Source organism: Corvus cornix, chromosome 15, assembly GCF_000738735.6.
Source record: "Corvus cornix cornix isolate S_Up_H32 chromosome 15, ASM73873v5, whole genome shotgun sequence".
Classification (NCBI taxonomy): domain Eukaryota; kingdom Metazoa; phylum Chordata; class Aves; order Passeriformes; family Corvidae; genus Corvus; species Corvus cornix.
This window is the reverse complement of record NC_046345.1, coordinates 8,517,352-8,588,862: the sequence shown is the minus strand read 5'-3', so window position 1 is coordinate 8,588,862 and position 71,511 is coordinate 8,517,352. Positions and strand designations below refer to the sequence as shown.

At 43.8% G+C, this 71,511-nt stretch overlaps 1 protein-coding gene and 1 long non-coding RNA gene across 7 annotated transcripts; one reads left to right on the top strand and one right to left on the bottom strand.

Moving 5' to 3' along the window:
- The first annotated feature begins 18,593 nt into the window (after positions 1-18,593).
- Positions 18,594-27,113, top strand: LOC109144443. Of its 2 annotated transcripts, none has more exons than XR_002045219.3 (3): positions 18,594-18,760; positions 20,628-20,793; positions 24,297-27,113. It is a non-coding gene; the product is annotated as an uncharacterized LOC109144443 (long non-coding RNA). The 2 variants fall into 2 exon arrangements; XR_002045220.1 differs by lacking the exon at positions 24,297-27,113 and adding an exon at positions 21,814-22,146.
- Positions 27,114-33,379: 6,266 nt separating this feature from the next.
- HIC2 (HIC ZBTB transcriptional repressor 2) lies at positions 33,380-65,839 on the bottom strand. 5 transcript variants are annotated; one of them, XM_019285249.2, is made up of 5 exons: positions 65,671-65,838; positions 42,283-42,426; positions 41,959-41,979; positions 40,720-40,852; positions 33,380-36,063 (listed from the first exon to the last, which is right to left on the bottom strand). In XM_019285249.2, the coding sequence occupies exon 5, from the start codon at positions 36,025-36,027 to the stop codon at positions 34,315-34,317; it is 1,713 nt and encodes a 570-aa protein (XP_019140794.1). In that variant the 5' UTR covers positions 36,028-36,063; positions 40,720-40,852; positions 41,959-41,979; positions 42,283-42,426; positions 65,671-65,838; the 3' UTR covers positions 33,380-34,314. The 5 variants fall into 5 exon arrangements, with proteins under 5 accessions (XP_019140794.1, XP_010396471.1, XP_019140795.1 ...); XM_010398169.3 differs by lacking the exon at positions 40,720-40,852 and having other exon boundaries at positions 65,671-65,839; XM_019285250.2 differs by lacking the exon at positions 41,959-41,979.
- Positions 65,840-71,511: the final 5,672 nt, after the last annotated feature.

Below are 71,511 nucleotides of genomic sequence, written 5' to 3'. Positions count from 1 at the left end.
ATGCTGGTGAGCAACTAGCAGGTACTGTGTGTACATCACAAGGTGACAATGACACGTGAATGAGATGGCTCTTCTTGAGAGCTAGAAAGATGATCCTGGAGCTAGAAATATTTCACCATTTTGATTTCTCTTGGCTTATGATCATTAACCCTTTTGCACACAGCAGTCCAAGTGATCACAGATTATTTCCTTAAACATGTTCCAATAAAGGCTGCTGCATTGTATCTAAGCATTCTCCATGGTTGTTGCACTGTTTACCTCTGTCCTGTCTCTCTGACAGTGAAGGGTTAAATCCCACTTTTTTCCATGTGCCTGCTGATGAACTCGAAATATGCAGCTAGGACCTGTTTTCATGCATATGTCCCTTTCCGTAATCCAATCTTCTCCACTGCGGTACAGACCTGGAGGCTCTTCTGCAGGCAGGTCTGCAGCCATGGGATAAGAAGCAGTAGGTTGATTTACATAATCACATATTCAAATAAGCTAAATCAGGGTCCCTTAATTCAGCTTTGGTTTTAAGGGGACTCCTCTCATGGGTTGAGAGCAAAGAGGTTTGAAATGATGGTTTTCTTCTCTGGAGCTCTTGTGAAACAGAGCACCCCCTCAGAACAGTTCTGCTGTTACCAGCCCCATAGAGCCCAATGGGTGTAAGTGATTAATTGTGCAAACCCACCTGATAGCCCATCCCATGCAAATGCACCCCTACCCTCCAGGCCTACATCATCTGTTCCCTCTACTGGAAGTGTGGACTGCATCCTTACGCAGGAAATGAAAGAAACTCCATCTCCGAGGAACAAAGGGAATTCATCTCTTCATCTGGTGGAACACTTAAAAGATGTTAAGAGCAGCAACAGCCTCACACCTGTGACATACCAGATGAGACACGTGGGGAGGTCATTTCAATGTGTGCCCTTAGAAAGGCTACAGAGAATAAATCAGAGTGCAGCATTGTCTGTCGACACTTGGAACGAGGACTCCAAACATTTGTGCTTCTAATTGGTTCAGTTTCCCTTAGCCCTGTGTAGGGATGTTGGCTGGCCTGGTGAGGGCTTCAGGAAAGCTTCAGGAAAGCTTCAGGAAAGCTCCAGGAAGTGGTGTGAGCCATCCATGACAAATTCATTGATCAGTTCAGTGATCTTGTTTCCAGCAGTGTCCCTTGTGGGGGCCCAAAGAGAATGAGGCTAACGAGGTACCTGGTAGGGCAGTACCTGTTCTGGACTTGTGAGACTAGGACAGGTTCCAGCAGCATCACAGATTTGAGCCTGGCTGATGGAGTGCTTTAAAGATCTAACAGTCGAAAGATGAAATGTTTAATCATATTTCTTTAATCCTTAAAAAACCACCTAAAATTAGTAAGCTATTCATCTCTCTTGCAACAGGGGGAGTAGAGGTAAATTGAATGTGTTAATTAAACATTGAATAAAAAATGATGACGTTTTGTCAATTTTAAGTGCTTTGCCTTTGGAATTCCACTGACTTTAAGAGAACATGTATCTTGCTGTGCTGTTCTGCCTGAGTGATCAACTCCTACTTGAACATATATGGAACTTTCCAATTTGTTTTAAAGCTTTAGATGAGAGAAAATATGATCAGGTGCTCTAGCGAAATGCCACAGATTAAGGGAAAAGATCAAACCCAAGAGATACAATAGCTAGGTGCTGTTAGCTCTTGTCCATTACAAATTCTGATGGCAGGAAGCATAATAGTGGACATTCAGAGGTAGGTAAAGTTGTGCCTTTAGCTTTAGACAGTCTCCTCAGTGAGGGAAAGTTATTTTTGATCTAAGTCTGTGAAGCAGCTTCATCATCCTGGAGTTCAGAGCTGCAGACTCCAGGCTGTTCTAGGGGTGCACTGCAGTGAGCCTTGTCATACCCTGCTACCCAGAAGTTGGCAGAGCTCTGTAAACAGCTACTGGCACATCCACTATGCCAAGGGCAGGCAGAGGGAATGAAAAAATGCTGACTGGATTGCTATGGTGGTGTTAGGAGATTCCCTCTGACATCTAGTTAAGTCACCTCTGCAGTCTCTTTACCCCTGGAGCAGCACAAAGCTGCCATAGATAGGATCAGAGCTGGCTCATTAGGGGTGTGTAAGCTGTCCCTGCCCAGCTCTACCTGCCATGCGTACTCTCTCTCAGTTCTCATAAACCAGCCTCTACTGCCGAGTACCAACAGCATCACCTACACTAGAAGGACATCTCAGAAAAGCAAAGCTATTACGGTTCCTCTAAGAATTAGTTAGTACTGAAGAGAAATACAGCTTTTCTGCATACCTGAGAACTGTTGACACAGCTAGTGTCCATCTTTTGCAACTATAATGCTCAGAGTAGTTGTGCAGAAGCTGAGCACGGTGTTCCTGCTAGGAAACAGTGCTACTGTTAGAACCTGATCTGAGTTCATCCTCTGATGACCAAGAGGTTGGTCCTTACTGCTGGGATGTGTTGAATTTGTAGAGCATTTTGCAGCAGCAGTGCACACTGGGTAGAACTAATTAAGTCAGGTAGTGCTCTGCTTGAATTGGTGCATCGTAGACAAACTATTACGGTTTCGTCTTGACTATGTGTGGATAAACTCAGGCAGTAGCTGGCACCTGAGGCAGGAAGAGTAGGGGATTAAGGGAGGACCCAGTGGCTTTTTTTCTTGAAAGGTGAGCTTTTGAAAGTTGAGTTTGCATGTCAGGCAGAAACTGGGTGTGCCTGACATTGTGGTCTCATGGAGAGTCTGGGTCTGGAAGGCAGGGGCTGCAGCAGCTTTTGAAAGTGCTCATCCATGTAATTTGATTCTGTGTTTTGCTTCTACAGTCAGTAAGGATGTCTTTGCCATCTCTTGATCCTTATCCCAACAATAAGCCTGACCTGGACTGCAGGTGTCACCCAGCACCCAGTTTCTTAGTTCCGACGGAATCTCTTTTGGGTGGATGGCAGGAACGCTGACCAGCTCTGCTTTTACGTGCACAAGTATTTGCCATAGCAGAGAATCTTGCAAGTGTGTGTGTATTTATAGGGAGGCAGATGTAAACCACATTTGTCCTGTGTTTCTGGCAAAGAGAGAGCGTGAAATATTTGTGACCCGAGTCATTGGCTTTCCTGCCATTTATATAAAAATTTCCAGATGTGATTGTTGATGCCTCACCTGGGACCAATTAAAGAAAGAAGGGATATCCAGAACCAACTGTGTTCATGTGGATACTTGACTTGTTTGTGTGTGCGTGTGCGCATCTCTGTTGCAATGTGTGTGTTTTAAAGTAAAGCAGAATTTCAGTTCAAAGAACTTGTGTTCTCTCCTAGGACCTTCCTTTTGTTTGTTATCCTTTCCTCTTCAGGTTTTCCCTGTCCCACAAACCAGCATCAGTTTGGATTTCTTAGATACTTTCCCTCCTCATACTCATCCTCACACCTTTTCTGTTACACCTCCCACTAACTGCTTGTTAGTGACACCTTGGTCACTGTGCTCTTCCATTCACGCACAGCAAGTTTCCTGGAGGAGATTCCTGAATACTATAAAATTCCAAGAAGCCAATGTGGAATCTCTAGTTACACAACAGCAACTAACCAAAACAGGGTCCAGCACAGCATTTGGACCGCTCACCTCCAAGTGAGCTTTGTTCTCTGGTCTGTCTCCTGCCCTTGCTTTTCTCACCTATCACTTGTCTGTCAGTCTGCTGGGTCTGTATTAGGCTGTGCCTGGAGATGCCTGGAGATTAAAGTCCTGGCTCTTCTCCCTTCCAGGCTGTGTCTGCAAAAACTGCCTCCTGATCACCTGTTTGGTCTCCATTTTCTTCACTCTACTAATGACTGGAAACTTCTATCTCTCTTGTTTATTTTCTGTTGAGTTTCTCCGTATGTTTTTGTCCCACCCCAGAGTCCTGACTGAGTGTATTTACCAGGCTGCCTCCCTGACTTAGTCATACTATGCTGGAAAGCAAATCTGAAGTCATCCAATGTTCTTCCCTGCTTTTATTGTTGTTTTTGCAAGGAGAGTTCAAACAAACAAATACACCCTACCTCCCCCCAACATCTGGTACCTTTCAGGAGCCTTAAACTCATGGCCTGAATGAGTACATGGAAAGAAAGGCAGGATGGTAATCCAGCTAACTTGCAAAAACTAGGCATGGACCCAAAGGAACAGATTCTAATTTGAAGTATCCAAGAACAAAGTTTGTACTTCTGTGCTTATCCTCATCCCTTTTAGCCTTGATCAAAAATCCATTTCTGTGGTTTCCTCCATACCTGCTGGTGTCACTTTGCTGTGTGGGCACAAGGCCTTCCCTGTGCAAGCATTTATTCAAAAAGGGAAAGAATGCAGGGTCCTGTCTGCAGCAGGATATTTGGACAAAAAGTCTGGAACCAGTTCTGTGTAACTTCAAACCCAGTGTGGCAAGTATCAGGTCCAAAGTGAACTTTCCTTTCTTCTGTCTCATTTTTTAGCACTGATCAAGTGGATTTGGATACATTATTTATACACAGAGAATAATTAAAATACAATTGTCAATGCTAGTGTATGTTTCACACAGTCATTTGTTCATTAACAAATGTTTCCAAGACAGTTGGGTTTTAGCTCTAGACTTTCAGCTAGGATTTTACTCCTCCAGCAACAGATTTTCAGAGCTACACTGGAATTGACAATCTTAGCAGATGACAGGTTAAAACAGGACTACAACTCAAGTGTGGATTTGTTTTCTCTCTTTGTTGGGGAGATATGCACATTCTAACCAATTGATTATAGTCTTTCTAAAAGAGTTCTTTTTGTTTCCATGGAATATGGCAAAGGGAAATTATTTGGTGTATGGTTGTGCCCTGAAAGAGTCTCTAACAGTTAAAACTGTCCTACTTCATTTTTTTAAATTAGAAAAGGGACAAGCACGTTCAGAAAACAAGGACATGACTGTCACTTGCTCAGTGAAGCTTTTAGATGTCTGTATGTATTTGAAGTGGCACTGTTCTGTTTCAAAGTTCTGGCTGGCATGGGTGTAAACCTCTCAGACTTTACCCATCAGTGTACGCTGGCACCACCAACCCTTGACCCAGACAACTTTCTGCAGTATGGAAAGGTGCATTTTAATTCCCTTGTGGTACTGTGTCAGGTGCTGCTGCTGCCTAGTATTGAGTCTCTCACTCTCCTTTTGTGGTACAAGCAAGTAAGAAAATAAATGCAGTGATAGAATATTCCCCTATCTGCAGACATTCCGGCTACCCAGGGCTTTATGCTGCACTGCACCATGGAGTGAGTTACATGCAGCTAGTTCAGAAAGGAAGGGTAAAGATGAACTGAAACAGTGGGTTTAGCAATGCATCAGCCAGGTTATCTCAGATCCTGCAGGTGCCAAAATTTCCCTGAGCTGGCTCTTTGATACTTGGCCTCTTTGTCTTTAACCTTAGGAAGGCCAGAGTGGTTTTCACCCTTCCATGTGCTATGAGCCTCTCAAAGGAGGGGGTGGGACAACAGTGCCCAGAGGGCAAGGGTGGAAAGAATGAGGCTGGGCAGCTGGGAGCCAGGGGGATGGGACACCGGTGGCTCTTGGAGAGGCTGTGATGGCCCCAGGGCAGTGCAGAAAGACTGGGGTTAGAGAGAAGCTGTGTAAAACTGATCAAATGGAAGACAGAAGTGCATGAAGATTCATGGCTATATTAGAGCAGGGGAGCGGAGTGCTAATATACTGGTGGCACAATCAGGTATCTGGCAGCATTTCTTTGCAGTGAGGCCAAGCTGAATATTCTGCTGCATAAATGATTCCTCGCTTTGCAGGGGAATTTCTGCCAAGTCCCTTCCTCTTCTGGCTCCCAGGTCTGGGTGTCTTGCTCAAGTCATGGGGCTTCCAACCAGTTTCCTGGCCACTGCAGACTAAGGTGGTGCCAGTACTTCTAAAAACAGCCTGTACTCTCTCCTCCTCCTCCTCTTCATTTTGGTGAATTCCTGCCTCCTCCCTTTCAAGCAATGCTTATTCAGCTTTCCTTGCTAGACTCTCACCTACTCTGGAGCATACTGAGTCCTGACCTGAGGAGTGGAGTAGATAATGCAGGAGGGGCAATTTTAGGAAATATTCAGCCTTCCCTGCTATTATGAGACAGGTCTGGCTGCTTTGAGCTGCTTTCTACCTTCAGCTGTTCCTTGATTGTCCAGCAATGCTTAAATGGACTATTATAAAGCTTTGTGGTTTTTTCTCCTATCTGAAGGAACAGTTGTATTGTTGAGGATCTGGCCCAGTTCCTGTGTACTTTAATCAACACTCAGCTGTGCTTTAAACTATAAGGGCTGGGGGGAGCAAAGACTCCTCCAGGTACATGGGTGCAGGTATGGAGGGTGTTAGGGAAAAGGGAACCGCAGTTGTGGCTGCAAACAGGGATTCCTCGTGCCCCACTACAGCAGGGCCGGGGGCAGCCTTTCCCCACGCATGAGCAGAGCTCCTCCATCAGTGCAGCGAAGGTCCGGGCTGCTGGTGCCAGGGTGCTCACCTCACCCTCTCGGGGGCTGTGGGGTGGTGCCTGCCCGACCGGAGGGGGTGATGGCCGGCAGAGTCAGGGATGGGGCCGTGGGCTGGCCTGAGCTCTTCAAGCAAGGAAGCGCCCTGTGGGTCGGGGGGAGGTCCGTGGGTGAGGAGCAGAGGCGGGGGATGCCTAAGGCAAGTGTCTGTCTGTGTTGTCTTGAGTGTCAGACTTGATTAGGTTTGGCTGGCGCTGGGGCAAGGCCTCCACGCTGCGAGGGGTGGGGTCTGGCTGGAGGGGCAGAGCCAGACCCTCCTTTTATGTGCTGCTGAAAAGTGTCCTTTGTTGTGGGCTTGGCTGGCTTTGTCCCTTCCTGGAAGCAGTGCCCCTTTCTCCGGGCTTCAGTCCCGAGAGAGGTGAGCAACCCAGGCTTTTTGTGTCAAATCTGAGCTCTGCCTTGTGCCAGTGCTTGGGTGTTGCACTGACCCCCCGGGGGTCGAGAGAAGCATTTTTCCTGCTAGTCTGGAGTTGTTAATTTGAAACTGCATTTGGCAAGGATCCAACAAGGTGTTAAGCTACTTTAAATCAGGACTCCCCCCCCCACCCCCAGGTTCCTCCCCTGTTTCTTCAACCCTTTGTGAAAGGTTTAGAAGAACAACTGGAAACAGAAACTCAGATAAAATCTGCTCTTCCAGGCCTTTCTGCAGACATGTCCCCCACAGACTAAATGATCTGCATTCAGCAATTTCCATAGGGAAATTAAGGCTTTGTTATTACAGTATTAATTTTGAGAAACATAACAGACTGGGAGTAAACAGTCCGTAGTTGACTTTAGGAACCCCTGAGCTCAGGGACTGATAATTGTCCACCCCCTACAAACTGCATATCCAAGTCTTCCTGTGTCGGAGAGCTGCAAGATGTGTATCCCACAAACCAGAGAGCTCAGTGGGTGTGAAGGGAAAAGGTGGGTGTTTCAGAAAACAGTTTTCAGACCATGCATCCCAGGGGTCTTGTCTTCCTACCGTGGGATAGACCTGGACTGAACATGCAGCTATGTCCCAGGACAGTGCACTGGCAGTGCTGCATCACTTCCCATTCCTGAAGGCTTGGTTTGTCCAGCAGTCTCTTTGCCACCTTCTTGCCCATTGCATCTGCAACATATTGGTCCCTATGCTGTGCTCTTCAAAGGGTTTTCAAGCATCATTTTAGCTTGTCCAAGGCCAGGTGACAGAACAATGAAACAATTTTCAGATGACAATTTGGTTTATATTTACTGTGTATATTCATTACTTTGATTAAAATAATTTTAAGAATACAGTAGCTGGAGGGCTGGCTATCTTTCTTTTAATATGACCTGTCCCTCCTGTGTTGCCCTTAGCAATGTGAGAATGCTGACTGATCTACAGATGCCTCCTCTGCAGACTAATGCTGTCATTGCCCTGGGCATGCATCAAGGTTTGGCACTGCAGGGGTTAAATAGCTCGAGAAGGGTGGAGGATTCTTCAGCCAAACCCAAACTGATTGCACCTGGTTTGCTCAACCTGTGTGTAAATGACACCATGGTCTTCCCACCCCCACCCCAGCAAATGCCACAGGGGCTGCCAAGGTCTACGTGCAGGTAGGGCTGTGCGAGCAGGTGTGGGGCCTGCAGCGCTGGGAGGCTCCTGGCCCTGCCGCGGGAGCAGCCCAGCCGTGCCAGTCACACGCACACAGCAGCCTTGGAAACTGCAAGCACCCTCAGCCGCTGAAATGACAGGGAGACGAAGGAAAAAGCCCCCTGTTAAAATTTGTAGCCCTCCTGCTAAACTTTCATGTCAGCTACTGACAGACCGTAGTAGGGTCTGTCCTCTTGAGCAAGAAAATGCAGATTTTAGTAAGCATGGGTCAGGCAGCCTGCTCAGCCCGTGGGTGGCTCTGACTGCTCTGTCTTTGTGCAGTGATGTGGCTCTGAGTTCCCAAGGCTGGGCAAGGCCCGCTCCTGTCTTTGCTCAGCTGTGCCTCTGGGACAGTGCTGGCTGAATGTACAAAAGAATTGAAAGCAAGGAAGTTGCTCGCACATGTGAGCATTGCTTTGCTGTCCTCAGGAAGATAATGAAGGGTTTAGGTCCATAGACTTGGGACTTGGAATTCAGTCTTTGGGAATTTCAAGGAATTTAGAGTCTTAGGGAATTGCTAAGGAGGCAATGAACTTCTTATAGGAAACTAGTCTGGAAGTGTGTTCGGGGAAACTATGTTTCTTCAAGTGTGGGTGCCTTGTGCAGCTGTGAAAATGATCACCACCCTGCTGTAGAGAGGCTGAAATTATTCACATTTATTCTCTCTTCCCCCACCCTGACTCCAGGTGGAGCCAGTCCTTCCTTTTCCAGTCCACGCTTACAAAGACAATTGTCACTGGGTCATCCTGCTCTGCAGAGCCTGTACTTTTTTATGTATCAACCAAGATATCATTCGTTTCTTGCTCTGTGTCCACTAGTTAGACAAAGCATATATCTATGGGGACTCTTCTGCTGAATGTAAAGTTCTACTCAGCTCTAGTGGAGGGAGTTTGGCCCAGAGCTCCCAAAGGCTGACCTGCATATGGGTTTTCTTTGGCATTGTATAAAGACTCTGAGGTGAGTGGTTAGGGCTGGGGAGATTCCATGTTGTGGCCCAGCTGGCGTGTGCAGCCACAAATAATAATTAATTGGCTCTTTAAGAAGTCTTGCAAACTCTTTTTTTGGTCTGTCTGTCTTAAGCTCCTTTTAATTAACTTCAGTCATGTCCCAACACATCATCTTGGCTGAATCACAGACCTCACTGTGCCAGTTTTTTGCATTCCTGAAATACGCAGGCCGCCAGTGTTGCAAATGCTGCGTGGAGGCAGCGGCTCAGAGGAAGTCGAGCAGCTCTCCTGGAACTCTGAAATTTTCAGGAACTGTTGTGACATCGAGAGGCACAGCAGACCAGCCTCTTTGCTTCAAACTCCTGTGCTGCCCAATTCCCAACAGTGTTGCTGGCTTGCACTTTACCCGCTGACTCAAGGAGCAAGCACCTGTGTACAAGCAGCTTTGTTCCTTCAGAAAGCCCCTTATTCGGGTTACAGTGCTTGGGGCATACAGCCTTCTTTTCCCCATTCAAGAGCTTGTTTCTTTGTCACACTTCTTATTGCAAAGGGTCAGCTTTCAAGATTGTAGGGCATGTTAACAAGATACTCAGGCATACTTAGTCACCAAACAAAGTCTGTGTGGCAGCAGGACAAACTTTTGTGTCTCTTCACTAGAAAAATTCAAGCCTGGTACAAGGACCATTTCCTTCTTTCGAGAAATTTGGGGTTCAGGAATGTCTATTGCATTATAACCTGTCTGTGCTCTCACCAATGCTGGTAGAAATAATGCCAATGTTTCCATTGACTCAAAGCTGTACCAATAGCTTTTGTCCCTTGATCTATGTGTTTGGAGCTGGAGGCTTCTGCATTTGATAACTCAAACTCAATCTTAGCACTCCATTTAACAGTGTTTAATTTACTGAAAATAAGGGAGGTCTTTTTGTAGTCTCTTGGTACATGTTTAGTGAGTGCCGTTTTGATTGTGGAGTTGTCCAGCTAGGGAAAAAAAAAAGTGTTACTATTCAGTGGTTAAAAGCAGCTTTTAAGGAAAGGGAGTGCAGCATTACAGTGGAGAGGATCTTTATATATTTGAATAATGTACTACTGTATTCTTCATTCCAAAGCATTTTTTGAACCAAGTTTGGAAGCAGTCTCCAAATAAAATTATCATACTAAAAAAAACAGATGGAATTTATTCAGGATACTTCTGTGATCCGTGCTGAGGAATAAAGAATTGCAATTTACCTTCTGCCCTAATGAGATAGGAGACAAGGTATTATGATAGCAGCTTCAGGTGGTGTGCCCCAGGCTGCAGGTGAGAAGCCATGAGTTGCCAGAAAACTCTTTTTTCAGCAATTCTTGTGTTTCCATAGCAGCTCCAGGAATGACTACATTGCATATTGCACTGTTACGGTGGCAAATTTTGAAAAGGTTTGAGGAAAACACGTATGATAGCTGAGAAAAAGCAAAGAGGAAAAAGTGCCTCAGTCTTTTGGGAAAAGTGTAGGAAAACCAGAAAAGACAATTTCCAGCAAGCATCAGGTTGGAGCATGGGAGCAACATCCAGATTGCTGAGGGCTGTACAGAAGCACTAAAGACACAGGCACATCGCAAATGGATAAGAAGCAGGAGGAGCATTCAATAATGAGTAAGAAGGTAAAACAAAACTGAAAATGCTGAAAAATGCCTCATCAGTCCCATGGAACTCAAGCTAATCCCCTCTGCATCTGGTGCATGATGTGTCACTGTGTGTACAGACTCTGACCCAGCTACACCAGCTCTAAGGTGATGTAGAAGTTGCTTATGTTGAAGAGAAAATTGTTAGAAGTCAAATAGCAAAATACACTGACAGCAGAAAAGAGAGAGAGAACTTAATGAGCTGTTAGCGGGGACACTGAACTTTGTTGCTTGTTCAGGAATTAAGGGTCTGCTGAGACACAGAGGATTTGGGTCTTTTCAGTTGCAGCCTTAAGGAAAGAGCAGGAATGCTACAGTGCCTAAGTTCAGGAATATATTTCCTCTGACATCCTTTAGAACTAATGACTTGTTTTTAAGGAGCCTGTTAGTCACTGCTTCCCAGGGAGAACATTGCTACAGATCTGGATGCTACCAGACCTGAGGGAATGTTCACTCCAGGTACACAGAAAACTGCAACCCTAGAATGGGTTGGACCCCAAAAGAGATGCATTTCAGAAGGGTGCCATGCCAAAAGCGCATGACTTTAACAAGAGGGATATAAAAAGCTCCTGTCATGGATGTTACGATAGTATTTTTCCTGAAATTCTTCCTCTTGTGAATAGTAAACACTGGTTTCTAAAGCACTTACTGGGCACCTGTCCCACAAGAAGTGCTGGAACAGCAAAATTAAAGTGTGCTGTCAGAGAGAGAGGGCTGGACTTGGCCTTGAGCCACCAACAGCCTGTTTAATTCACTCAGTGAGGTTCAGGAGGAAAAAAGGAAAACTGAGTCACTGGTTTTTAGAAATTATGAAAAAACTACCAGGACCTGCTCACAAAGATCCATTGGTAGGTAACGTGCCTTTTCTCTGTGTAGGGGCAAGAGTATAGATCATCACCAAGTGTCTTTAAATAAATAATATAGTGATTTGTTTGGTTTTTTGGTTTTTTTTCTCATATTTTCACATATTTTCAGCTATGATTTTCTTTCAACAGACCATTAAACCTGGGAAAACTATGAATCAAGTGTTGTTTATCCTGAGGACCTGGTGTCATACATGTGTTTATAACCAAAAATATGTGCATTTTTGGAAGTGAAGGAGTTAAAATAGCTCTTTTCCATACTAGGTGAAGAAGTGAAGAACCCATGCCACTCACTGATCCAGGAAGAGAAAAAGATTTTTGTACAAAAGTTTGGGATTGCATAATGCAAAAAGTAACCAGTGGTAGGGAAAAAAGAAAGCAGATAGCTCTCAGATGACAGCTTGTGCTGACCAGCCACCAGCTGCCTCTGGAGAGCTGACCGGGCAGCTACGGGCTTGCCAACTTCTTCCAGCATGCCACTTCCATAAAATGGTTCCTAGCTTTGCTTCCCTGTGTTCCCCATGGCTCCCACAGCGATCCCCTGGCACTGTGTGTATATGATGTGACTCACAGTACAGAAAAGGCTGGGAAGCTCTGCTTCCCAGTGTTTTTCTGTCTGCTTCCACCTCAGAAGGGTGGTTCTCAGATGTTCTGCATGGTTGTGTACCAGGCAGTTTCAGCCTATGTTTCCATTTCCAACGGACTTCAAAAGAGGAAGATACTCCCATTAATGTTTTGCATGATAACAAGTTAGGCAAGCATCATTTTTGAATGCAGTTGATGGAAGACTGGTTACTGCCACTGCCAAGTGGGCGTCTAAGTTGAGACTATCAAGTGATGTCTGTTGTATTAAATGCTTTGTTACATTTCCAGCTTGGAAAATGATGCGTGTGTCAGACAGAGCTTTCTGTTTTGGCATTAAAGCAATCTTGGCACCCGGTGGAAACTGTTTACTTTAAAAGCTTAATTTTAAATATAGTTTTGGAACACACTTGGAAGTGTCTGCAAATCAACAGTAACAGACAGGAGACTAAAGCACTGTTTCCTTAATGCCTGTGTCCTTTGAAATACCTTAATCTGCTTTGCTTTGTGTGAGCTGCTTCTGGTTTGTGCATGATTTATTCACACATTGTTTCCTCCTGAATTGGACAGTAGCTGAAAGACAGGTAGGAGCCGACAGCACAAACGAACATAATGCACAGCACCATTTGAAATCTTTTTAGTGTTATTTAACCCTTTTTTGTGATATAAAACTGGTGGAAGGAGAACATGTTCCATCTTGCTAAGTAGTCAACAGAGACAGCCTGTGTTAGGATCCTGAAGGGCACTCTCCAGTCTGCTGCAAGGCCAGTGGACATGCCAACATGCAGTGCCATTAATTTCCACCTAGCAGAAAGGTTCTTTAGAGTGCCAAGCATGACGCCAGAATACAAAACACTTCATTCATCAAAGCCATAAGTAAGAAACTCTCTGTTTTTGGTTTTAGAAGCAACTTTTGTACATTTATGACTTTTTCCATATTAAACATCATTTATGGTTTGGAAATTGTTCAGGCAAGAGGCATGTGGTTTCTGCTCCTGAATATCAGCAGCAGTTTTGCTAGGTTCAGTCTCTATTTTTTGTTGACATTTTTTTGGCTTTTCGTTTATCTTTTGGGTGGACTTCTTTGGAGCAAGGTGCCTCAAGGAGAACCCATAACCTTCTTTCTAAATGAAGACTAAGTGATCTGCTTAAGGTGAAGAAGATTACTTTGGTATAGGGAATTTGGGTTCACAGCCAGACTTTTGCAAAGTACCTGGTGAAGAAATACCTTTTCTGGGATGTTCCCTCATCAGAGCAATTGCTGGAACAAATTGAGAAGCAGGAATTTCACACCTGCACTTTGAGACATAAGTTGATAGGTTTTTCCATAGGCAATGTGAGAAGTTACAGAGTAGCTGTTGAATTTTCAGTTAATTCTATTTGTGCTGGATGAATAGTAAAGGACTAACTCAAGATCTTGGTTTGCAATCTAGGAAATTTATAAATTACAAATTGTACAGAGATTTCAATACCCTCCTTTTTCAGGCCTTTTTATGCTAAGTGCCACATTTCAAGGGAGAATGAATGAAATTACATAAATACATTCTCCATGTGCATCAAAGCAGAGGTGCATGGATTGGATGTGCTTTTGCTCCTGCAGCAATTTGGATTCTAGTGCTAATTCATTCTTTCTTTAGCTGACCAGGAAGGACAGAATTTAGACATGAACATTGGTTTTTGCATTTCTGTATTCAAAGCTCTGTTCAAAAGAACAACCTGTAAATGCTCTGTGGGGGTCCAGTTCTGCTCCTTGCTGAGTCCAGTTACTCCACTGAGTCATGATAAACAAATGCTGTGGGGTGTCTGGATGCAGTGACAGGTACTACAGTGCACAAACTCTGAGAGCTGCTGCAAGCTCTAAATCAACACCTTTGTGATTCTGGGGTTTATATGAATCTAAAAATTGCCCTGCTTGACCACACCATTGGGCTGCTCCCATCCAGCCACAGGTTTTTTCTCTAGAGAGGGTAGAAGGAGATGCTTTTTAGAGGCAGCTTTCAAGCCTGGCCCCTGTCTGGGCTACACTCACCCTTCTCAAGTCTCATGTCTGTCCAGAGAAGCTCCTGTCGTCCTCTTCCCAGAATCTGTGCTCTGGAGCTCTGTGTTGCAATTGCCCCTGAGGATTAGAGACCCCTTTTCTGCCATCACATGGGATAGCAGTCAGAGGGAGTTCCTGCTCTTTCCTGAGGTGTACTACCAAGAAAAATGGCCCTGAATAGAGGTCTTATTTTATTTCCCTGCTCCTGCCTGAATGAGGAATGAATAAAGACATGCCGTATGATATATTAGGGGAGTTTTCTTCTCTCTTTGGCCCTTTGCATCATGGCCCAGTGACTTCTAGTGCTGGGTGCCTCTGTCTCTCTTCTGGTGCAGTGATCTTTGAGACTGAAGTTTGCAAAAGTTCCCTCCAGCAATAGCCCATGTAAAGTTGCCTGGAGCACACAGCAAATGATGCCTAGAACCTCTGGAATCTGGGATAGAAGCCTGCTTGGAGGGGAAGGATGTTGCAGCTATATTTTTTTTAATTGCTTCCTCTTTAGTGATTGCCTATATTCTTCCATTACCTGACCATGGGTCTCCATCTGTCTCTTTTGGGCAAACAGCAGCACTAAATTTCAAGGAGAGAAAACAAATTTTTTAACAACTTCTTTGTTTTGTTTTCCTCACTTGCCTAAACTTTTTGTGAGTGCCTACTTTGTATCCCAGCTGCTTCTGCAAGCCTAATATGCCTCTGTTTCTAAACCTGGCTTCTCTTTCCTGGTGCCCTGGGCTAGGGGCTTGGAGCATTTCTCTCTGGCCTCCCACAGCCTGTAACAGTGGGGTTTCATTCCCGTCCTCCCAGGTCAGGACCACAAGCCTACACGTGGTGGTGCAAGCTCTCCTAGCTCAGTCTCCAGCTTGATTTGTGATGGTTTCCCAATAATGGGAAGAGATTATGAAATCAAAGAAAGACACACAGATGAGGAAAGATATTTCAGGGCTGCCAGGCCAGCTGTTTGAGATCTCGGAATCAGATGGAGACAGAACACCACCACCCTCAGCTTCCCCACCCTCAACCAGGACATCTCCCATGTGTAAAGCAAAACCAGCCCCACCCCAGCCATGCCATTTTAGCTAATGGCCTAGTTAATAAATGGCAAATTCCAAGGGTAATCCTGTCAAAGCCTTCCTGACATCCTCAGTTGATAATATTAACCACAAACTGCTCCCCTGCTCGTCTGATTAATACCAGAAGAATTCTACTTGATTAGATTATTACTGAGGGGAAATGTAGGAAAGATAAATATTCCAGGGAAAAATGAGGCTTTATACAAGGGGGAAGTCCAGAGTGTCCATGGCTTGTAAAACTTTTCACCTTGTGGGGAGGGAGGTTTGTGATTGTCTTCTGCTCCCCAACAACCCTTGCAAAGGATGCATATCCCAGCCCTGCTTTGCCTGTAGCTCATTAATATCACATTGATGTGAGCTGTGTAAGCCAAGCAAGTGCCTACATCCTTGAAGGCTTGCAGACTTTGAATGTAAAGGCCTAACAGCAGAGACCCATGTAATTGTTCCCTTGAAAAGTCTGGCAAGGCCAAATTAGCACAAGTTTTGGGCTCTTGGCACACAGCTGAAAGTGGAGGGAGGAGCAGAGGTTTTTTTGTCTATCCTCTCCCTACCGTACTTCTTCCCTGGAAAAGCTGGAACAGTAGTTTGGAGGCTGGGTAAGAAATACAGTATTTTGGGAAAGATACTGGGCTGCTGCTCTTACTCTTTCCCACCCTTTCCAGAACTGTGGTTCTTAGTTATCTTATGTTGAGATGTCAGCTAGTCACACTTCTCAAGCTGCCTGCAGATTCCAGCAGGCATCACAAGATTCCTTACACATCGGCTTTTAAGTATTTATTGCCCTGCAGGCTTCTAGACATGGTGGGGGGAGGGGGTGTCTTTCTAAATGGATGTCAAGATTGTGATACAGAAAATGAGATAGAGCAGTTCTTCATCCCTGTTTTCTGATGCTGTCTTTGATACCTCTGCTGTCTGCATCCTTGCTTCTTCGTTACTGGGAAGTACAACAAGGCTTGGTCATGTAGATATGATCAGAACAGGAGCAAATACTTAGGCACACCTGAGTGATTGTTTGCTGTGTGTTTCCCTGGCAGCTCTCTAAAACTGGAATCTGCTTTGCTGACCAGAGCAGGCATTAATGGGAAAAAGACATGTGGAGGAGATAAATGACAAAAAGGTTTTTGGAGTTGGATATGATTAGCTGATGTGTATAAATAGCTGATGGGAGGAATAAAGAGGACAGAGACGGACTCTTAGTGATTTCTACTGTAAGGGTGTTTGAACATAGGAACTGGTTGCCACAGAGGCTGTGGAGTCTCCATCTTCAGAGGTAATCCAAAATCCAACTGGACTGTTCTCAACGCGCTGTAGTTGAGCCTGTCGTGAGCAAGGGGGGTAGACTAGATGATCTCCAGAGCTGCCTCCAATCTCAGCAATTCTGTGATTCTGTAAGTACACTTGCAAAATACCTGTTAGAGGATAGTTGGGATAAGCTGACTTGGGAGGTGAAACTAGCTTTGGAAGTTCTCACAGATCCCTGGAAATATCCTAGCTGAAAACAGCGCTACATATTTTTAAGTCAGTTTTTTTTCCAGGACATGTGGAACATGGCCTGCAGACTAATTGATAATCTCAGCTGGGGAAAGGGTTGAACTGTAGTACTGCAGCAAAGTCACTGGAGAGAAGAAATTTTTAAGCTGCCTCAATTATTTCAGACGATCTTGCATGTAGCTACACTTCAGCCCCTGCCCCCAAAGTATCGGGCTGTGCCATTCTCTCACACATAGCAAGCTTGGCATTTGCCTGAAGGTATGAGAAGAGCATCTAGGAGGTTTAGAAGGGGAGAGCTGAGAGAGCCCGAGGCTCTTCCACAAGAAGAATGAAGGAGAAATGTGATAACATCATGAAGTAGTAAAAGGCTGGAGAGACAATGCAGATAATACAAGGAGAATGGGTATAATTTGCTCTCCATATCCAGGGTATATAGGACAAAATTTCAAGGTTTTTAACTACAGCAAGGCATTGGGGAAAAAAAACCTTTATAGCAGTAAATCTAATGAAGCCCAGGAATACAGTGCAAAGGCGGCTGTGGCGTCTTTGAAGGAAATACTTAAAACACAGTATAAAAATTTCAGTCAAGGATGGCAGACTGAGCTGACCTGCCTTGGGGCAAGCAGATGGATAGACCAGAAAGTCCCTTTCTGTCCTCAGCTTCTGTGAATCCCTAAACAGTGGGAGTTCATATGCAGCAGAGAGCTTGCCTACTGGAAGAGGTTCCTCTTACTGTCCCCCACTCTAGTTTCTAACTCTAAAACAGCAAGAGAAATTCATTTTACCCTGTGGTTTTCTTACTCTTGAACTGTCTCAGAATGTAGGATGCAGCATTTTTTGTGGCTTTTCACATCTGATGATGTCACCAAGTTCAGAGTTAGTCCTGGGTCCAGCCCTGCCCTTTGCAGGGAAGCTTAATACCAGAATTGGCCTTTTTGTTGTTATTCTATTCGTGGTTATTCTTCTTCCTTGTCAATAACCTATCTAGAAGACCTGTGTGCTGCAATCATATAACTTGCTGCCAACGTCAGCATGTGTAAAAATGTCATTGCACTTTATAGTGGCTCCTAACATGAAGCAATTCCTTAGGAGAGGGGGTGCGGTGGAAAGGCAGGCAATCTCCCTGGAGTGAGAGAGGCAACCACTGCTTGTTAACTGATCTTGTGGAAGGAGGGGAAATAAGCTGACAAAAACAATAAAAGGTCATAATGCATAATAATTTGGGCATCAACTTCTGTACAAGAAACCTTTCTAATCCAGTAAAAGACTTTAAATCCTGATCTAATACATCCATAGGGAATTCCCCACCAAATATGTCTTATTCCCTTCTTATTTGCACCCTCCCACACCCTGTCACAGACCACAGATAACATTTTTAGGCATGCTGTGAGTAAGCAAGAGGAAATGGGTCCCACTGGTAAAGCAGGCAGTTGGGGAGATGAAGTTTTTTGCTTTAAAACATCTTCTCCAGAACCTTCCTGGTTTCAGGATCAGCTTTGGCAATTCACTAGCAGATGAGCAGGGATTTTCAGGCTTTCACTGAGTTGTAAGTTGGGAAACCAAAATTGCTGAGGAAAAGAAGTTTCCAAGTCTCCCTCCCTTCCAAGCCTCCAGGTCATAGCACCTGTTCAGACCATCTCTCATTTGGCCCTTCAGAGGAAGGCACTGGCTTCAGCAGTCTCCTGCTTTCTGCAGCCTGTGCTTTAGAGGAGCCTTCTCAAGTGTGGGTGAGCATCACACTGCCCAGGAGAGCCAAACCCTGTAATGTGCTGAGAGAGCAGACTCTCTGGTCCTGGCATTTCTTTATATTCCAGCCCACAGCCATTCCCTTTCTGAGAAACCTAACCACTCTGTGTCCTTTGTTCCCTCCCTCTCAGCTCCCTGGACACATCTACTGCTATGAGATGTCTCAGCCAAGGATTTTGAGCCAAGATATGAGGGAAATGCTTTAACCAGATGTGTGCCCATGCCTGTCACTGAACTTTCAGATGCTGGTATTTAAAAAGATTGTCATCTCCCCTGCCTCCCAGCAAGGTGAGTAATGGGTGGGACAGCAGCATATCCAGAAAAACACCTCTTTTTCAAATGGAAGCAGAGGAGGTTATAATTCAGCTGCAAAAATTTGCTCCAGGCTGAAAACTTGGCAAACAAAAGCCTAGCTTAGGAGTGATTTAAAAGGAAACAACAAAATCAGGGCAGTCATTTTGGGTGGAGATGAGGGTCCAGAGCTTGAAGATCATTCTTTAGTGGGGGGGGGGAAGAAGGAGCAGCTCAAGACAGAGTTGCATTTGGCTCTCAGCCCTACTATAACTAAGCCTTTCAAAGCCAGGAGAATAAACTTAATACAAGTCCAGTCACTAACCTTTTGTCAGAGGAAAGCAAGGCCCCCTGTACTCTTTAAGGCAGAGTGGATGCAGATATGATGGCGGTAGCTGAATTCTTCCTATTGCCACTTTCTAAATATGGATTTCCCTGTACCTTAAATTGTAAAAGCACATGAAGTCATTAATACTCTGTTTGCCCAAGAGGTAAAGAGGGGCAACCCTTGCTCTTCAGCATTATGACTCTCCTCAGGCCCTCTCTTCACTCTGTGCCATACCACACCTGCTGCTCAGCATCTGTGCCCTGCTTCTGCCTTCAGCATTGCACAAAGCCATGCCACAACAAGCTGGAGACCTGAACAAGAGGATGACTGCTCCTAGCAGCTCTTACATGGGGCTTGTTCATGGTTCCAGGGTCACAAAGCTAAAGAAGAGGAAGAGGTGGTTGGCTGCATAGCAGCAGAGACCAGGATACCTCTAGAAGGAAGGCTTTTTCAGACCATTATCTAATGTCCACGGCATACATGGTTGGCTGTGCACTGGGCACAGGCCTTGAGAGACAAAGACAAGGCCCAGCCAGTTCCCCTGCCTTTTGTTGTCTCCAGACCCCTGGGCCCCTCCAGCCTGTGTGCCTATGCATAATTGCATTGCGGATTCCCTTTGAAGAGCTGTGACTGGGAGATTTTCCTGGTGGAGCCTCCACACATCAGGTTAGGGAGGAAAATGTAATGGTGGCATTTTAGACAAACTCCTCAACCTACAGAAAAGGGCTTCACACTGGAGTGGGTTAAGCACTGGAACAGGTAGGCCAGCAAGTGTATGAAAGCCCCATCTTTGCAGATTTTCAGAACTCAATTTGATAAGGACTAGAGCTACCTGACATGGCTTTGCTAACTCTCCTTATTGCTATGCACACTTCTAAAACAGCCATTCCCTTGGCTGCCTGATGGAGTGTTTTGGCTGTACCAGGTACCAAAGAACAATAGGCTAAATGAATGATCAAAGACTCCCTCCTACTGCATGGTTTCACTCCCATGTTTGATTCCATCAGCTTAAAGTGACACAGGCAGTCATGGTATAGATGGGATGCTACTTAATTTTGCTCAGAAGAGGCCTTCTTTAAATGGCAGCACAAATTAAACCTCTCTGGTTTTGTAACAGGCTTCTTGTTTTCTCGCAAATATTTTTGTATGTGTTCACAGATCCTCCCTTCAAGCATCTAGAGGCTGTCTGAAGAACTTACTGCTCTCCAGCAGCTGACAGTGCCTTGTTTTGCTTCATATAAAAGAAATGCACTTTAATTCTGTCCTTTCTCCAGGCTTAATGAGGCAGGTAGAACCAGCCACTACAGAAACTTTTAGAAATAGATCTGTTTGTTCAGAAGCATTGGAGAAGCTTTGTGCTTTGCTTAGTACTTCTTGCAGTACTAAGAGATCTCTTACCTTTACTGCTATACTGTATGATTTGAGATCAGGTTGTTAAAGCATCACCTCTCTGAATATCTCAGCAGAGTCAACTCTACTGGGATGTTGAGGAAGGCTGTTTGAGATGCTGATGCTTTCATGTATTGCCATTTCTAGGGAAGACTGAAGCCATAGAGCATGGAATCCAGCCCTTCTTCTAGCTACCCAAGGGCAGTAAAAACATCTACAGACTGATCTTCTACAGCTGCTCTGGAGCACTGGAACTTCCAGTTGTATATGTTTTCAGGGCACGAGCCACCTCAGGAAAGCTGCTTTTCAAAAGGTATGTCATCTCTTGTTTAGACTAGAAAAACTGAAAAGGGAAAAAAAGAAAAACATTTAGCTTTGGCATCAAAACAAAGCAAGTCTTTATTTTCCCTAAGCTTCTTTAATTGTGCTTCATGCAAAAGAAAATTACACTGTAAAAATGAATGGGGATGAAGGTAAATACAAGGTACTGCATTGGAGATAAGGTTAAATCAGGGCCCAGCAGAAAGAATATGGCAGTGGAAGAAGTTTAACAAGTTCATTTTATGTGCCACTGTGTCATGCTTCCCTTTGTTGCTCAAGAATGTTGCTTCACTGGTTCCTAAGGGTGTGAAAGGGCCATGCTGCTGGAATGATGTGATCCACAGACTGCATGAGCCACTATTGGGCTGCCTTTCTATCTGCAAATTGTTGTTTTACTTGTATTACCGTTTTGCTGTGGACCAGGAACCGGTCTGGACTTTGTAGTCAGAGGTCTTCTGTAGTATGCCAGCTTGTAGAACTGTACTGTGCAGGGCAAAAGTGTAATGAGAGCAGGTGGGCACTCCAGTTGAATCAAGGGAAGTCAATATGCCTCTGTAGAAAGGATTCACGATGGTCAGGTGGTTTAAATGGTACCCATCTTGTGAGGAGCTCAGAAGTTTAAGTTAAATGCTCTTTAAAATAATGGAGATCCCTCTGACCTTTGCTTTCAAAGGGAGGAGGCAGGATAAGACGCTCACAGACTGTGTTGTGTGTACACATATACTGCAAAGGACAGGAGGAACCTCACACCCCTTGTCAGGAGGGGTAGAGTGCACTGTGAGTGTGTGACAAGCCCTGGCAGATACACACCTCACCACTGTGCTGTGCAGCCAGGCTAGGGCAGAGCTTACACCAAGAGCTGACAATTCTCCCTCCTGCCAGCGTTTGTACACATCCTACACTGCTATTGCATGGTCTTGTGTGAGTTCTGAGACTGGAAGAGCCAGCTGGTAGGTCTGCAATGCACTGCTAGAGATCTCTGAGCCTGTTTGCTTTCCTTCCCCTCCTCCAGTTCCCACTGCACCCCCAGTCCTGGGACAGATTCCCACTGAAAAGCAAAGAAGTAGCTACAGCAGAAGATTCCCAAGTTGCTGCCTGTTTCAACTGCTGCTGCTCCTGCAGCCTGTGGCTCGTGTGATGGCAGCAAGGATTCAGTTCAGTGATTTTTGAATCCTTCCTCTTATGGGACTAAGTCCTTTGTGTGGACACTCTTAAACCAGTTACAGTGGCCAGGAACTGATCAATGTAAATTTATAAAAGAAACAGAGGAGGAACTCTGTTTCCCTTCTCTTTTTCCGTGTTTCCTCTACCTAGAGGCACAGACAGGCCGTTCGATGACAGTGCCCAGCTGGTTGTTAGCTCAACCCTTCATGGAAAAAATAAATTAAAAAAAAGAAAAAGTGATCAGCCTCCTCCATCATTTGTTCTGCCCTTGGTGATCACAAAGTCTGTTCTGAAGCACCTCTGTGTGAGCTCCAAGTCAGTCCATTGTAACTTCCCCTTCTACCCCTTTCAGTCTAAAAGACACTTTATAGGCCTTTGCTCTACAGGACCACACTTCACATGTGAAGGACTCAGAAAAGGCAAGGTAGGACTCCTGTAACAGCTGTAACTCAGATGGTTTTGCACACATATTATTTTTAGTTAATATAGATGGTGTTAACATTAATGCCTTAACCCTTGAGGAAGCTAGCTAATTTCCAGGTCGATATGGCCAGGGAGCTGGCTAATTTCCCATGTCTTGGGGAGAGAGCCAAGAAGTGCAATGCCAGGGTGTTTCTGGCTGCTGGTGTTCCTGAGTGGACCACATCCGGGTCTGCACTTCATCCTGGGTTTCCAGCCACTGTCTGCCGCCCCACCACTCTCTGTGTGCACCGTGGGCTAAAGTGTCTTCAACAGCAGGGCTACCATTACCAAGCTGCAGCTGCGTGTTGTGATACTGTCACCCAAAATGCCTAGAAGGGGACAAACTGGCAGCTTATTAACCGAGCTGTACAAGGCTGGCGGCTTACAAACAACAGCCACCTTGGTCTAGGAGTTCAGTGTGAGTAAGATGTAGCAAAACAGTGACACCATCACCCATACACCCGCTGTTGTTACTGAAATATGGGTCTAACCAGGAAAAGGCTGTGGCAAGCAGGCAGGAGAGGAAAAGGGAGGGGGGATTTCAAACACCACAGCCCAGAGAAAGAAAACCCTGCGTTCGTGCTTACGTCAGTAGCCTGTCTGTGTGCTGACCCCAGGCTCACCTGAGCCTTGGCAAAGCTCCCCTTTGTTCTGTGTTGGCGTTCAGAATCCAGAGTTATCCCACCACCACTTTGTGACCCATTCCACCCAGACAGCCTGCCCATGATTGCTTCATAAAGCAAGACCAGGAATCAAAACCAGGGCATGTTTCCTGAGCAGAGATGGAAAACAGCTGTGCTGGAAAAAAGGAGGGGTTTTCTGGCTGAGCAGTGGAAAATACAGATCAAGGCCTGGTTGTGCAATCTTCTCTGGCTGGCCTTTGGCTGCTATTGTGGCAAGGGGACCAGCTGGACTTGGCAGGAGGCTGCTGCCCGGTGATGGGGATAGCGAGAGCCTCTGGTGACAAGGCTAGAAACCCAGAGTTTAGTTCTGCACGTTTTACAGATGCTTGGGAGGCTGATAACTGGCATCTGGTGATGCTGCCCTCACCACTGTCCTGCAGTCAGATCTGTTTGGCCAGTCCCAGCTGGTGTTTGAATGGCTGGGCATGTTACTGCAAAGGCACAGAGCTCTGTAGGGCTACAGAGAAGCATCTACCCAGGTGTGAAGCTCAGTTCTGCCTAGTGCTCATAAAGTGCTCCCTGCACAGCCAGAGCCAGGGGATGTGGTTATGTCGTCTGGCCAGGTTCCTGCATCTGAATCCCCAGTGCCTGCCTGGGGACTGTGAAGGGAGGCTGACCAAAAGATCTTACAGCTAGAATCTGCTCTGCCACTGCTGTCCTCTGAAATCAAGGGAAAGCTATGTCCTGATTTTACTAGCCTAAAATGCTGCTTGCTTCAAGCATGGCTTCTGGAAGAGTTTGTTGATTTTTATCAAATTCAAAATCTCTAACGAAAAGTAAAGGAACCGGCTGAGTCTGGATCCAGAGGCAAGGGGTGTGGGATTCTGTCTGGTTTTTTAAAACTAATTATTGTGTACAAAAAGGAGAGAATTGTGTACAAGAGCAGAGAGGGAAAATTAGGCCTTTGCTTCAGAGCCAAATTATCAAAAAAATTACCCTCGTCTGCTGAGAGAGCCCTGCAACCTCTCCTCTCCTCACTAAAAACTAAGGGGCAAAATGTGAGAAGGCAGAAGCAAAGGAAGTAGGCAGGACCATGAATCACCTCCTGGGCTGATACATGCCAGCTACGTTGGCCTCTCTTCTTAGCACCTGGAACAGCAGAAGACAGTATGATGAATGTTTTTCACTCTGCAGTGTTGGAGCTATGGATGTGCTGTAACTGCAGGGAGATTGTGCTTTCTTACAGCTGGCTCAGCTACTGAGCTGAAACATATGGATCCAAACCTTGCTCTGCAGCAGCTTCCAACCAGTGTTCATCACTAAGACAGCACAACTACAGGGGAAAAAAGCAAACCCAAAACTGATCACTGCTACCAAGCGATGAAGGGAAGGAAAGAAGGAAGATGTGATATGGCGACCTGTAGTGGGGAAGAAACGGCAGAATTAGGCAAGAGCAGTGCCCAGAGGAGATGCAGAGGGAAGCAATTTTGGTCCAAATAGCAAACTTTGGAGTATTTATAGTTCTGAGTTGGGAGCTGAACAAAATAAACACACCCCTTGGAAGGAGTGAGGGACTTAAGGTTCTACTGAGAGCAGCCTATCTCTCCTGTAGGAGATCCAGTTTGATTCTCGAGATGCAGCTTACAGGGGGCTGCAGGACCTGGCTCCCGCGGCACAAGAAAAGAACAAGACAAAGAACAATGCATTTTGCTGTGGCAAGTGCACCTGCTTTAGCTATTACTGATTTAAGCCAGGTCACACTAAACTTGGTACAACAGCAGGCTTTGCACAAGTGCACACAAAATCAATTTGCTGAAACCTGGACAACTTTGTAAGATATCCAGACAAACAAAACCCAGATAGATACCCAAAATTAATAGTTGGTTACTGCTTCAGCATTCATAGGCCTTTTGAAAATGTAGCATTACTTGCAGATGAAGTCTCCAGTGCTTCAGTTTATGCTCAGTACAAAACAGGATGAAGGCATATTTTAGAAGTAATTTGCAAAGTGACATGCTAGTCTTTTGGCTTTCACTGACTTGAAATAATTCTTTATTAAAAAATTGTCCTTCCTTTTTAACTTCTTAATGTGGCATCAGTCATGGTCATTCTTATGAAACAAACATTCTCCATCTGCATCTACTCAGCAGAGTCCAAATGGGACCTCAACAGTGGCTGAAACAAAATTTCATTTAAAAAAAAATTGTTTCCATGGAAAAGTTCCAATTTTGGTGAAATATTTCCTGCAAGAAAACAAAAACCAAACCTATCATTCAAAGGTTTGACCCAATGTCTGCTCTTCAAGAGGGAGAAGGGTAGTGGAGAGGAAGCAAGCGAGTGTGGGTTTGGGAGAAAAGAAGTCCTACCAATAAATGGGGGTAATGAAAGCAGAGGGAAGAAAGTACAAATTCCCAGGCATTCCAGACGTATCTGGTATCCTTTACATCCTGCACTCTGCTCTTCAGTTTTACATATTTCAGTGTTCCACCACAGAGGCAGCTGCATTTCAGTTGGGAGTTGCTATGTGAAGAGTTTTGTATAGTTGTTACAGGATCTTATGAGATGAAAAGGAGCTGACCACGGCAAAGAAAGTAAAATAGAACATGCAATCTTTTAACTATGCTGGAAACCACTTATGCCACAGAGAAATGGGTGCCAGGAAGCAAAAACTTCCAGAAGAAATTAGAAATAAAAGGGGAAAAAATAGGAAAAGTCACTGGTAGCTGGGAAAAGAGTGCAGGCTCATTACCACATCCGAGAAAAACAGCCTCTGGTTTTCTGTAGCTCTTCATCTGTTTTTCTGTTCATTTTTGTCCTTCTCTTTAACCTTGCTGGGTAAAACACATCTCCAAGGACAAAGAAAAATGATTTTCTTGCCAGTGCTGCTGACTTTGCAACCTGTCAGAAAACTGACTAAACTTGAAGCTCCTTCATTCAGTCACTTTAAAATATAGTCAGCATTGTGTTTAAAGAAAAAAATGAACCATATGAATTCAACACCAGGGTTATACTGCTGCATATTACAGCACTCTACCAGGCTCTGGGAGAAACGGCACAACTGAGGTGATGAGTAGTGTTACAAAGAAAGTGCTGCAAAATACTAAGCTTGGCTCTTGCAGTATAGTGAAGATGCTTCATTTGTTTCAATTAAATAGGTATTTTATTAAAGAATTCTTAGATCCAAAAAACTGGCCTGGGAACCAGAAAAAATACCATTTAGAACCAGGCTCAGGAAATGTGAATTAATTTTGCTAGGGTCACACTTAACCTTCCCAAGGAAAAATGTCCGAATTTTAACATTGGAGGGGTTGAAATCTACAGTGGGTGCTTTTGTCATCAATTACATTCATCTTCCCTGGAAGCATTTATCCTTTTTACCTGCACTGTAGGTGGGTGGAGAACTGTAATTTCTTTTAGGAAACTTTTCTGCCTCAGATTCCTCGCTGCTCCTCAGAGTTACACTTAGAGCCCAAACAGACTGGAGGGATTTATGGATTGGCAGGTCCACCTATCATCAACTGTCTCTGACAAACACTGCTTTCAAACTGTGGTTAGGACAAAGCAGGGGTAGCTTTTCAAAATCAGCCTCATCTTGCTCAGGTGACAACAAAAGAAGTGAAATTATGATTGGTCTATTGTCCATTGCCTGCGTGGTTACTGTATCCCTGCCTGGCCCATGCAATTCATCCTTTCTTATATTCTAACAAGTGTCAGATTTTGGTTTATGACCCAAGTGCAGAGATGCATAAAATGTGAGGTTGTGAGTGCCTTTTTTAGGCTGTGTATGTGGGGGAGTCTCTTTGTGAAGTAGCTGGTTCAGATCCCTGGGCAAGAATAAATGAAGAGAAAACATGGAGAGTCAGCTATAGGAACAAGGTGAACTCTAGAGCAAGAGATGTAATTTTTCAATCAAGCTTTTAATGAAAAGATCATAAAATAACAGTTTCTCATCACTGTACATTAAGACTGCAAATTTCTGAATGCTGAGATCATATTATAATTTCTGTATCTTTTTATATGACACTTGAGTTGAAGCCACAACTATGTGTGGCTCTGACCTGAATTCAAGCTCTTGAAGGAAATGAACAGAACATTGCAGCAGGAATGTCGGCCTTTCCCTTGACCTCTCCTCCTTTCCCCCTCCCCAGGAAACATCCAGGGCTTCCAGACTGACTGATAGTTAAGGCTTAAAATGAAAAAAAAACCAAAAAACAAAAAACAAAAGGGGTGATACAACATCCCTTTTTCAGTTGTATTTAACATATTAAAATAAAATGGGGAAAAATATCCAGCCAGCCAGAACAAGATCCTCTCCTCATAGAAAAGTTATCCCCAGCCAGTCAAAAGTCCTGTGGAAGGTTAGAGGAACAGCTGTGCTGGGAGTGCTTCAATTGGTAACTTGTGACAGAGAAAGTTTGAACCAGCCCCACTCCTCAGGGAAAGCAGTGCTATGAAGTGGGTCCCTAACTGCCAACAGATGCCACATCAAGTGTGGTGGTTTAGACCTGCCCCACCACATGCCACAGGGGCTGCTCTGTTCCAGAAACACCGATCCCCTGATCTGTGTGTTTAACACTGGCCTTTAAAATGCTTAGGAAATTAGGGAAGCAAGGAAAGAAGATGGTGGCAATAGGAGACAATGGAACAAAAATGCCTTTCTAGCTCTAAACTTACGTTTCAGGATCTTTAGGTTGTTAGTTAAAACAAGGAAAGCAGAATAAACAGCAGTTTTGATGTGGCAGAAAGATGAACCAGGGCTGAAACAAAGGAGTCTTCCTGACTTGGAGGACCAGCTAGGAACCTTACAGCAGAGCTGGAACTGCCTCACAAGGGTTCCCAAATCTTTTCCTCTTGCAAGGAAAGAAGCAAATTTAGCGATTATAACAGGAAATCATCAAAGGTAAAGTTCCTTACCCTATTCTGAAAAAATGCAAAATACGAGGAGTGGAAGGAGCTGAGAAACAGCTTTTCCTTTTGCCTGCTTGTCTCCTGCACTAAAATTGGGACCATAAACTATCATGGGACTTAAAACATTGCAAAAGGTTACTTTCGGCTACTGAAAGCAACCCCTAAATTTTCTTTTTCAAGAATATGGCCAATTCTGGACTGCAAGAATAAGCTTATAGAAAGAAAGGATTTTACAGTAAATGGAGAGACTTTACTGATGTTGAGCAAATAATTATTTAAACAAAAACTAAAAAAAAATGCCAAAAGTCTCTTTAATTATTCCAGAATTACAGCTCAGAGTTCATTTAGATTTTAAATTCTTACTTAAACAAATGTTTATCCAAACGTGCCATCTCAATGATGAGCATTTCTGCTGTCTGGGGACAGTTCAATGTTTGCTACCTAGAGCCTCTTAAACCCACTTAAAGCGTAGGGAGGTTTTGTCTCTTTGTTTCTTTATTTGCTTTTCCCTTAACTCCAGCACTGCCGATTGGAAAGGTTTCAGAATTTGGCAAATATCCAGAAATCAGCAAACATCCTTTCTTCATGCTGATTTGTAAGGCTGTAGTAGGTGCTGACTCCACCAATACAGGAACAAGAAGCTTTGTAAAGCACAGCTTTTCCCAGGTGCTCGAGCCCCGTGCTGTGGGGAACCTGATGCTTCAGTATCGTTTGCAAGGCCCATCATGATATGGCACAGAGGCTGTTGGGTTTGGCACAGAGCTTCCTCTGCCCATCCTAAGCCTTGACTCCCCACTTTTGAGATCCTTATTGCTACCACAGTAAACAGTAAGTGAGTGATGCGGGGGACTTTAAAAAGGAGCTACATCCTGTCCTTCAGGCAGGACAACAGACTTGTCTCAAGTCACAAGCTGCAATCGGAAGCACACAACTATTCCTCAAGTGACTTCTACCTTCTCTGGATTTTGCCAGCAGTCACCTCAGATTTAATGTTGTTTCACTTAAGTGCACTGGATGTTTCTCTGGTCAAGACCCATACTCCTGCTTTTCAGAACTGAAGCAACATGGTAAAATACTGCTAACCCAGACTTTGAACCTGCACTGCTTAAAAACAATGCTTTCCACACACAAGAGAGAGAGGAAAACAAAAACAAAAACCAAAACAGGAATCTTAAAAGAGTGACACTGTAAATTGAAACATTTAAATACAGCAAAACATAAATTCCTCTTCTATGCAAAGCTACAAAAGTCCAGTCTTTGTATTGTCTTCACAGGTTATGGTTTATGGCTATGCTGAGAGTCTCTGAGATTCCTTTTTTCTTTTTTTTTCTTTTTTTTTAATATATTTTTTCATTTTTTTGAAATCCTGTAGAGAAGACCCTGCGGACACATCTTTGTGTTTGCAACTTTCTGAATTACATTGCAAAACTGTGCATACAGAATCTGAGAAATAAATACATTCATTACTGCACATACATATTGATACAAAAACAACACTGTCAAATAGTGTTTGCACCATCTTTGTTAGATATTAAGACCAGGCAAAATTAATATTTCATTTTCCATCAGCCCCCCCTCAAATGTTTGAGGTGGCTTTGGTGTAGAAAATAAAAGCTACAAAGGGTCAAGACTAATGACGGGGAGCTTTCTTAAACCTTCTTATTTTTGGCTTTAGCGGTATTTTAGCAAACCATCTTCACTGGTCATCTTTAAACTGTTCTACCATGCAGATCGGCTTAGGTTTCCACCTAGGCTGCCTATAGGAGTTTTGTTTGGGCTCTGCACAGGACTGTAAGGTCTGGAGTGAATCAATCCAGCAGTTTCATTATGGGGCTCAGAGGGCCCGGAGAGCACAGCTCCAGCCCCAGCTCAGCACAGGGGGCGGCCGCTCGCTGCCCCCAGCCAGGGCCGGGAGTGGCTGTGCTCTGCCGCGGCAGCGGCCACAAAGCCTCACAGAAGCTGCGTGTCAATAGCTCTTTGGTGTCTTCTGTGATCTTTGTGGCTCCTGCTAACACCCCCAAGTGCACAGAGCTGGGCCTTTGGGGTTTTTTTTCCAGGAATTTGTTTTTTGGAAGTTTTGCAGTAAAGGACTGGAGAACAGCCCAGCTCCCCATGGCTAAAGTTAAGGAGAGGTGCTGGGTACAGCAGCTCCCAGCATCTTCCAACGTCCTTTTCTATCCCTAGAGCTTCTTGCATCTCCCTTTGCCCGCTTGGTTCCCTCAGACTCGTCTGAGGAAGAGGGAGGGTGGAATGCCTCTACAATAGTGCTTGGGTCTCACTCCCAGCAACATCTCTCATGGATTGAAGAAAAAAAACTTCTACATGCCATATTTCTAATTGCCCACCCTCTCCCCACCCTCCCAGAGCAGTGCTGGAATGCAGGCTGGGACACAGATCCCCCTCCCAAGCTGGGGAACACTGCGTAGCCTTCAGAGACAAACCAATGGAAAAAGCAAAGATTAATTTTGACTGGCCCCTAGATCTGTTGAGGTCTGAAACTGTAAAAGTTTATGTAAACAATGAGATAAATATATTAGTACTTTTCTGAGCCAAGTGAGGTTCCATACTCATTCAAATGTGCTTTGGTTTAAAAAATAGTTTTGTGAATTTGGGTATGAGCTTCTTTATTCTTTTATACAACTTTTGCTATTTTATCTTTTTTTTCCTGTTATTCCGAAAACATTCTGGAACTAAGTGACTAAAGCATATACTTAAGCTGCCTGGCCTCTTTTTTTTTTTTCTTTTTTTTTCTTTTTTTTTTTTTGTTTCCTTTTAAATTGTTTTATTCCTCTTGAGGCTCTTTGTGTATTAAAAAAAAAAAAATCAACATAAAATAAAAAAACAAAAATGCAACTCCCTCCCCCCCACCCTAAAACTCTTAAAATCTTAAATATGAAACTAGTGTTTTGCTTTCTCATTAAAATACAGAAAAATGTTTGATACAATACTATGTCGTACAAATGCAGTTGAGTGTTTAGGCCCCAAGCAGGCCTGAAACAGTCCCTGAAGTTTTGAGTATTATTAGTTATTAATTATTACTGTCACAATTTGGAAAATGTTGTTTATACTCAATCTATGGAACACAACTTTACACAGCTATTTGAAAAAAAGAACATAATTTCCTTTTGTACAATACTCTTGCTGTACACAGACTTTATGTCGTACTGTTTAAGTGCTGGGGAGGGGATAAAAAAAAAAAAAAAAAAAAAAAAAAGATGCTCCAAAAAATAATTTTTTAAAAATAGCATTGGGTCCTAAAAGTTCAACGTAATTCTCAAGGCTTAAGAAGCAAATGAAGAGGGGGCCTGGGGTGGGGGGCGAGAAGCTACATCACCCACACTCGTGTAAAAATGGAATTAAAAGAGGGGGAGCAGGGGTTTGCCTGCTGGGGAGCTCCGTGCTGGTGCTGCCTCGTGCATTGGGGCCGCTCCCCGGCTCGGCCCCCTCGGTGCCAGCGAGAGCTGCTGTCCCAAGGTGGCTTCTGGCAGCTCCCGCCCACGTCCCCAGCGCCACTGCAGGGCAGAGGGAATGGGGCAGACCCGCATCCAACCCCCGCAGCATGGACAGGGCTCATCCCTGGCCGGAGCCCTCGCTAAGGGAGCTAAACCCTGCTTTGGAAGTGGGTCCTTGGCCGGGGGGCTCCAAGGGGAGCCGGAGTGGGGTCAGCTCAGCCTCGGGTGGCTGGAGGGGAGGTAAAGGCGGGGTGAAAGTGCCGAGGAACTCATCTTGCACAGCTGTCCCTGGGCTCTGCTCAAATTCGCTCTGAGAACATGGTGGATGGCACAGCCTTCCCTGTCCTCCCCAAAGACTATTTTGGGGACATTCTCAGGGGGAGTTGACAAGGAATCAAGGAGAAAACAAGTCAATATATATTCAAAACTGTGGAAGTGCTAAAGACGCTAAAAGCCCACTTAACCCCCAAAAAGAAAACAGCGCGTCTCAGCACAATGAGACAAAACCTAAAGTCCATGCACCCCTCTCGCGCTCCAAGGCTCGCAGGCGTCCGGGAGCAAGCGGACAATGGCACTGGGAGAAGCACACGGGAGCGGCTGGAGAGGGGCGAGTGTTCCCTGTATAACGTGACACCAGGCCAAGGCTCAGCGCCTTTGGGTTGTCTATTGCTTGGAGCCTGGATTCCAGTTTCCTCAGTTCATTCAATTGACCCAAAAACTTCTCATGGACTAATCTTCCTTAAAAAAACAAAAACAAAAACAAAAAAATAGAAAATGAAGCTTATATTTCTTTGTTTTAGTCAAACATGCTCACTTTTTTCTTTTTTGGTCAAAACTTTAAAAAATTGTTTGTTTTTTTTTAAAAAAAAGACAAAACGTGAGGTTTGGTAAAACTTACGTGTAGAGACTATACTGGTTTGAGTGAAAAAGAAAAAAAAAAAAACGAAACACCAAAAACCAACAAATGAAAAAATGCAAGTGTAAACCTTAGTCATTTCAGAAGGGATGATTCTACTGGCTGTGAATTTTTACCACCACAGTCACGGGAGGCTTGAAGTAAGCCATAGCTTTCCACAAGGTCACGCCAACAAAGTCAAGGGGGCCAAGAATCGGTGGGCAAAGTTCTCTGTCTTCTCTCCTAAACCAATAGCAGCTGTTGGCTGTGATGTCTTATGCAGATGTTGCAAGAACATTTTGTTTCTTTTTCTTTTTTTTTTTTTTTTTTTTGTGTGCGTGTGTTAAATTGTCTAAAAGGGAGGATATGAAACACTTTGGTTTGCTTTCTCCTCCTCTCCCCCACCTTATTGCACTCTGGATTCTAGTAAATTATAGGCTGCTATGCCCTCACCCTCTGTCCTGCCAGGTGTTTACAGACTGACCCAGATGTGCTGGGGAAGTGGAAGATGAGGGGGACATTTTCCCCTCCCCATAGTATCCAGACTCAATAAACAAAGCTGGAAAGGGCCCAAAAAGCTCAGAGAAGTTTTCTGCTTTTATCTAAAAGTGACTACAGACAGCCAAGAGACTGCGAATTGAGCCAGTCCAAGCAGCCAGCACAGCCTCTAGCTCAGTGTATTTTTTGCTTTGTCTTTGGCCAAGCTTTGCTTTAACATTTCTCTAGTTGACTTTTGATGGAAGGACGGGGTGGTAAAAATCCATTAACTTTAATTTAGCTTCTACTTTTATACATTTAATTACTTACAATAAAAGAAAAAAAATGCCTAATCTTTCACTAACCATCTTATTGTTCTCATGAATTCAAGAGGTAGCAAAGGTAACAAGTCTGTCCACACAGACTTGCTCTTTAGTGAGGGAGGAAAGCTAAAAACATACACACACACAAAAAATAAAATAAAAAAATAATAAAAAAGTACCTATGGAACTTGTAGCAAGTCCAGCCTACATCAAACCCCCTCCCCACCCACCCACCCTAGAATTAACCTCAGACCTTCCAGTTCAAACATTCACATAAACGTTACAATGGTTTTTCCTTTAATAAAACAAGTACCTCTAAGCAAAGAATATTCATACGAAACTACTAGAAAAGTAAAGACGACCCCCTGCTCACTGAAAGAAATTCCCAGGGCATCCAGTCCCTGTTCAGTCATGGGTAAGGCAAAAGAGGTTTGCGTGTTTTATGGGAGAAGGTGGCACGTGGTTATGCGTGCCAAGGATAAAGACCAAAACCAAAATGGGGAGGGATGGTAAGGGAGACTTTGCCTTTTCTTTAAGTGAAGTACTGGGGCTGGTGCAGCCCTGGGAGCTGCTCCCCCCACCATCGCCACCCCAAGGGACGGGGATGGGCTCCACTACTGCCGTGGCTTTCCCACAGTCTCTGGAGAGGCTGCCAACCCTGTGAGATGGTCCACAGACACAGCTTCTGCACTTGAGAATGCTATTATTTCACAGCTACTTAGGCCACTGAAAAGGTTTACTCTATTTTCTTTTTAATGGCAAGAAATACCCCTGCTGAGTTTGGTTTTAAGAGAGGAAGTGAGTACAGTGACAGGAACACAGAAAGAGGCAGAGAAGGGGGAGCCAGCAGAAAGTTCCCCAAGGTACCCCTACCTGCTGCAGATAAGAAATATGGCAATGAAGTCGATGTGTGCAAAAAGAAGAGGCATTTCTTGCCAGGTCATCAAAATTTGAAGGGAGACTGGGACTAAATGCATCAGCTTGGCTGTGGACCTTTCTTTTTTTAAAAAAAGGAAAAAAAAGGAACTTTTTTTTTTAAATGTTAAAGCTACATTTGTTTAGGCCTCTCATGACTGAACAGAGTATGGGGAGTTGCCCCCTTTTTTGTTTGTTTTTTTTTTCTTTTTTCCTTTTTTTTTTTTAAGCAGCAAGTCTACAGAAAGGTAAATCACTGCGGATGGGCTTGAAGCTCATTCTGGAGTCTTTGGCTTATGTGGGAGAGGTATGCATTCGCAGGTGGCTGATCAGATTGCGCTGCTGGGTGAATTTCCCACCACACAGTTGACATTCGTAAGGTTTTTCTCCTGAGTGGACACGCATATGCTCTGTTAGTCGGTACTGCCGGGTAAAGCGCATCCCACATTCCTCGCAAGCAAAGGGCTTAAGCCCCAAGTGGCTGCGCATGTGCCGTGTCATGGTGCCCCGCTGTGTGAACATCTTGCCGCAGATGTTGCAAGGGAAGGGCCGCGTCAGCCAGTGAGTCTTCTCGTGCTGCCGCAGCGTGGCTGGATCCTTGTAGCTCTTCTCACACACGGAACACTTGAAGGGCCGGGACTCCGCAGCGTAGGACTGATTGGGGTTGGACAAATCCTCGGCTTCATCCTTGCTGCCGTATGTGCCTTCCTCCTTGATGTAAAGGTCTTCCTCAGTGTGCGTTTCCACATGGGCATTGAGCTGCTCAGAGCTCGGGAAGCCTTTGCCACAGGGGATACAGACATACAGGTTGTCACCATAGGCCACTGGCTCAAATCCCTCCTGCCGGTAGACATAGTTGGCACTGGTATGGCCGCCACTCTCACTCTCGCTCTGGCCGCTGTCATCACTGTTCTCCTTACCGTTTTCCACCTCTTCCTTACATGGGTAGGGCAGGTCTGCCCCATAGGCCCCAGCCAGACTCCTCTCCACGGACTTGGACAAGGGCCCCAGCAGGATACCATTGGGCAGCCCTTCACCCTCGTCCCTGTCTTTGCCCCCTTCCTTTCGGTCAAAGGCGTTGTCTTTCTTGATCCACTCCTTCTTGCGGGACGAGTGCCGGAGGCCCTTGCGCTGGCTGCTCTCTGTCAGTGAGTGGTGGCACTCCTCGCTCAGATCCATCTCCATGGGGTCGCTGCTGTCGGCCATGCTGTGGGGGGCTCCGACACCAGACTCGTCAAACGATGAGGCACTGTTGGCTGCAGGGGCTGAGGCAGATTGGGGAGAGCCGTGCTGGCTTTCGCTGTGCTGCGTGTCATCGTGGGAGGCTGTGACAGGGAGCGAAGGGCTTTTTTTGGACAGGTCGAGGCCTAGCTCCTGGTCACCAGTGCTCCCATTTGCACTGCTGCCCCCACCGCCGTTCTTGCTAGCTCCCCTGCTTAAGGAGTGACAGTTCTCTTGGTTGGAGCTGCTAATGAAGACCTCGTCATCAGAGAGCTTTCCCTTTGACAGCTCCTTTGAGTGTGAGCCCTTCAACCCCTCATTTGACCCTGAATAGCGAGCTTGGATGACTGAAGCAGTGGAAAGTCTCTGACTTCTGGCAGATCTCCCAACACCAAGGCCACCAGCCTTGCTAGCAAAGGACTTGCCGTTCCGCTTCAGCTTCTTTCTGCAGAGAGCTGCCAGGTCGTGCAGTTGGAGGTAGCTTGCTGCGGTGAGGAGAGCATTAAAGTTCTGTTCACCAGGCTGGTCAGTCGTTAAGAGCTTACCAGTATAAATAAAGTCCAAGATCTGCCGGAACACAGTGGGGTTCACCATGTCCGTGTCTAAGTTTATCAGGTTGTCATGCAGGACAAGGGATTTGAAATACATGCTGCTGGCTGCCAGGATGTTCTTATGGGCACGAAACAGGGCATTTTCTACCACAATGATCACATCACAGAGGAAACCTTTGGCTCGTTGCTGGTTCAGCTGCAGTAGCAGTTGTTTGGCATGATTTGGCAGTTCCATCTCCACCTTCTCTTCCTCTCGCTTTCACCTTACCACCTGCAAAACAGGAGAATGAGAGGTGTGAGCTTGCTGTTTCCACTAGAACAGGTTACATTTAATAGACTGGTTTAACACAGTGCAGTCTATGTTAGGCTTGACACTGACTAGGGAGATCTGAGTACATTGAGCCCTGCAAGCTGTGATCCTGCAGGGAATACAGAAAGAAATATTTCTCATGTTAAGACTTGATTCGAGTCTTTCAAAAATCAGATTTGTAATTATCTTTTTACAAAAGCAATCGTCTTTGGCTGGAATCACTATTCAAAAGATACCAGCATGAAAACAATAGTTAGGTACAGGGGAAAGCTGTTCTCTCCTGACATAGATTTCAAGGGAGGATGAGAAGTGAGAAAAAGAGGAAGAAAAGAGAAGCATCTACTTCACTGTCATTTGCATATCTGAGCATGTAAAATAATTAGCATAAGCTGCAGCTTCCCCGCTTTAGCATGTAGTTTGTTTCTCGGCTGTTACATGTTGAAATCGTGTAACTCCCAGCTGCTTTGGGGTTGAGAAAATGACATGTAGCAACTAAATCCACTGAAGATGGAATTAATCACACTGAGGTGTGAATGGGAAACCTCCTTAAGAGTATGAAAAGCTGCTTTAAAAACCACTCCCCTGGCAATGTCCGTATCCCAGTCCATTGACATGAAGGGTTAGAATCAACCCTCAACTGGCTGAAATTCAGGATGCTGAGCTAGCTAAATGTCACCAAATGTCTTCACAAATCTGAAACAGTTTTCTCAAGTTAATTTTGTTCTGTCTTTAACTTTGAAAGAATTTTGTTTAAACTAATGGAGTCAAGTAACATATCTCAAGTCACAGTCTATCCTGAAATACTGTAAAGAAAGGAAAATTGTGGTTACCTCCATATAAAATTCATGCATTTCACAAACAGTGGTCATGATGTATTTTAGTTTAGATGTTTATATTTGCCTTCCCAGTAGTATGGACTGTAGGAAACACCCAGTTTGAGATATGTCAGAACTAACTGCAGTTGCATGTTTGGTAGATATTACAATCCATAAAAACCAAAATTTAAATCTGGGGCTGCATTCAGGAATCCAAGGTTAATTTTAATTTATTTTTCCTTGTTGGTTTTTCTTTTTGTGTGTGTGTTTGTTTGAAAGTGCCAACTACTATTTGCATTTATCTGTTAAAGCTGATTTAAAATAGTTTCTGAGGTACAAGAGTAGGAATTAAGTACTAAATTTACAATAACCCCCACTTAGCCTTCTACTTCCTTTCTTCCTTTCCCAGTTTATCATATTACTGAAACATTTCTCTTATCGAAGGAGAAGCAAGCCATAAATACAGAGAAATGAAGAGCTTAAGTTTTCTCTTAAAATCTTAATTGAGTAATTTTTTTGTTTGTGAGTCCCGCTACCACACTGTGTCCCATCAGAGTTCAAATGATGAAGCATTAGACTGCATTATCTTCCCTCTGTGCCACATACAGGTACACAACAAAAAGAAATAAGGAATGATGCTGCTAGTATTAAAAATTGCTTCCCTCAAACCTGATTCCTACTACTTGGTGATAAAGATGTCATTTGGCAGAAAGGTGGTAATTTACATCATCCATTTCTGCACAACAGGAAAGTTTTGCTTTATGAAAAAAAGCTACCAAAAAGTAAACAAATGCAATATTTCCTCCAGCGCTGTTGCCTGACTACCCTGGTACTTTTCCCAACAGATCTGCCAAGCAGGTGCCTCCCTTTGTCCACAGGACACAGCTCTTCACTTGTTTTGCTGGTCAGCCTGATGCTTGCTTATGCTTTTACTGGAATTTTGTGGTGGCTCTTCAGTGCAGCAGCACCTAATTTAGCATCCACACAGATCCCTCTGGCTCATCACCCTGACCAACAGCTAAAAAGACTGCTCCGCTTTTCTGTTTGATTTTGTTTCAGCAATGGATGGGAACCCAAGAAGACGGTGGATTCACCACAATGCCTTGGTGCACATGGGTGTTGTTCCCAGAGCTCAGTGGCTTTAGGAAGGGCAGCAGCCAAAAGGAGGAAATACAGGCTTTCCATGGTGCTAATTCCACCTATAGCATATCTGTAATAGAAACTCACCCTGCAGAATCAGAAAAATGGGACAGGACAGAGACTACCTCCTCTGAGCAGTGCTGAGCACTTTAAAACCAAGATTTGATGTAATTAGTTACAACAAAGTTGCAGCACGGAGGCAGCGTGTCTGGTTCTAGTGGCTTGCTTCCAGAATTGCTGATTAAGGGGAAGAAGCAGCAGCACAGAGGCACAAAATACCCACTTTTATCTAGCCAGGCCAAATAAGAGCCCTTACTTCTGGGTCACTGAGATACATCGATAGGGGAGGACAAAAACATGGCTTGCAACTTAACAGCATCTCTCTATATAAATGCATCCTGCTCAAGATAGCAAGAAACAGCCTACTGCTACACTTTCACTACAAACATACTGGTGCTTTTCCATGCATGTATCACACAAAATCCCTGGGTATGATTTTTAAGTGTTCCATAAAGGACAAATATAGGAAAGGAAGGGAAACAGTACAGCCAATGTTTTCTTCCTAAACAAAGTAGTAGTAGTGGTAGTAGTAATAGTAGTAGTAGTAATAGTAATAATAATAATAAAATGTTACTGAAGTAAAAGTGGGCTTATTTCCCATTGATGTGGCACTTACAGCAGAGGTCTAGAAATTGCTGTATATGAGTTGTTCTAAGCCTTAAGGCTTGCAACAGCTATTAACGCAGAATATTTTTAGTGTTTTACTTTTTTTGTTTTACTTTCTTTTTTTCTTTCTGCCTTAAATGATATTGAAACCAGGTAATGAGCCTGCAGAGAAAGCCCTGGAAACAGAGTTATAAATATAATTCTGCTACTGACCTTCATGAGGAAGATAATGTTATTATTAAACTTCAGTATGTCTGCAGCATAAAAACTAGCATAGTACAAGTTGTTTAAATTACCTCTATTTATCCCTCATGTCAAATCTTACAGAACTATCCATGTTCAGTAGGACATATGTATAAGGTAGGCTATTACCTTCAGTAGAATTAAAAGCAGTGGTCAGGCGTAAGCACTGTAACATTGCCTATCAAATTTGAATTTGTTAGCTGAAGTCTAACGTGGCTTTAACAACCCCAACAAAATGAATGTAATGAATCAAGGTAGCAAAACCTTCCACCAAGCTTAGAGCACTGCGTTTAAAATTTTGTCAGAATTGCCCACCAAGGGCTTTGACCAGGACAGGAGAATGACTCAGAGAACACTCCTTTGACTGACGTCCCTTTGTTGACAAAAGTCTTACGGCAACCTGCCTTGTGTATCTTGTGCAGTCCTCAACAAAAATAAATCCAGTCCAGATATTTTCCAGAGGTGGCCAGTTACAAACCCCTCTTTGGCAGTGAGGCGTTTCAGAGGTGGAGGAAGAAAGGTGCGTTGGAAAAGTTGTTAGCAAAAGAGAAGCAGGCGTTATTCCTTAACTTATGGCATTCCTAGGATCTCACTTCTAACTGAAAGTAGGGGACTAAGGACAACTATGAGTTCAAATCCTGTATAAAAGTTATCTGCCCAAACAAATAGCAGGTGCAGCCTTAGAAAGGTCTTGGTATCCATGCGTTTGCAGGGAGTGTCTCTTAACAAACCGGAACATTTGAATAACATCACCACGACCCCCACAAAGCCCTAAAAAATCACAGTGGGTTTCTACTTCTTGTATTTCGGTATCATTTTTAACAACCCTTCCTTTTCTGTTTTCTGAAAAAAAAAAAAAAAAAAAAAACCAAACAGAAAAAACATACTCCAGAGGAGCCCTGGCTCAGAAAAGGCTCAGATGCATTTCTAGTAAAAAACCCAAACCCCAAACCTCAAGAATACATAGATGTATCACTGGGGCCACAGTCTTTACTCATTAAATGTGGTGTGCAAAATTTCACCCCTTTGCATTTAAAAGAGAATTACAGAAAGCTCTGGACAAATAGCAGCAGTGATGGTCTTTTCCCAGATTCAGGTTGGTTACCCCATATTCAAGACACACATTTTTCAGAGCAGTGAACCTGCTCAAATACTCCCATGCAAGGAGGGAATGAAACAGGACTAAGGCTCTCCACTACCTCCACCATATCCATGACACTGAGACACAGCACATGCAAAGACATGAGAAGTACAGAGCACAAATCACAGAATACAGTAATGCTGCAAGCAGATGCCACACATCAAACAAAGCTTCACAAGCTAAGAGCCAAAAGCATCTTAATAAGCAATATTGCCCCAGGAGCTGGGTAACTGCGAGCTGCTGTGCCCAGCCCGGGCACACTGTGACCCCATGGGCAGCAAGGTAGTGCACAATACACAGGCTGCTTCTGGAGCTGTGCTGCTCTCACTACACAGCAGGAAAAAATTCATTTTCTCTCAATTTGCACAAAGACTCTGGACATCACAGAAAATGAAATTGCTAAACAGAGGAGAAGAGAAATCCCTTCACCCCTTTCAACAGTATAAAATCTACATATTCACTGCCCGTTTGATTCTCTTTAATATCACTAAATCTCTTCCTAAAAGTAATTGCTGAATGAATGCTAAATGTGTTATCTTAGCAACCTCTGGCAGGAGATGCTATTTGATTTCATCTCTGAGTTATAGATTGCAGCACATGAATATTGTTTACCTTTTAAGAAGCAACACCAGTGAAGCAAAGAATCAATCAAAAACAGATTTAAGGAATCACTCATTTCACGTAGAGGATTTGTGGCTGGATGAGAAGGCTAGACACCGAGCACCTGAACAGTGAGCTAACAGTACTGCAGATAAAAATCAACAAACAGATTAGATGTGATGTATCAAATTAGATGCTGTTAAAACATCAGCCTACTGTATACGTTATGATAGACCCAGGAAAAGGCAGTGGCCTGTTTACTTATTTCTCCACCTTCCCAAGCAGTTGTGCTGCACTGAGCAGACACTGCAGCAGTGAGCATGGGGAAGAACAAGAAAAAATAAAATCCACTGTTTCCTACATTGCTCTCTCCCACCAATTTATGACATTAAAAATGCTGTGTCCAGCTGCTACTGGAACTGAGTGAAACTGAAACAGGTGACTTCGGCACCCTTCAGTTTCAGATGAACCAACTTTTTTTGAGCACTTAAGGACCCCACTGGGAAGAGAGCTTTCCTGTTCCTCACTGGCTCATCTATCTTCCTTTCCCCACATCCCAACAGAACCAGGACCCTAAGAGGTGTCAGTGTAGTGGGTGGTTCACAGCCACTAACCTGCCCCCAGGAGTTGCACTTGGTAGGTCATTAGCCCATGACCTTTAAAGGTATTCACATTCTAGAACAGCAGAAGAGTGAGGAGAAGTGCTGGAACTGTGTTAGTCCAAATGATTCCCTATCCCCAGCCCCTGGGAGCAGTCAGACAGCAGAATTCAGAAGCTGAGGCACAAACATGCACTTTCATCATTGGCAGTGGAGCAGCAAAAGCTCTGTGAAGAAGGCTCAAGCAGAAAACAGGATGCAGCACCCTTGTTTTTCTCACACAGATATTTAGCACTTTAAAATAGCTACAACCAACATGTGAAGTTACTCGGGCAGAGGTCTGCCGAGCTGGGGGAGGGAGAGAAAACATGCAGGACAGAGCAGGATGTGCAGCTGATTTTGCAGGTGTGGGCATGGAACAGAGAAGGAAAATGGAGGATCATTTTGCAGAGGATACCACATCAGCAAACTGAAAGTGGCCCTTGTTTAGTTTGTTACATTCCAATTAGTGCCAGGCAGAACTGCCCTCCCGGCTCCCTGAGGCAGCTCTTGCAGGACTCCCGCAGAAACGGCACAGCTCTGCTCAAGGACACGAGCACCTGTCTGGTACCTCTGTGCGGCAACGTTTGGATATTTGGGACGTGGACAATACCTGCTCAACTGCTACCAGCTCCTGGCCCAAAAAGGAGAGAAAAAAAAAGAATGAGATGATTTCCCAGTCCCTTCTCTCATGTTCTAGAATAACAAGGAGAGCCTGACATGACTAGGCCCTTCTCTACTGCATGGCAAACTTCCCAGGGAAGGAGAATCTCCATGGGTGAAAAGGGTAGGGGTCCTGTGTGCATGAAAGCACTAAAATCAGGAGAGCAAAGTGATTTCCAGTCAGTGCAAGGCTGCAGCAAAGCAGAAACACCTTGCTATTCAAGCTGAAACTACGAGCAGTAGAATGCAGATTAACCACTTGGTTGCCGCTTACCATGCCAGGTACATTGGGCTAAAGGCACCTCCATCCAGTGCTGCCCGACGTGCCAGGTACATCCCATGATGTTCCATTGAAATCACAACAGGCCATCAATAGAACGTGGCTGCACGGATGCAGAATGGAGAACCAGCAGGGACGCTGTTAAATGCAATTAAAATACTGCAATCAAAATTGAAACGTACATTTTAAAACAGCCACCTGCCTTAAATATGTAACTGCTAGAACAACCTCCCCTCCACCCATCTCCCCACAACTGCTGAACTGCGATGGAAGCAGAACAGAAGGACTCTGCAAGTTTCTTACTGATGCTCCCTGGCCACTTACATTCATGACTCTCAATGGCACTGAGCTTCAGGGGAACCAGTCCACCTGTATCCAAAACCAGCAGATCCCAGGATGTCTGCACCAGCGTCCTTCTGCCCAGAAATTCAGGCAATGAAATATCACCACCATTTAGAAATGCCACTACAACAAGAACAGCCTGGTGCCAGAGCTTCATGGTCTCATTCCCAACACGGTACAGGCAGCAGAAGAAACTCTTTGAAGCTGATGCTCTGTGTTGTCCCCTGTCCCACTTCCCAAGCCTTTGAAAATATCTTCTAGAGATGTTATGGCATTGAGCCAGGCTGGATACTTTGGTGCAAGGTGTGAGAAGATACTGTATACCTTCTCCTATTTATAATGATGCTTCACTGATAATTTAATCTCCATTCTTGGAGACTGGAGATCAAGTTGATTCATGGTGAACTGCAGCTTGTATGAGCGTCGCAAAACTTAAGATCTATAATTCCACCCTCCCCTGCCCAAAAGGAAAAAGCACTGCCATCTTTTCCATGTCAAGGAAAGGCACATATCACAGGTACCCTAGGTTTGGCAAGCTGATTGTATCCTCTGCAGTGCATATCCTTCCCACAGAGTTCCTCTAATCAGCTCCAGCAGGATTATCATGGAGGACAGTCTCAGGGTAGATGCTACACAAGATGTACTCTCTACAAGTGGTGATGCTGTCCCAGTGAAAACAAACAAACAAAAAGCCCAAACCCACCAAAAGCCAGTACTGAAATAAGCCTGCAGCCTGGCAGAGATTTAACATAGGTTTTTAGACCCTCGTGGTGAAGTGAAACGTGCATAGCTCTTATCACATTGATGGCTGCATGTCTCCAGCTGTGTTTCTGGAGATAGAAATCTTACATTTAAAAAGTGAGAATAGTATTGATTATCAACCTTAAAAGATAAAACGCCAAATGAAAAAGACCTATAATACTTAATGTCGTTGAATGAGAGAGCGTAAAGGAGGACACAGGCCTGAGAAATGGAACAGGTTGTCGTGAGAAGGACAGAGTATAGCGAGATAGTTCATTCTTCCTGAACATCTGCTGGGCTCAGGCCCAGGACAGTGTTCCCATCATTCCCACCTGCATACTTATCCCCATGACTCTGTAACTAAATCCCTTTCACACTGAACTAATAGGTCTTTTGTATTCAGATCACCCTGTTTTGACTGCTGTAGGCTGAAGATTTTTAAATCTTGTCAATACAATGAAGAAGTGAAATGTAAGCAACTGTTTGCCTACTGACCTGGGCTGTGCTGAGCCAAGAGCATTTGCTGAACTAGTCTGAACAGACCACTGCCAGCATGAACAGGCCAAGCCACATTTAACTATCACACAACTTGAAGCATAATGGGCCAGAGCCCCAGGAATTTGGAGCTCCCCCCTCTCCAGAAGATCACGCTCTGCACTGCACTGGAGCAACCTGAACTCTGGCTGCATCTCCCAGCCTCACAACTCTGCAAAACCCTCAGCAGTACCAACAATATTCAGTTTAACATAGGCTGAATGCTGCATAAAGGTATTTCTTGAACAGCAGCTCAAACACAAGGATTTTACACCCACATTACATCAATTTCCTTCTTGCTGCTGTGAAGCAAGAGCTCTTCTCCATAGTCGTATTTCCCCTCTAGGGCAGTTTAGCAGAGAACTGCTTCAACCAAAGGTGTTTCCTACTGTTAAAATATCCCACTGCAGTCAGAAATGAAGCTTCTTGCCAATTCCTAAGCAGAGTGCTTGTATATTATACATTTATTGTCACTGCTGACATGTAGGAACCTAGGACTACCCAAACCTCTACTGGGAGGAGAAGAGGAGAGGCATGGATGATGCAGATCTTGTCAGCCAGAGTCAGGCACTAAAAATTCCTGCATATCTGCAGAGCACAGTTGATCTCAGGAACAGAGCAGTGGCACAAAACAAAGCTTCAGAAGCTCGTGACCACTTAGTGACCAGCAGTAGACTCTGGGCTCTTGTGCTGTTCCTACAGCTGAGCAAGCTCAGTTTCAGTTGTACCTGCACTGCAATTAGTAAAGGCAGCTCCAATGTCCAACGCTAATCTCATTTAATTCATTTATTTACTCCCTATTGCATGAAAATAACAACATATCGAATGACGTAGCTCAAAGGCCCCTTTGGTATGCAAAATTTCTGTTTCCCAGCTATCTTTGAGCCTGTACAGAAGTCTCCCTTTACAATGCAAGAATTTAGGACATGAGTAAAGGCTTGTTGCTACCTCCCGGCTAATCCTAGAGAGTGTCAGGCTTGGGCCCTGTCCTTCAGTAAGGTAGGCCACTTGGCAGGGGGTGCATGGGTGGCAACCTCATGCTGAGCATCACTGTGAGGGCAGGAGCACACCCAGCACTGTGGAGAAGGAGGAATGTCATGACCCTCTTCCAACCAAGACTGTCCTACAGGACACTCCCAGCTGCAGCACTGCTTTAGGGCTCTGAGTCAGCACAGGTACAAGCTGATCGAAGGTTGTGAAATGCAGTAATACTGGAGCAAATGCATGACCCTTTCAACTATCCCTGCAACTGGGGAGGGATCTCCAGGACAGGGATGAGGCAGGCAGCTGGAACTAGTGACTGTGACTCAGACTCCTTAGTTACATGTTTTGTTAGAGCAAACAAAGCCTCAGAGTACTAGGAAAAATGGGAGCAAGTTTGATAAAGATCCTCCCAATCGGCCTGTTTATTTTTATTTCTGGTGTGGACTCAGCAAACGTTTCTGCAGAGAGAAGCAGTCTCCACAGGAGCATCTGCATACGTAATACTGCTAATATCATGAGCTTGCAATAGTTAACACCAAGTTTCCATGCTGAGGGGTATAATAACTGTCTTGGACCAAAATGTCACCTCTCTCACCATATACCAGATACCAGTGAGCACAAAACAAGCATTGGTGTCTTGTTTTTTTCCAATAAGAAAAAATCTCATTCCCTTTACCCATATCTATAGATGCAGCAACGGTTCTTAATATAAATGATGCCTTAAATACAGCACTTTTAGCACTTTATCCACATATTTTTCTTTGCTTTTCCCCAAAAACTGACCATATACTCAGCCCTGTACTTAGCAAAGAAATCTTTGGTTTTAAGTTTCACTTTGGTGAAGTCTTTCAAACAAACCACTGTAAGAGTTGGTCCTGGCAGTATTAAGACTGTACTGCCTCCAAATCAGATGCTTAACTGATCACCCTGAACCCTTTGTATTTGGTTCTTTGCAGCCACCAAGAAGTCTCAGCACATCTGAGCCTGGCAAATGAGAATAGGCCAGAAAGTCATTATTGCTTGTAAAAGCAGAAGGCCTAACAGACTCAAAGTTTTGCAAACTGTCTGTGTAGCATCCAAATCTCTCCAAGCTGAAGATAACCTAAAGGGAAAGCAGAGTTTACTCACTTTCTGAATTCTTCATTTCTTCGGCTGCTTTTCCTCAACCCTTACTTATTATTTTGACTGTTTTATTCCTCTATCTTCTTCACTTGAGACTTCAAGCATTATTTAAACTCATCTCACAGCCTGCAAGGAGGTCACTCTATGTGTTTTCAAAATCCACCTCTTCCCAGCAAGGCTCCCATCCTGCCAGCTTTATCCTGCAGCCCTGCACAGCAGTGGTCCAGGGCTGCAGATACCTCGGGCATGTTTGGCCAGCCCTCCCTGATAGACAGCTTCTCAGCTTGGGGGATTACAGACCCAGGCACGTTATGAAAGGCAGCCCAACAAGGTCATGGGGTGTTGAAAACTTTGCTACAATCCAAAGCACAGGATCTTCCTCCTTTCCTTCCCCACAAACTATTCTTGTCAAGGTCAAGGATTTCCTGGCAGTCCTCAAAGTACACAAATTATAGGCTTTTGTCATGAATTAAGACTTAAAACTTCTCTTCATTTTAAAAAAGTAGAAGGGGTGGAACAAGGCAAGAGGGGAAGGTACTTTTGCCTAAGATTTGGTTCTGAAAAGGGGATTGACAGCCTATGTATATGCTTTACCCTGTAATCTGAAAGCTTCTCAGGACAGGACCCTTAAAAGCATTTTATACTGAACCATATACACATCCCAGAGCAAGAGAACCGGCAGCTCCCCACATCCGTTCCAGTCTGCTCAGCTTCTCCTAAATCAACACTGCCAGAAGGCAAGACAGCACTATAACAAATTAGCACCACTCACAATTTGTTGAAGTTGCTGTTGCATTGTTTGTTTATTTAAAACACGCGCAAGCACACACACACACACAAACCTCCCAAGCCTGCTCTCTGCTGCCATCCCCCAAACTCCAGATTTGTAGTCTCAGAGAGGCGAGCAAAGGCTGTGGATTAAACCCATGCAGAGCAACAGCCACTGTGCTGGGACTCTGCTTGGGTTTTGCTCTTTCACTACCTGCAAAACCAAAGAATGCCCACATTATTCCAGCCTGGAACATCATGGTGTGGAAATCCTTATTTCAGCACCTGACTAGGGAAGTGTTGTTAAGAAAAAGAAAGAGCCACGGGCTTGAAAGGACCCAGCGCTAATAAAACTCTTAGTGCTAATGCTATTTATGAACATCCAAGGGATAATCTGCACCCCTTATCAGCCCACAAGATTATAAGATCTTTAAAATAGGAAACATGTCTTACTTCATAAAGCACTGTATAAGTTTACAAAGTGCAATATTAGTGGTAATAAATAATTGTCAAAGTTGAGCACAGAGGTGGCTGTAAAACCCGAAGTAACACCACTGTTCCCATTTCATTCTGAGCCCTGGGCAGTAGCACTGTACATTCACTGGTTGTGCTGACTTGGTCTACTCTTATGCACCAATCTGGTTTTATTTTAAGAGATCATTTGGGAAATGTGCTATGCTTATACTCACAGTGGAGAAAGTAATGTTTGATCATGAGGGATCATGATTTTAAAGAGCTGCAGTATATATTCTTATCCTTCCACCAAACAGTCTAGTTTGCCAGCATGTGTCAGTGTGCCAGCAATGATTCCTCTACACAGCATTTCTGTCTGTAGGCACTTATCACACACAGAGCACCTTACTATTGGAGCAGCTGCTCACCAGTTACATCATGTAGCCTACAGAGACAGCTTCTCTTTCATTTCTCTTGGTTTATATAACAATAAGCTCTGGCTACTGCAGGCATAGTTTAGAGGACAGGAAAGTCAGCATCATCTACTCAAACCCTTACATGCCTTCATTCAGGTTTTTTTTATTTTAGAGAAATTTTTTCTGTCTTGTGAATGCTCTTAATGTTTTCATTTCTGCCTGCTGACAGATAACTGCATCATCCAAAGCATCTCTGCTCGCCTGGGTTGAGCATGGCTTTGGTTTCTGGACAGGTGAACACCACAGAGACCACAGCTATCTCCACCAGTCTAACAAAAATTAAGAAAAATAAAGAGATTTTCTACTCAGATTGAGACCTTTGCATGGAATTCTGTTGGTGCCAAAACATTATCATTTTATTCTTTAGATAACCCATGATTTATCAAATGTTTAAATACTCAAGCTTAAGTATTTCAAAAGCTACTCACTTTACATTTGTCACCTAAGGAAATTACTAAGCAATTTGTGCATTTTTTCCCTGCCAGAAAAAAATGCTTCAAAGATCAGAGCAGAATGCATCACCCTCCTTATTTCAGCATTATTAAAACCATCTCATTGGTAATTATTGTCCTCAAGATGGGTGTGGGGGAGTGAAAATCTGTAACAGATTCTATTTTTAGAAGATAACCTTGGGAAAAACAGGAGGTACCAGAGAAACAGGCATAAGGGGTGAAGTTATGACAGTACTGAAACTAGCAGGAGACACAGGTGTACCAGGTGTCTGTGCCAGAGAGCTCTGAGGAACACAAATGTGGCCACACCTCCTGCAAGATTTAGGCTTGGCTGGCAGGTTTCAGAGGCACTCAGAATTCACAGAGACAATTCACATATTTAAAAGTTTGAGCAAGAGTTAAAAAAAAAAAAACAAAACCAAAACCAAACCCACACTAAAAGGCTATTTTAAAAGTTTGCTGGATCACTTCCCATGGAGCTCTCCCCTCTCAGCAAGGAAAGCAGCTAAAGGAAAAAAAAAACAAAAAAAAAACAACCACAAACCAAAAAGCCAAGCAGAACGAAAACCTAAAAACAGCTAGAGAGGCTGGAACTTCCCTAACGCAGATGAAACAACACAGCAGTTCTATACCTACATAAATAGGATGAGAATATGGCCCATGGAGTAATACACATACAAACTTTGCTCACAGCTGTAACAAACATTGATACCACAGCTCAGAGTGGAAGGAAAAAAGTAAAATTCTTCCATCCTTACCACTTCCAGCAGAGCCCACTGATATAACAGCATTGAGATGCCCAGAGGATGCAGAAACCACTCTCAGGATACTTTTGGACTAAAGCCTCTCTATTGGCAGTGTGCATTCCCAAACACCTGTATCTAGTATCCAGCTGCTTTCAGCCCCTGGCTGCACATTATTCAGCCCTATGCAGTTCTTCATAGAGAAGGGCTGAATAAATTGTGGCATTGTTACACCACAGTGCAGGTGCTCAGAAACACACACATCCTGAGGCTCGTGCCTCACCAGCCATAGGGATGTTCTGATGCCATCCAGCTTTCTCTGACCCACCAAGTCAGTCCACCTTGGGTTAATCTAGTCCCTTCTCCAGGCATTTTCTTGGCAGGCACTTCACTCAGAGAATACATTTTAACAGCAGGAAAACCATCTCAAAATCCCAAACCATAGAAGTCAACACCTGTAAAGAACCTGAATAAGTCGCATAGGTGGCATCCTTCGTATCACAAGGTATCCTCCATCACAGATGCTAACATGGCTTTCACACACCTGCTTTCTCTGCAACCTCGTGTAAGAAGCCTGACAGTAATCCCAAATCCCCAAACCCTTCCAGGAGCAGTCATTACACACCCAGACCTACTCCAGACAATCAAAGTCTTATAACAGGGCATGTAATGTAAAAGCCCGTTTAATCTTGTGCAGGCAAGAAATAGCAGGGACTTGCCTGTTGAAAAATTAGAAGGTATATAGCAATTCATCAAATTGATTTAATAGAGCCAGCTGCATGTGTGAATGCTGGCCCCAGCAGAGACAGTCCCAACCCTATGCATTTGCTTACAAATAGGCAAGGTGCTTTGGCACAGCTACTGAATCCTTTTAAAAAGTTGGTTTTGACATGTTGGAAAAGGTCTTGGATTTTTCAGCTGCTCTCTAAGCAGAAGGCAATTCAGAGAACACACCCAAGACCTGCAGCAGACACCACTTTAAAATTTGTCTTCATTATGTTCTAATTTTTATACAACTTTCTAACATTTGCAATAGCCCGATAAAATTTTTCATGTTTCTAAAAACAGAGGAGAGGTCATGAAAGCACTGTTACACATCATTTTTTCTTTCTCTAGTGATAGTCAGAGTCCAGAGTCTTGACCCAGGGTTTCCACTTATATTTTCCCTGTGATTCTTAAGCCAGCAAACCAAATAGAGTTGTCAGGTTTGGTGAGTTTCAAAACAAAAGTTGTATTAGAAGGGAGATTATTTATTATCATATTATTTAAAGGATTCAGTGAGGAATCTAAAAATCTGTGCAAGGGTTTGTTGGAGGGCAATTAGGAAGAGAAGAGCCTGATAAAAACAACCCCACACACTCCAATCATAGGGGTTTGTTCCTCTCCTCCACATAAAATCATAGAATCATTTAGGCTGGAGAAGACCCGTAAAATCAAGTCCAATCATTAACTCATCACTGGCAAGTCCACCTCTAAACTCTGTCCCCAGGTGCCACATCTACACATCCTTTGGATAATCTCCAGGGATGGCAATTCCACCATTTCCTTGGGCAGCCTGTTCCAATGCTTGATGACCCTTTCCTTGAAATTCTCCCTAATATCCAACCTAAACCTCCCCTGGTGCAGCGTGAGGCCATTTGCTCTTGTCCTATTGCTTGTTACTTGGGAGAAGAGACCAACCCCCGGGTGGCTACAATTTCCTTTCAACCTTGTTGAACCTCACCCAAGCAGCCTCGGCCCATGGATCCAGCCTGTCCAGATCCCTCTGCAGAGCCTTCCTGCCCTGCAGCAGATCAACACTCCCACCCAACCTGGAGTCATCTGTGAGCTTACTGAGGGTGCCCTCGACTCCCTTGCCCAGATCTCTGATAAGGACATGCACACTAATGCCTTCTTGCCTTCCATGAGGGAAACAAATCCAAAAGACTTGGAAAACACTGCACTGAGACACATGGTGGGGAGGTTCTGGGAAGCAAAGCAGCAGCTGAAGTTATATGGAAATAACAACAACATTCACAGAAGTTCCCCTTGGATACATGTCAGTGTGTGGGAATGAAGGATTAAGATTGAGTATTTGCATTTCCCAGTCAGATGCCAAGATAGCAAAGCTGGCAGGCTAAGGTGTTGTGGCATTCCTTGAAGGGAGTCTCCAGCCATGAACACTGTGTGTACACAGCTCTTCTGCTTGGAAGTGTCTCTCTCTCTAATAGTGAGTATTTGGAATTTTTTAAAATGTGCTCCAGGTTAGTGCTTATAAAAGTAAAGCATTAACAGCTCCAGCATAGCACAGGCAGCTGGGCAAGCTCTGCTGGCAGATCCTTGCCAACACAACCCCAAATTAATCCTGTGCTGTGCTCCCAACCCACACACAGCAAGCAGGTAGTGCCATGGTGCCAACTGCTTCAGTCAGCACGTAAGAGCAAAGTGCCATGTTATTAGCTCTTCTAAAGGCCACAGCAGAACATTTTGATCCCTGCATACAACAGACACCTGAATAATTAGAGTGTAGGGCTGAATCCTCTGGCAGACAGAGCTTTTAAAATAAGATGTAGCACTTCTGCATCATTGCCCTCTACAACAGATTTCAGTGCTTTTATGCTGCTTTTTTTAAGGCCAGCATTAACATTGCCAATGATACATTATTTACCAGGTGGAAAAAAAACCCCCAAAGCAAACCACACAGAAATAGAGCCATCATTACAGAGGATGAGGCATCATGATCTGTTTTAGAGCATCCAACTCAGAGCCACCACCAAAAAGGTCAGATCTTGCCCTCTTTCTGCATCAGCCCTGGTCTCGCTCAGCCTTACAGCCCCATGGTCTTCAGGGCAACACAGCAGAGCAAGCAGCAAAGCACAGCCAAGGATCAGGAACACTCTTGAACAAAGCTGGCTGTAAAGCCAAATCCCACGTGTCAGAGGTCACAGCAGTAACTGAGGATTGTGCTTCAACCCCCAAAATACCCTCTGCTATCCAGGAAGGCTCCTGGCAGTAGGTGAAAGATGGCTGTGAGACAGAGGAACAATGAAGAAAAGGTTCTTGGAATTGCTGTTGACACTGTGTGATGTACACACAGTGAGAAGACAGAGCAGAGCAGCACTGGGACCAGGAGGAGCTTCAAGGGAATATTCCTCTGGGCCTTTAGGCCTGAAATCCTCCTCTCCAACACCCCAGTTTCCATAGTCAGAAGTGCAATCAATGCCTAACTACACAAGATGCTTCCACTTCGTAATGATCCTCATTTCTAGATGATTAATTGTTGTTGACTTCCTTCCTTGGAACTTTGTAACAGCCCAGCAAAGAATGAAAGTCTGGAGATTCTCCCCAAAGTCCCCCAAATGCATGAGAAACTGGAATCTGCTGCAGGGCTGCAGTACGTTGTCTCAGCAGATTCAGTGGGTAATGAGGTCTTCTGAAACAAAGTGTAATAAGTGTTTCTGCCTGGACTTGCCAAAAGACCTTAATGCAAATAGAACTGCAGGAAAATTAGGGTGGACTCTAGTGGCTGCCTCCCCCTCAGGGTTTTGTTTTTTCTGTTGGCTTTTTTTTTTTTTTCCCTTCAATCCTGATGAAATTCATTACAGTTGCATTTAAACTGAGGTTGTGATTTAAATTTCCCAAAGCAGGCAGGGCAGGTTTGATATATCAGAGTGTGTGTGCTTCCTGAGAAGCAAGGTAGTTGCAGAGCCTTCCCCAAGGGGTGCCTGGTTGGTCCCCTCACCCCCTTGACATGTTTGCTGTCACACGGGCCACTGGATTCCTGGCAAGTCGAGCAGGCTTGCTCCTTACAGCCAAGCAGCCCCACATTCAAACATGCCACTACTTTCCTTGAAGGTATTTACAGTTTACTTTTTAGTGCTACTTTAAGTTCAAAGGGGCTAGTAAAGCCCCATTAAGCCATTTACATCAAACTGGTTAGTTAATTATCCTGTTGCAGGCTTTAAATTAGCAATTTATAACCCTTTCCCTGGAGATGCCAGTATTTGGAAACAACTCAGCCAGGACATTTTGCAGGGTGAAGTTAAGGAACAAAAAGCAACACTAAACCAAACCACCTCCACCCCCCAAAAAAACCCCTCAAAACAACCCAGAATAAATATCTTCAGTTTTTGATTACACATCTGTTAACTTTGGGAGAATCCAGTAGGAACAGAGGTGGGGAGAGCCCACTATTACCAGCTAGCAGGGATACTGAGGCCCTGTCTACCTTAGGCTATGCAGCAAAATGTGATTTGCAGAGGCCCAAAGCCAGCCTGGGAGGCACCACAGCTAAAGGGGGATGATTCTTTCCTTACAACAAGATATTCTGCTTCTCAGTAGCATAATCACAGGTATTTTTACATTCATATGTACAAAAATGTGTCTGCCCACAAGGCAAGAACACTATTTGAGGGTTTGGATCTGGTCAAACTGAACGCCAGCATACAGCTGCAGCCCTCTTTCATGTTAGGATTAAAAAGATACATATTCATATCCCCTAGTCATAATGGTCAATGATCCCATGGGCCAAGTGAGGCTGGAGCTGAGGGGTCTCCATTCCCAGGATCTTCTCCCCTGCCAAAAGCCTTTAATTTCTGAGAAGGAGAGTCTGTTGTCCACTCAGGGACTGGTTATTCCAGTCCACCACATCAGAGTGCAAAGCTGCTACAGAAGAGAATTACTACCTTCCCCCCTAAATACCTGACTGCCCAAACTAACCAGGTCCTAGAGCACAACACTCCTCTCACCCCCTCTTCCTTATTTCCACCAGCCATTACTTTAGTTCTACAAACAACTGGCATTCTGGATGTTTACCTGAAAATCTTATTTAAAATAAAGATGGGAGGGAAAGACTGCCCAGTTGATACTACTTTCACACAATAATCTATCAAGTGTAAGAGAAGCCTTGGCCCCAAACCTGGAAGCTGTCCCAAACCAACAAGCACTTAACACCTCACCAAGAGCAGGAATCCATGGAAAGAAGGGATGGAACAAGACTAAGGCAAACTAGGAGATTTCACATAAACATAAAAAAAATGCACATCAAATTTGAGAGAAAAATTCCATTCTACTTGAAAGACATGACAGGCAGATGGAATCAAGTCATATGACAGACCCTGCAATTTCTTTTTCCTTCATCTTAATACATCCCTTTCTCAATAGCAAAAAAAAAAATTATCTTCTGCCAAACAAGTGTCAGATAAACTTTAAAAAGAGATATAAAAATCTAACCAATTTAATTTCTTTATGCTATGCAACCATGAGATTTATTTTGCATTTACTTCTTCTTATGGAGAATAACCATTTCGTAATAACTTTTGGGATGGGGGCAAATGGGAAGAAGAGAGGGAAATACACTCAGATTTCAAACCAAAGTGACAAAATATTTTTGTACAAAATTTGTAAGATGGTATGACTTCTACGTGATTTATTGCTCTAAATTGCAAGACAGAGGCCTTATAATAAGAATACTGGTAAATACAACACAAAATCTAAATTATCTAAAGGACTGAAAAACCCAACCCCACACATAGATGACATTCTCTAAATTCTCTGCCCTTTCTTGGGAGCAGTTACACCCAAACCATCACTCGGACCAGGGGCTGTTCTCTCCTGCAAACGCCAGCCTGGCCTTTGAAACAGCCTGGTGCAAACAGGCTCCAGGACTGCATAAGGTTAGGGAATTATAAAATAATGTGAAACCGGGGAGAAAGAAGAAAGCAAAGCCCTCCTGAGGATAAAATGAGAGTCTTTCCTGCTCCACCAAAACCTTCCATTTCCAAGGCATGCAATACCCAGGCCTGTGCCTAGAACAGGTGTGTCTCCTTAAATACCTCACATGTCACACTTGTGTCTCATGGATACAGTCCTGCGGGATTATATTAGTACCAGTGCATACCAGCTGGAGCTACCCGCGGCGGTGTCCTGTGACTCCTCACACGGGGGGAGCCGCTCTCGCCGCAGGCACGGCCCCTTTGCCACATGATCCCGGAGACAGACAGACAGACAGACAGACAGACAGCGGCCCTGCCACCGCGGCTTCCTAGCACTTGTGCTCCGGGGGCTGACCCAGCGCAGGGACAAGCAAGAGACCTCCTCCAGAGCAGGAAGGGGGCACTGCCGGGAGACAGGGAGAGGAGGGCTCCACGTATCCTTTTCTTCCCTCCTCTGCGCTTCTCACCTGCAAACTCTCAACCAATTTATGCCAAATAGACACGCTGAAGACCTCCTTTAAATAAAAAAAGATGCACGGTTAACAGAGCAAAGTCCACTCAGCCATTCCCAAGCAGAAAATGCTGACGGGGCACAATGCAGGTATGGCTAAAGCAGGATGAAGGAAGAACAAAGGAGAGCAAGCCTCATACATCTTCAAGTCAGTGCAGAAAGAGCCCTTGGCAATTTCAACCTAATTCATCACTAACCTTGGAGCATGCTAGCTGCTGGCCTAAGCAGCTGAAAGAGATAGTAAGAAAATTTTTATGGCAGCAAACACATTAGTGACATTTTTTGTGCCATATCTTCATGAGTAGCACAGATAATACAAAGGGAAGAGCTGTTTGGTTTTAGCTATAGCTCTGCATCACGATACAAAGGAATTCTTCAGCATGAAGAACTGCCCCAATGCCATCCATCTCATGAAAGGGATCTTGTAGTACTGATCAGGGAGCCAGAGCACCAATGGGTGTGAGAAGCTGCTGAGCAGCACACATGGGTTCAGAGGTGGAGCACCACAGGGCTCTGTAGGATCTCCTTAATCCTCCTTAGCAGCACAAATGCCTTCATTTTCCAGAGAAAATTCTTGCAACAGCTTTTAGAAGAGAGGGTATGTGAGTAAAAGTGAATGGACCAATCTTGATGAAAAGTCTAACTTACGAGGAATCTACCATATCCTTAAGTTATTACACTGTTTAATTAATTCAGATTTCCAGGTTTGAGCACACATCAGGTTTATCTGCTCATCCCTATGGTAACTGGCTCTAGGCATCACAATCAGCTGTTGGGGATGAAGGCAATGTCAATCTAAATGTTCTTCTCAAGTGCTTTTTCAGTCCACCTCTGCTTTATAACCCCTCAAGGACTGATACAGAGGCTTCAATGAACCCAACTCATCAGTCCAGTACAAGTTGGAAGCAAAGGGAAATTCTCACATACTTTACATCCTGTTCATCTCTTCATCTCACTGGCCATTTCTGTTCAAATAAATCCAGAATAAGGCCATTCCATGATACTTCATTCTCAAACAAATGAGAAGGACCCAAAGCTCTCCAAATCCATCTACCTCTACAAATGCCTATTATTCTTATTACTGGCATTTCTCAGTTTCAAGAGGCCTGAAGTCCATAGCCATAAAAATCAGCATTAACTGCCAGGTGAACTCTTACTACTTAGCCAATTATTTATTACGCTGGGTCCTTCACTACCAGGCAAACTTCGGTTGCAAACGCCAATCCATGTTCTCAGACACCAGGATTTAAATGCTGAACAGCCTCCTATAACCAAATTTTAGCATCTTTATGTTTTCTTTATTCTTTGCCAGCCACAATGTTAGTGACTTCCTGGCCAGTTAGCAGCCAGCCTGGTAAGAGCTCTGAACTTCACACATTTGTCAGGAAATCTTGGAATACATACTGTCCGGTACATCTCAAGCAACTTGAAACCAAGTTGGCAGAGCAGGTCTGGGTCCCCAAACAGACAGATGGAGGCCCAGCTGTATTTTGTAACTGTGCCACATACAAAATGTGCGCTTCTGGGAACCTTGAGACTTGGTGACACACCTAATGCAGAAACAATTATTTAAGAAGCCATTTTTTTAAATCCCCACATTTAGTACAGGAGTGCAATCATTAACTTCATTTTTCCGCAAACAAAAATTTTCCAGACTTTGGGAAAACCAGGCCTTCTTATAAGCAACCTCTCTGCATACCCAGGGCTGTGTGTTCCCATAGGGAAAGTATGAATTTCTAGGTGAGAGCAAAACAAAACAACTCCTTTAAGTGGGAGTAGCTGAGAACAGCGCTGTCCACGCGCTTCTGTAAAGGCCTCCATCCAAATGCTCAACTCCCACTCCTGTCAGTACTTGCAAGCCTTTAATCCAACTGAGGTTCTTCACCAACCTCCAGCTATTTCATGACATGCCTGTCTTGGGGCATAAAATCCTAGAGAGTGCCCCCATAAATTAAACACATTTGTTATATAATTGAAAAGGTTTTAAAGGGGAAAATGGAAAAACTCCTACTGTCATTAAGAAGGAAATTAATGATCTAGAGAACAGCAGTGATTATCCAGATAGCTATTCTTTTTTATTGAGCAACCAGACTCATAATTAAGGTGGGTTTTTTTCTTAAAATAATATATAAATAAACTATTGGAAAGTTTTACACAACTTTAACCAGTGGAATTTCAGAGTTCAAATAAATTACAAGCTATTTCACTGTTGGACTGTCTGTCTCTAAGGCCATAATTAATTTTAATGTTCAAATTTGCAGTGCCAAACACATGACCAGGAGTAAAATAGGAATAACTTCTTCAGGGCTCTCTTGCAGTTTGTATCAACACCACAGAATACTGGAAAATAGGAGGCCAGGTGCACTTATGTTCAGAGATATCTTTACCCTCACATACTTTGAGAAGTATTTAAAGCATAAGAAATTCAAAATTCACTTGCCCCCATTTGGGGGGAGAGTAATGGAGATGAGGGAGAGGAAGGGAAGGGAAAAAAGAGACCAACTGTTCCATTCACATATGAACACACAGAGGGAGTTTCCTTTATCTGTGTATCAAACCATTGCAAATACAGGAAAAGCCACAGCAATGCCATGCCAGCAGCTAAATGTGCTTTTACTTATTTATTTATTTATTCAGATAGCATTCAATGGTAGAGGAGACTGTATTTAAATAAAAGTAATTGAAAGCTACCAATTTTAATCCTGTTTTACATTTACACTCTAGGTCATGAAGGATGAGCAGTGGCTGGTAACTACTAAGCCATACTGATTTGCAACTAAATATAATCTGCTCTCAATTTGGTATTATTTTTTGCTAACCGAAGCCGCACTATCTCCAGCTGAAACATTTATTCCATTTCACAGGTATTTATCCAGCTGACATTTTTCCTCCTTTTATTATTTTAATAAACAGCCAATGACTTTTATTAGACATTTTCTCATTTGAATCATAATGCCTGAAAATTCGAAAAATTGCAATCCATCGAGAAATTTTAACTTCATTTCTGTATCTACCATACTACGCATTTAAGTCCAAACATGTTTAACATTTAAAACAAACTCTTTCATGAAGAAACATGAGCTGTAGCTGATGATTTAAAACTGAATTCACATTGCCATGTCCTTCAAAATCTAGAGCTACCAGATGCTGGCCTCCCATTAGATCTAGTTCTTATTCACCAGCTTAGAAATGGAGAACAAGCATCCCAAATTTTTTAAGCTTTCACTGTTTTATCAACGGAAATCTTTTACTGATTAAATTAAAAAAAAATCTGCAAAAATGGCCTGAAGGTCTCCTTGCAAAGGCAGCTTCATCTGTCAGAATAAACTCTTGTTCCTCATGCACAGCGACAGACTTTCTGCAGCTGAGCATTCTGTCTTTCCTTAAACCTTTGGCAGAAGACAAGCAGTGCCTAAATAAAGACAGATCTAAGCTCATTACGATCTATGAAAATTGCTCAAGGCAGCCATTGTAATTTCAAGTTTCTCTCCCTAGTTATTAAAAAGATTGTTCAATTCAGTAGCTTTTAGTTGTTACATCTACAGTGCATTTGACTTTTGTGCAATATCCCACAAACTGCCATCAACTACTAAAACTAGCAAAAGCAAGAGGTGATGCATCCATTTCCTACAACATGCATTCTGCTTCCTTTTTCTTGGCATATGTACTGAGAGGCTGTGATTGCATCTGTCCACATTTTGTTTAGCAATTTGTATTAGAGAAAAACCATATTTTCCAAAAAACACTTAATACACATGCCAAATTAAAAGATAAAGCTTAATTTGCTATAAGGAAGATGGCAGAGAAATAGAAGACAGACCTCCACCTGATCAAACACAATGTTATGTGCAAAGTGCAGAAGAAACAGGTTTTCATGGAACCTTCCCATGCTACTTTCAAATTCATGTCTGCCTTCATAATCCATGATATTTCTCAAACCATTTCTGCACTAAATTCCTTCTTTGTTTATTCCTTCCCAAGATAGCACTTCCATTTATAAAATTCCCACTTTAATTGTTAGCACAGACCTGTCAAGCTTAGGAAACCTGGAATGAAGTCTTTCCTTTTGCCAGCTGAATGGAGGAGGATGCTGTTCAAGCTCGCCCATGGCCACATGTTAATCATCCAGTAATCTGGCTGAGGTGATTAAAGCAGGAAAAGTAGCACTGTATTGGACACAGTTCCATGGTCCTACATCATGCTGGACAGCTGTCATGTATGCGGTTTGGATGTTGAGAGAGCCTCCCTGGAAAATTTACCAGTATTGCTGGTTTCAAGTTGTGGCTAGATAGCAAATGCACAGAATGCACCATTCCATTCTTACTGATTTTTGAAAAAAAGAAAGTCTGGATGCACAAAAGAAATAAAACCAATAAACCTTCTTTGCTCCTTGCTATAAACAGCCATTTTGCTGGAGAAGCAGCCAGGGGGGAATAAAACTGCACATCCCTTCTTAAAAGAAAGATGACTTGGTAACTTGGAAGTAGTCTAGTAAGAACAGTTTCCCTTCCCTAATGAAGTTCCTTGTCCAATATTAAAGGAAAGTAATCTTTCAGTAGCGTTTCAGCCACCTCAAAGGGCAATTTAAAAATAATGTAGGTTTGTGATGTTTAAACAAGCTTTTCCATCAATTACTTAATAGCATCCAGAGGCTCCAAGTAAGAAACAGGACCCTTCATACCAAGCAATTTATAGTAGCAATACACAGAGTGAGGCAGAGGACTTGAAGGGAAGGAAAATGCTGGGGGCAAGGAGAGAGGGGAGGTAAAAACCACAAGTAAGATTACTAAGTATATCCAAAATCTAAAAACTGGAATAAAAGCCAGTGCCCTGCACCAAAGCCCCCTGGGGAGAAAAAAAAAGAAAAAGAAAAAAAAAAAAATTCTTGCTTGCTCATCCCATCAGATCCAGAGATCCAGCAGCTTTCCTGCAGCCTGCTCTGGAGAGCTCCAGCCTTTTGCTACCCCTCTGGCAGCCTTGTGCCCTGGAGTACTCCAATGTGGCAGGTGATGACAGCTGACAGGTAAAAACTCATTTGCCCCAGGACTGCCTGGCATGTGAACTCACAAGGGCTCTGTGGGCTGGAAGAGAAATCTCCCAAGAGAAGAAGGAAACTCTTGCTATTTTGCCTAGAAAAGCCTCTTCCAGAGAGCTGAGCCATGCTGGAAGGTGGCGAGTGACGCCTGCGCTGCAGCCGCTCTCCTCCTCGGGGCAGGGGAATGCCACGCTGCAGCGAGCTCGCTGCTCCCAGGTTCACGTGGAAGCATTCCAAGCTACTCGGCTTCTGACAGCTCTCCAACTGCTCTTCCACGCGGTATTGCTTTACATTACATTGCTTTCCCTGCCAGGAGGCACTGCTGTATTACAGTACAGTCGTCTAGCAAAATGTAAAACTGATTTTTTCACCTCCCAAATACCAACCGACTGTTGCTGCTGCAGTCACGACTACAAGCCCTCCTCTGTGTTACACTTTCCTGCTTTTGTGCATATACAAGGGATTTTAGTATCTTCTCTCCAGCCCCCTTCCCAACTTTCTGCTTCCTCCCCTCCCTGTCGTGCTCCCCAGTCCTTTCTGCGGAGGGCAGCCATCCTCAGCTTCCAACCCAAGGTGTCACTACTACTCGAGTTAAACACGCCCAAGCCAGCTCATTAGGTGCAGTATCAGGGACTGTAGCACCGAGAGGAGAAAGTGGGAAAGGTAACTGGAAACATTATAGTTACTTACAGCTTCGGTAACAAGCTTAGCTTCCTGTTAACTCAGAATTTTAAAAGAGATGCAGGCTATTGAGGCATTTTATAACACGTACACATTTTTAGGTACTTGACTTCTAATTCTCTTAATTTCCGTGTGCTTTACATTACCTGTGGGCTGCAAGGCAAAACTAGTTTTCCTCACTGCAGGGTAGCTGGTTTCCTTTCTAGTTTTGAACTATAAAAATAGCCATGTTATAAGAGCAAAGGTCTAGCTCTCTCTGTTCTTCAGCAGTAGCCAGAATAGGGCCAAAAAGAAAAAAAAACAAGTGAGGGATGGAAGAGAGGGAAGAAAAGCAATGACATAGAATACAGGCAGTCTTCTTCCTTCTTACACCCTGTGTAATTGTTAAAGATCTCCTGATCCAGAGGTTGTATCCAGGCCATCACTTTTAATAAGAACTTATCTGTCCTTCATCGATTTTTCAATCTGTTTAGACTTCTGCTATCCATAACACCCTGTGGCAATGAGTTTCACGTGGTAACTGCTGCTTGACAGAGTGCCTCCTCTTTGCCTGCTTTGAATCAATTTAGCAAACACAGGAGCTGTGAAGGATCACTCCCTACCCCCTTTCCCCACCATTCATGACAATACCACACATCTGCAATTTCTGTAATAAGTCATCTCTTCTCTATGGCAAAGAGAAATCAAAGTCAGTGACTGACTTTTCTCTGGACCTTCCCTGGCCCTCCACTACATTTGAAGGTGGTGATTAGAACTGCACAGTGCCTAAGACACTGGCACACCACGGATTTACCCAGCACCACACTGATGGTTTCTGTTTGGTTTACCAGCTTGAGTAAACATTCAGAGTTTGTTGTTTCTTCAGGGAGTACAGCATTTCCTCCCAGCTGCCCCTTCGTCTCTCTGCAAGAACCTTCTGGGGACTCACTTCAGAGTGCTCTTAAATAGTCTGCTGAGGTGATAGGTGACATTTTTCTTCTCCCAACAACTGCTGCCACAGTTCTCTCAATTTTTTTACCCAATTCAAGTCAGTCAAAATCTCAGCTTTCAAATCCCTGCCATTTTTCAAAATCTTCCCAAAAGCACAGCAGTTTGCAGTCACTCAAAGCTCATGGCTATTTTTTTTCACCTGTACACCCAATAAGAAGGTCCACAAACCAGAGAAGCAGAAAGCACACGGTTCTCCCCAGCAAGCAGGGGGGAGCACTGTTGCATTAAAATCTATACTGACAAACCAAGGAAACTTTCTCAATCTTGTCCCAGTAAATATCCCAGTCTTAAGAAATTTCCCAGGAGTCCCCACATAACAAGTGACTGTCCTGAAGGATCAGTCAGACTTGGCACTGCAATGCACAAATCACTACCCTGCCTCATGAGCCCCTGCTAATCCCAAAAGACGTGCTTCACCAAACAGAACTGCTCCATATAATTGCTTGTCTTATCTCCCCTCTCTTAGCTGAGCTACCACGGTTCCAAAAGGCCTTAAAATTAATGATAGATATGCTTGCAGATTAAAACCCCTCTACCTGCATAGTGCTATGTGCATCACTTGTTAACACAGTGCTCGGCTGTGGTTTCTCTGTGCTTCTTATAAGCAGCTGAAGTGCTGCTGAATTAGCAAACACTGGGAGGAAATATCAGAGCAGTTTGTTTGACCACAGTTTCAGAATTTGTAACACAAGTTGTAACACAAGAGGAGAAAGATAACAAAAACCAAAGTTATAAACTGCAACACTGAATCTCAGCATACCTGGCCAGAAAACTGAGCAGGTAATTTGTGTAAACACAGACTCTTATGAACAGTCAACAAAAGTAGCACAAGACAGATTAACAAAATAATAGCACAGACACATTTTACTTCCATAGGTACAAACCTCTGAATTCAGAAATAACAACCTTTGTACATTGACAAAAATCTACAACTACCCATGAGCATAAGACAGTGTGCAAAGGCTGGGGGAATAAAGTAATCCAGTTCAGCATATAGAAACATTCCTTTCAGGTATCTCATTTACTGAACATTTTGCACGCAGTGCCCGCAAAAATACACTGGGTGTGTTAAGATCTGTGGAGAAGAATCCCTTTCCTTCAGTTTCCTAAGGAAACTATGTGGGATAGAACATCCCTTTTACTCAATAGGATGAGAAATTCCACCAAATCCCTTGTTGGAGCTCTGACATAAAGGCAGTTCAGAAAGTCAGCCAGAGACCTCCCCACACCCATCACCATGACTTTCCAAGACTGGAATGAAAAAAAGTTGTGTTAAAATTTTGCACTCAGCTTCAAATGTCAGTCACCTCTGTTTTCTCTTTTGAAATATACACACAATATACACACACATTTATACACACATGTATAACTCACTTCTGATATTTCTTCTGAAATCCCTACTCTGACTGACACTTCTCATGGTGCTGAATCTAATAGATGGTTCCCCAGTTAATTTAGCCCCTGTATTATAAAATGCTGCCATCCCATGACGGATCAGAACCAGCCAGGAGCTTGAGCACAGAGAACACAACAGCCTGCTCACAATAAGCAGAAAAATTATCACTGTAAAGCAGTTTGCAAAGTGCCTTAAACACTATTACAAGAAAGAGGCAGTCTGTTCAGAGCTACACCAAGCAGGGAAAAAAGTTTGAATTATTTAGGGCTAGTTCCTTGCTGTTCTCCAGAAAGGAGTGCACAGACAGGTGAGGAAGCAAATCATATCTCCCGCCTCACACCTGGACTCCTGTCCAGGCCTTGAGCTACAAAAAGTCAGCAGGTACTGTTTGTTCACGTCTCCTTTCTTTGGTAACCAACTGAGAAGCTGCATTTTTCTTAGTGTGAAAGTATCTAGCTCCAGCTCAACTTGTTTCAGAGAAGATTTGACTGAGAAGAATAAGTGAATGAGGATGCCCTCCTCAAGATAAATGTTCTGGCCTCTCGTGGGCATAACTCTCCCAGCAGGAATTGACCACTGATAATGTTATCACAGAAAATGCATTTAAGCTCAGTTCTGTTAATAAGGTCCTCTCCTAGCAGAAACTAAAGGATTCCTGTTCACCTGGTATCTTCCACATTTATCCTGCCATTGCTCCAGAAGCAGAACAACTACTAGTGAGGAAAAGTCACCCATAGTAAGGGAATGGACTCTACTTCTAAGCCACAGAAAAGGGACAATGGATGTTGACTTTGCAATTTGAGAAGGGTACTTCTTATCATCTAGGACATTTGCATGAAACAGCTTCTTCAGCTCTTGGTTTAATGAATAAAGGAATCAAATCTTTCAATACATATTGTAAATAACCACAAAGATTTGCCATCTGAAACAGCTATACATGGCTCTCTCTCCATATCCACCATTTACAAGTAAAGATTTCTCAAGTGATCAGCTGGGAGAGCTGGAAATGGGCAGAGCTCAATGTGTAGCCAAATTGAATCATCAAGGAAAAATTCAGACAACACAATGTTGAAAGTCTTGGAGACAGTTTGCAGTAGCTTCACTATGTTCAGTTTTTCCTTAAAAAATGTTTTTCTAGCAAGCTGGTAATTTTCCTGTTGTATCAAATTCCTTGATACCTACTTGGGAGAAAATTTAGTTGATTCATAAACATTTGCATGGCTTATTTAAGCTGTGAAAAATATTCAAGTGAAGAGATGAAGAAACTTGCCCAAAGTGAAAATGGCAAATGCAGAGCTAAGGAGGGACCCCCATTCTCACTCCCTTATCTCCTTGTCATTCTGCAGCTACAGGAGAGCACAGCCAAGAGGCCCTCAGCTGAGGGACAATCATGGAGTGGTCTGGCTTCGACATGCCTGAGCTCAAGCTGCTGCTCCCAGTAGGTAGCAGAATCATTACATCCATCCCTTCTCAGGGAGCCTGAGAGCTGCCCAGCAGGCACTGGGGAGAGCTACACCCCAGGATCTATCCACGGGGTTAGGCAGAAAGTAGTATCCAAGGTACCTATCATGGCAACATCTAAATGCAAGTATCAGAGCACTTTACAGACAAAAAGGGCTTTCCCCTAGGCTGTTTAAAATTTGCATGTTCCTGTGTAGCACTGAAGATAGCAGCAATGGTGATTCATTAAGATAATGATTTAAGTAGGAGGCTTAAGAAAGTCGGGGTGGATTGACATCCAGAGGGCTGCAGTTGGAGCTTCTCCACTCCAGGCTGCCACCTTCCCTTTTAAGGGAAGGGATGAATTCCAAAAGTCAAGAGAACTATGAATTAACAGCAGCTATATCACAATTACAATGTACTGAAGCACAAGAGCACCATCTCTGCTCCAGCCCATCCTCCCTGGCAAGGACAAGCACAAAATTTTATGCTGCAGGAAATTTTTCATGGCATTTTAAACTACTGGCAATTCTAAATTACTGGATTTCCTTTCCTAGAGTAGTTTGTTAGTGCAGGTTCCCCTCAAAAGAAAAAGATTGTGTGAATTTCTTTTAAACCAATTTTCTATCCACCTCAAAAACAATACATATTTTCTTTCAGCTAGTTGTTATTCCCCACTATTGAATAATCAGATGGGTTTGATAAATTGATTGCTCCCACATAATGATGTAAATATACACATTGGGAAAAAGCACACAAGTCCTTTCCACACCCCAACATTTAATCAAGTTGTGATCAGTTACAGGTTGAGACATGCATTCTGTCCGTAACACCAGGCTAATGCTCAGACAGTAAAGGCAGCTCAGACTTCATCCCTGCTAAGACAGAGGCCTTTGTACTGTGATTTTCATATTTACTTTCAGTTGCCTTTCAGAGAAATGTACAGGCAACCAGTTTGGCTGTTCTGCTGCTCACTTGGAATGGTTGCAATAGGGCATCCCGGTGTGTATTGCCCACTCACCGCTAGCTGTGCTTGGTCTGAACGTCTTTTCGGCACTCTATCCCATGCTGATTCAGTACAGAATAGCTTCCTGGAATGCAATTATAGAAAGAGTGAGGGTTTGTCTTAAAAAGGGATTATTCCAGAACAGCTATTCCTTATTAACTATTCCAAATTGCCTCTTCATTAGGATGATGAATATAACTGAGAAGAGCTCTTCCATTCAATTGGTAACTTACCTTAGTCTCAATCAATGACCCTGTTTAGATGAGCCTTTGTCACAGCACCACACACCCATAGCAGCAGATTCACCAATAGAAACAGATGCACAGTTGCAATGAAAGTAGAGCTGCTGCATGGACACTCAGCTGAGTTTGTTTTAAGTTGGGCCGATAACAGGATCAGGAAATACATTAAAAAGAAATAGTTGTTTCAATCACAGATCTCATCAGTACTGCCTGTGACATTTTGTACTTCACAAGTCTTAGAATCAGCTTTGTTCAAGCTCGGTTTATTCCTTAGATATATGGAGACCTTAATGGCAGGGAAATTTTGAGCTCTGGAACTTCTTTGTTTATTGAGTTCTTAGCTTGAAAGATTTCTCATCCAAAAGGGCTGAGAAAGTACCTGGCACATCTTCGATGCTTATTGAATACATTAAATAAATCAAACGTTTTATGATAAAATTCCACTCCCCCACACCAAACAGATGTAAGTCCAAGTTGAGGAGGCTTGAAAAATTGCACTAAAATTGATTTTGCTCCAATTTTCCCCAAAGGAAAAAATCTGAGTGTGGGTTGAGACAAAAACATGGAAAATTTAAGCTATCATGAACAACTGAAAAGAGAAATGGAGAAAAGACAGAAGCCAAAACTAAATTTCACCTTCAGCATGCATAATTTATATTCTCTGCAGTGTTCTGTATTACAGGCATTCCTGGACTCACACGTAAAGTGGGAGTCTTTTTCTGGGCTCACCATGGTTCTAGAGAAAAGTGCAAGATACCTTAATGCTGATGTCTCCTGCCTACTCAGGAAATCACAAACCACAGAGATCCTGAGAGGGTAGAAAAGATAGGACCCAGCACAGCTGAAGATGGCAGTACCAAAAGGATCCCATGTCAAAAAATGGGTGATCCATTTTTTAAGTCTGCCATTACTTGATCACAGTATCAGTCTAACTTTCAGTCTACTTTTGCATACACACAATCTTAGTCCATGTATGTAATATTTTATAAGCAGCTTTTATGAGTTCTTTTCCCCATAGGAGAGAAAGTTAAGAGATACCTGATAGAAAGGGGTAAAGTGCAAATACAAATATATGCAAATCAAACCAGGGAAAAAAGAGAAAGAAAGAAAAAAAAAAAAAGGAAAATAAACTGAAACCACTTCCAGTCTCTCTCCCTCCAATAAATTCCACACTCTCATGGTCTCTGGCACCACTTCACAGTAACCCCAAAAGATGTTCACCTGCTCCCACAGCACTAAGAAACAAACAGTGAAACAAGTACAAAGAAGCTCCCACCTAGGACCCTAGGATGACCAATGTAATCCACTGAGAGCACTTTGCAAGGGGAAAACCTTATCATGAAAGCAGAAGAAAAACAAACACACATATGCACACACAGGGCTCCACTGCTGTGCACCATTAGCATCCTCCCCACTTTCTATACACATCCAGTATCAGGAGATTTATATTCAGGCCAAAAGCTCATGCTGGCAGGAGAGGAAAGTACTTTGGAGAAGAGAGGAGAAGGGGAAAAACAGCTTACAGTTTCTTGGCTTATGATCAGCAGGCTGGATGCATTCTGTGGAATTAGGCCAAAGCATTAGTTATTATATTCAAGAGAACATCTGAATCCCAGCTCAAGGGAGCCGAGTTTGCGGCTCTCATTTATACTGTATATCAATTGAATATCAAACCACATTTTCCGCCTTCTGAATAATAAAGCTTAATAGTTTGGGACTCCCATATGGTCTATTGTTAAAATATTTCCAAACACTGGCTGCTGTTTTATTTCTGAAGGAAAGATTTCTCTTTCCTCTTCAAGCTTCACTTGTTTAAAAGATACTTGTAGCAAAAGCTAAATATATTAATCTTTTAAATATTTCCAGAGTTTGAACTAGGGCTAAAAATGAGAGGATAAGGAAAACAAAATACATTTTGAAACTAGCTTTTTCCTTTTTAATGTCACATGCAAATGTTTGTTCCAGGCAGAAGCAGCTGGTGCCACCAGGCTCTGCTGTTCAGAACAGGGGGTGCAGAAGCTTTCAGACACCATGAGTTGCTCTAACAAAGGAGGGACCACACAGACTCAAGCCATTCACAAAAGGACCCAGGCCGATTATTTGACTATTACTTACAAGGAAGCTTGTCCAGTAACGTAGGCAATAAATACTGGAGAAACCTGTTCCGTGTATAACCCGGGTTTGTCTTTTCACAAGTCCTGCTCTCTAATTAGCTACTCATTCCTCGAGGGCACTGCTGATGGATGGAGTGTATCAGTTCGGTATATATTTTTTTAAAAGTCAAGGAACTTGCTAAATAATAAAAGCATCAGCATAATAAACACTCTGCAGTGCTAGGAGCAGTCACTAGTGCTCCTTCCCAGTCCCACCAGAAAAGAGTGTTCCTGTGCTTTCTACTTTACAGAAAAAGACTCAGTGGCAGAGAGACTGTAACTCACAAGGACTGCAGTGCCCTGCTCAGAGCTGGGATGAGAGCTCAGAAGTGCTCAGCTTTTGATCCTGCATTCACCCCCTGTTCCATTTGCACAGAAGGACTCAACTGCTCTGCGAGCAGAAGTGAAACCCTGCAGCACTGCCTGGTTGTGCACTGGTGTGACCCACCAGCTCCACCTCACCAGCCCCTGCCCTCTCCATGGAGTTCCTCCTGCACTCTGGGACAGGAGCTCTCGCGGTGGCACCTTCCCACGTATCTGCTGGACACTCAGCCAAGCACAGGGTGCTGAGCTGGGCACGGCCAGCCGTGTAACAGCACAAAAACAGAGCTGCTCCTACAGCTCAGGGAGCCAAGTAAAAACTTCTGCTCTCTCCTCCTTATCTTTTGTTCTAGCCCTCATTGCTGCTTCTCATTCCAGTCTCCTACTTCCCTCTGTCTGCCAGTGTGTTCCCCTCCCCTCCACCACCTATCTGCCCCTCCACCGCCTGCTCTGCTCCAGTGTACAGGGCTTCAGAGTCAGCTGTCCCAACCCTGAAACTGGTTGCTTGTACTCATCAGCTGCCTCCTCCTCAGAAAGGAAGAAATTCCAGTATTTCCACATTTGCTCTCATCCCAATTTGGGCAGAAAAACTGAAATTAGAGACTATGTAGAACGGAAGTTCACAAGTTTAAAAAGAAAGAAAGAAACAAAAAAAAAGGAAACCTATTTGTGAACACCAGTGCATTTGGTGTCATTTGAAATGGAATATTTTACATTACTGAAACCAAAGTTAGTTCATTTTGGTTTGGTGACCTGACCTGAGAAATTTTGTTCTGAGTCAGTACAATGTTGAGCTGCTTTTATTCCCACAGTGTTGCACTGCCTCAGTCACTGCAGCTTGGCAGCCTGGTAACCCTGACCTTACTTCTGGGTCAGCCTCCCATGCTGGAAGGCAGCTCCCAAAGCACACACTGAGGTCTCCTGTGGCACAGCACGGCCCCTGGGAGACCTGTACTGCCATATGGGAAGGCTAGGGCCCTTGGAGTCCAGCAGAATAGGTACATCAGTCAACAGCTCTCTGAGCAGTCAAGGATGACCTGGAATCCAATGCAATGTTTTGAACCAAGCCCAAGTGAAACCTTTTAGATCAGTTAGAGAAAAGCAAAGCAAAGAGGTATTCCCATTCAGGCAGCATAGACAGGTCAATGTAACATTTCTGGTAAAAAGCTAGTTTATTAATTTTACAGGTGATCAGAAATCTAGCATTGGGCTTTTCTAGGAGGAAAATAATGTTTCCATTTTAAAGAAACTACACTGCTCCCTGCAAAAGCCACTCCAAGGAAAATTCAGATCAGTCTCCTACTGACCACAGCAGCATTCTTACAAACTAGCTTAAAAATAATACAGCAAACAAATCTCACTCCTGCAGAAGCTTCCTCAGCAGGGAGCTTAAATTATAGCAGTATCAGCACCCTTCTGCCTCCTACCCAGCTCCTGGCGTGACCTAAGGACTGCAGGATTTAGTTCATCAGCCGAGTTTAACAACTAGCTCAAAGTCTGACAAGTATTGAACCAGGGGGTTTGCAACAGATGTCTGAATGGTCTCAATACCTTGCTGCTCTAAGCCAAGGCACGGGCACAGTTTCTATGAGAGTTGGGTAGAAACAACTGCTGGTGGAGCTGCTGAAGGTTCTGAGTTCTGCCCCAAACGTTAGGGATGCCACCAACTCATGCTCAGCAACCAGTTCTTAAAACAAGTGGAGAGGACTCAGAGGGAAGATTATTATACATTCACAGAAAGCTATTTTAGTAGTTTTCTTGTAGACTCTGTAATGCGGCTCTTGTAGTGTGTGTTCATCCCCCAGGTCTGTGTATCTGAGAGAAGGCAGAGTGAGTGTGTATGTGTGTGTATGGATGGATTTGATTTACTCTTGAAAAAAAAGGAAAAGGAGAGACACTTAGCCTGTAGTTTCAGTGCTGGAAACTGCAATAAACCTCTCTTTTTAAACCCCATAACCTTGTGACTGTTTTATAGTCATAAGGAATCATAACCAGAGAAAGATTTAACCTAACAGTGATCTGCCCTCAAAGACATGAATCTGTCACATCTAATAGAAGGGGAATAAGGAGACAAACCTTTCCTCTAAGTAATTCAAACAGATGGTGTATGGCTTTGGTGGGAACTTACTGTAAGTTGCCCCTGTAACAAGGGTAAATTTGGCAATGCTGCGCACCCAAAGATGCTATTTACGAGTCAGTGTGAGAAATATCTCTGCACGATTTCCTTGTGTTTTAAAACCCGAATTCTCTACGACTGTATCTCACCACTTTTGTGGTTGACACATTCAACCAGCTTTCCACCCACTTTTTCAACCCCTTTTTGCCAGCAAGATTGAGTCTCTCTTGTTTGCAATTTTTAACTCTCCTCAAAGTAATTTTTTACTTTTGAGGGATCAGCAGAAGATAATTAAGTGCATTGTGCCAATATGTTAAAGCACAGTTTTCTACCAATATTTCAAATATAATTTTCTTTGTCTGGGCTTATAGTACATTCTTTCTTACCCAACAAAGCACACCAAAGTCTTCAGGTTAGTTTCTCTTTCTTTCCTTCTTCATACCCTCTATAAAAAATAAAAGTTTCTTTTCTCTCCTTCTCTCATTTTCCCCCAGAATCTCAATCCCCAATTTCTCTTTTCTAGTTTTATCATACAACTTCTTTCCCCTGCTTCTCCAGACTCACAGTAAGAAGCATTACTTGATCACCTTGCTCTGGGTTCCTGCCTTTTCTCCAGAGGAGCAACAAGTGACTCCTGGGACACTTTGCTCTGTTTCCTCTCTTGGAAGACAGCCGAGGCTTACTCAACTCTCTCTTCCTCAGGTCTGCCACTCAGCCCACTAACCTATCCCCATTTTCCACCCACACTGAACAAGACATAAGGTTTCCAAACTTGTCTGGAGAGCTTAGTCCCAAATTAAGCTCGTTGTCCTATAAGAGACCAGACATGAAACCAATACCAATGCTTAAGTGTTCTCATGGTATCTCAAAGCAGGTGAAGACCATTATTGTCAGATTCCTAGCATGCAACAAGGCTGATAGGGAACACTGAAAGATATGGGGTAGCAAGAGACCAAATTCACTTGCAGTGGCAGTCCAGGGGAGTATACTTAATTCAAAGGAGCAGTAAACTTAGACACTGGTT

Excerpts from the sequence above, each read along its gene's own strand:
- HIC2 (XM_010398169.3), bottom strand. The coding sequence starts at position 36,027 with ATGGAACTGCCAAATCATGCCAAACAACTGCTACTGCAGCTGAACCAG.